This window comes from Lepidothrix coronata, unplaced genomic scaffold, assembly GCF_001604755.1.
Source record: "Lepidothrix coronata isolate B3197 unplaced genomic scaffold, Lepidothrix_coronata-1.0 Scaffold129, whole genome shotgun sequence".
Classification (NCBI taxonomy): domain Eukaryota; kingdom Metazoa; phylum Chordata; class Aves; order Passeriformes; family Pipridae; genus Lepidothrix; species Lepidothrix coronata.
The window spans coordinates 2386627-2455442 of NW_016690309.1; the positions used below are offsets into that span (position 1 = coordinate 2386627).

Consider the following 68816-nt stretch of genomic DNA (forward strand, 5'->3'; position numbering starts at 1 on the left):
CCAGATTTTACCTAAACAAGGAAAGATTTTCTCATTCTGTGTCTACTTGAGGTGTTCCCCTGACAGAATCTGCTGTGAAATAATTACAGGAAATACACTCAACTTTACAAGATTACAAAAATAAAAATTACAAAAATTACAAGAAATACACTAATATTAATTTTCTGGGGATTCATTTTTCTTGATTACTTTAAAACCTGGGTTATGCTGGCTGTGCCACTGAATAGAGGAAGGGTCTGGAGGTTGCTCTTTGCCTCTAATCAGGGTTTATTGTGTCTCAGACAAAGGTAACTGAACCACCTGCTGAAACTCCTGCTCCAGTGACAGAGCAGGGTGGTGCTGAGTAATGCCCGGCTCCCCAGGCACCTTTACCATCCCTCAGGTAAGGAACATGGATAATTGCTGTTTGCCAGCTGAAGCAGAGTTGTGTGTACTTCCAGGACTTGGCCTCTGGCCACGTGCCCTTATGGCCTGATATTTGTGATAAGTCCTGGGAGTGCTCTGTAGCCAAACCAAGAGCAATTTGCTGCTTTTCTCTTCTCTCTCTCTTCTCCTCTGTGTCTGTATTTGTCACAGAGTAAGTTTTGCTTTATAACTGATTTTTTTTCAGAAAGCTCTATCTGGTCTATATAGTTACAGCATCTGCTGCTAATTAATAATATTTCATTTTAGGAAGACCCTGCATATGGACAGGATAAGCCAGTTGTCCTATCCTGTCTGCTATAACTCTCTTTTCACCTAACATCTTGCCTAATTCAACGAGAAAATGAAACTTAAACTGCATTTTTATTTAGTTTTTTTAATGTGGCTCTTCAACAGGTGTCCTAAAATACAGCTCAAAAGTAACACCAAAGAAACACACAAGCAATAAATTGTCAACAGTGATGACCAGAGCGAAGATTTGACCTACAGAAATGCAAAAGAAAACAAAACTTACCAGCAGCTGAGATCCAGGGAACGCCTACAAGAGAGATGCATGAGAGAGAAAAGAGAGCGAGGTTCAGAAAGAACAACCTCCCTAGTTTTCAACAGCAACTGTGGAGCTTTTGTTTTTTGGGGTTTGTTTTTTTTTTTTTCCTAGAATTTCACTGTTTTGCTAGTAAGGAATTTTTCAATTTTTCGATTTTTCTTTTGGTATCAAACTGAAAAGGGAAAAAAAAGCAACCAAAGAACTAAAAATTGAAACAAAAAATGCTTTTTTTTTTTATTGGATGCTGGTGCTAAACCTCCCAAGTGTGATGAGTTGTTTTTTTCTGTGCCAGTCCTGATCACTGCAGGACGTGGGGAGGAGAAACTTCCGCTTTCCTTGTTAAGATCTATTTGAAACTGTGCAGCATTGGGTGACGTTCCTCACAAATAAAAGTGATTTCAGTTACTCAAAGAACCTGTTTGAGTATGGTTTTTAATTTTACTTCTAAAACAATCCATTATTTTGTTGCTTCAGCCTTTCTGTGTGAAAGGGAACTGCCTCTTTGGTATGTCTTGATGTCTGAAACCATGCTGGGTGATACATGAGCATGGGTAGGTGGATAAACTTCAATCCAAAACAACTTCTGCAAAGAAATTACACAACAAGAGCTATAACCTGCACTGTCCCCTCTGCTCTTCTGGCTCAGATGACATTAAAGCTTGGATCTTCCTGTCACCATCTTGTGGCAGGAGTTTATGGGACGTGAAGTGAGTTCCCGGAATATTTTTCCTCATCTGTTTTGCTGGGCTTTTGTGTTGTGTAAACAGTAGGATCCAAAGTTTGAGACTCCTCTGCTGAGGAAAGACACACACCCAGTAACTGCCAGGCTTCTGCCCTGAACAATGGCAGTGTGTTTTATTGGCCTCTGCACTCTTCCTTACTTGAAACCAGTAAAATCTCTGTACCTGTGGCATCTTGTGTTAATAAGTAATTTACTGTCTTACTAATAATATCTGTGCTTTTCTAAGGTTCCTCCCTAAAACTCTGCTGCCTTGCAAGTGTTATCAGTCCACTTCCAGCTGCAGAATTTCTTCAGATATCTTGTGTCCTTCACTCCCCACTCCACCACTTCTCACGTTCCTGCCTTGCAGCTGCTGTTGGCCAAACCTTAGATAATGTATTTGTTTCCCTAAAACACCCCTTTCTGTTCTTAGCTGGGCAATCTTTGTCCAGGCTTTACTGAACAACACTTGGTCCGAGCAAGGCTGTAACTGTGCAGATACAAGACTACATGAGAGTGGAGAAATGGCTGGCTCTTTGTCCTTGTCTCTTCTAGTTTCTCTGTTCTTGCTCCCTGTTAAAAGTTTTGTTCAGAACAAAATTATTTCAGGCAGACTGGGGAGAGGTTGGAAATTCCATCATAATAAACAGGTGCAAGGTATTTGTAAATGCTGAGCCACGACTGAAGAATTTGTCATAAAAACTACTTGAACTGCCTTCAGTTGTTCAAAAGTAGGTGTTTTTTATCTGAAGTAAGATTTGACAGGCCAAAGAGAATTTTCTTCATCTCTGCAAAAATGTAGGTCAGATTGTATTAGTTTTAACAAAAGTACCTAACTCTAGTCATTGTTTTATGAAAGGAGAAAGGAGGGAAAAGGCAAGGAGTGTCCTGGAATCTAGTTCTATTTGTTATTTCTGTCCTACCTCTGTGATAAGAAGAATCTTTGCATAAAACAGGAGCAAGTGACTGACATAACCCACTTCATCCCTGAATTCCTGCTTATGACAATACAGGCTTAACTCAAGCACTTACTAAGATGACAGTTTAGATGTCTTGGGCTGGGCATAAATTGTGTTCCTTTACTGGGCCACTTGAGCTCTTGTTACTTGAATGTGGCAGAAAAAAATATGAAGCTGGTGCTCAGTAATGAGGTTTGGTTCTCTTGGCAACTGTGGTGTCTTTGTACCTTAAGCAAGACTATGAGCAGAATTTCAGATGAGTGCTTAGTTTGTGTTTGGTTTCTTAAAAAGACATTTGGCTGCATGGATTTTGAATTGGCAGAGTAGTTAACATGCTTTTTTTACCTACTTGGAGCCACTTCTATATTGTAATGATTCTACACTTAAACTTTCTCTTTTATGCTGTTTACAGTAGTGGAGCAATGCTGCTGTGATTTGATTTGAAGTCCTAGAGCTTGACAGTGATGCACTGAGCAGAAAATCGATCTTGATGACTTTTAATACCACCAGCTGATGAGATGAATAATTACCTTTAATACCTTAAGGTTTCAAGATGTGATAGAAAAGACCTACCCAAAGTTGTCACCAAGTTTGGAGCTTCATTTATTTCCTGACTAATGTCAAAATGCATCATCATTCTTCAGTGCTTGGCTATCGGTTTTGATTTGTAAATTGTGACTTTACTAAGACCACGAAGGTCTTATAATTAATCAGGAATTTTAAGGAAAATTGGCTATAAAGTACATGTCTGTAGTACAGAAAGCGACCTGCTCTCAAAAAATTTGGTTAAATGTGTGGAGCCCCACGTAGTCTTAAATGAGTGGTGTCAGCCTAACTCAACTTGAGCTGCACTTCAAGTTACAGTCAAACTTGTGCTGTTTGAATATGTTAAGTAACAGCAGTTTGGTGGTGAGTCAAAATATGCTTTGTACAGTGTATCTGTAACAGCCAGTTGGTTTCCAAGGTCCCTGTTCTGTGCTTTCTGCTCATTGTGTTGGTGTAGCCAATTCTTTTCACTTACATAATACAATACTCACATTTTTGTCCATGATTTGGAAGCGCTGTTAACAGTTGTCTTCTGAGTCTTGCCCTTCTCCCTTTACAATATTCTGTGTAGAGTTGGTGTATACAACAAACTGTGTGTAAAATCCCAGCAATTTCACAACCATAGGATGTATCCCAAATTTGGCATGTGAGCTTAAACAGTCACTAAACCAACCTGCTCTAACTAGTATGTATGTCAACGTGCCTGTATTTGTCCTGGAATACAGAAATTCTCCCTATTTCTATAGCTGGGGAGATGCCATGTGTCCTCTTTAGCCACTATTTAACTCCCTGAGGAGAATTTTTCTAGTTACCAGCAGAACTCAATCCATGGGTAAAATCACATTTCAGGAAAAATGGCTGCACTGAAATTTTGAATTTATGCAAAAAGCTAAAACAGCTATTCTTCTTGAGCCTTTCTGAGATAATTTCTTAATACAGAATTACGGAGTGAAAGCAATGTAGTGAAAGGTACCAAAGTGACAACACGCCATTAAAAACCCTCCAGAGATGAATCAAAGTGTGAGTTTCCTTGTGCTGCTCTGCCAGTTTGCCTTCCTTTGGTTGCAGTGAAAACCTATGTGGAAAGTCAAGAGCAGAGTTCAAAATTTGTTCCTTACCATTTGTACCTCTAGAAATATTTGGTAGCATTAAAAAAAAAAATGAATTACTTATTTTTCACTTCAGTGGATAAACATTCTGTGTGAAATGGGATCAACCCATCTCAAAATATACATAGTCTAAAAATCAAGCAAACTTTTGATAGATCATTTAGATGGGATTTCAATTGTTACCTCTTCAAGGGAGGTGGAGATACTTGCTACATGGTGCTTACTTTCTAGTTAAAAGAGACAGATTTGAATGCAAAGGAAGATCCTCCTTAAAACTTGTTGCACTGGCTTCCATCTCAGATAAAATATTTATGTACAACTGCAAGCCACGAGGTGGTGCTCTCAATCCACTTAAAAAATAATTTTTTTTGGTCCTTTTTTTATATTTGCACAGTAGGAATATATAGAGGAAAGCATGTTTTATAACTTGGTTTGGTTTCTGCAGCAATCCCACTACACAGACTGCAGTCTATAATGGTAAAAACGTTTTACTTAAATATTTAAGTCATGCTACCCTTCAGAGGGTTTGAGAAGAACAATCTTTCTGGGAAAACCAGTTCAAAGAAATGGTTAAAAATCCAGTGAAACAAAATGGAACACCTACAGATGAGCTACCTGAATAATGAAACTCTGGAACTGAACACCTGGATGGCAATCATACATCCGACTAACTCAGTCTAGAGTGCCACCTGTTTTTCATTTGGAAAAGTAAGTAATTCCTCAGTTTTCCTTGAAAGGCATGGGGATGGTCCACTACACCAGCCCTGCTCCCCACCCACAGTGTGCTCAGGTCTCAGAGAATTCTGGTTATACTGAGGATGAAGCGAGTGTGAACTTCCAGGAGGAAAGGCACAGAAGGCGTGTGAGTGGTGTGTGCAAACACTGCAGGGGTTACTGATGGACCTCACAGAAATAAGCACACTGTTACCTTTTGCCTTCAATAATATAAATATATCTGTGTCATCTCATTAAATACTTCCTTAGATGTTTACTTGTAAGTTCTTAGCACGGTGAAAGCCAATCCCTTTTCCACAGTGGCTGTGAAACCTCCGTGGCTGGCAAATAAACGGAGCGATCTCCCAAGGCTCTGCCAGCACGAGAGAATTCAGTTTATTCCTCTTCACCTTTGGATTCCTTTAGCACCTCTTGCCACTTCCTCCCCACCTGTTCTTTGCACCTCAGGAAGGCATCTTCCAGGTGCTTCATGGAGCTGGCCAGGTCTGGGTTGGTGTGGATGGTTACGATGCCGTAGGTCATCCAGGCTGCACGAACTGCAAACCCAACAGACATCACTAAGCCAGGAATTTTCGCTTAAAAAAAAGCAGTGGCTGATTCAATAAACGAAAAAAGGATGTGAATTATTTATCAGTCAGGGAAGGCTTTGCTGCAAAATAAAGTGGAAACTGCCTGTAGTAATACTCAAGGTTAAGGAGGCTGGTCAGTATTACTTCTTTATAAATGTCTCAAAATGCTTCGTGACGGAAATACAGAGATGTAAATGATGAAATAATTTCACTAATACACACTTCACTTAAAAATTACAACAAAACAGGCAATCAAATAGGAAGGTTCAACAGACTGGTTTAAAATACATGAATATTTTATAAGGAGTCCTCTCTCCAGACCAGTTACAGCCAGGAGGCTCCTGTTAGGTGAGGAAGACTAAGATCAAAGAGACTGCAACAGCGAGAGAAAAGGTTTTAATAACAACTTAAACAATGAAATCTTGATCTTCAAATAATGAGTAACTTAAATAGCGAAATTGATTTTGAAATAATGAGTATATCTGATAAAGGTGAGCAAATAGTTTTAGCACTTAAGCCATACTTGCCCTTTTGTTTTACCCAGAAGTGACTGTAGTTTGCAATGGCACTCATGAATTGTTTACTTACAAAACGTTTAATTAACAGTTCTTGTTAGCAGCACACAGTTTCTGATGGAAATGTTGCAGAGCATGGGGAGCAATATGCAGTCCTCTCTGTACAAACAGGACTAAGGTTAAATTTGCAGAGGAGTCTTTATTGTAGCTGAGGAATTAAACCTGAGAGGTGCTATGTACCTATCCCAATGTTTTTCAGAATTAAGTCTCATTTTACATACTAAGTTTTAATACTTGTACATTAAACACCTTAGTAGTATTTCTGTTTTTAACTAAGCATCCATTACCTATTGATTTTTAATTCTGAGCCACCTGAAACTTTTATTTACATGCTTTTTCACAATTAAGAACATTAGGGCATTAGTTGATGGTGATTGTTTCCACTTACATTTCTACCACAGGGAAGTTTACAGAATAAATATAAATAATAAACCTTCAGTGTCTTCACTCTAGTAGACAAATCTGTATAATTCTTAATAAAGATCTGTACCTGTTATTTTTTCCATTTCCTCCAGAAGTGTTTCTAAGTCTTTGTTGCACTTCTCTATCATCTCTATTGATTTGTCACAGTTTTCTTCCTGAGCTTCTGCTTCAGCCATCTACAAGGAAACCAGGAATTTTGTACTTTATTTTACTCTAAAGTGAGTTATTTTCACAGCTGAAAGTAACATTGCACTAAATTAAAAAAAAAAAAAGCATATAGATTTTGAATTTACATGTGAATTCAGCAGGAATCTGACCTTGAAGTTACTGACCATCACCTGTATGCTGCATATTATTTCCATCCATTTTGAAATTAATTTAAGTAGAAAGAATTATACTCAAATATGCTGTTGTTTGTGCCAAATAAAGATTTTTGGTGTCAGTAATGACAAGGATCACTGTGTCAAACACTGCATTAGAAAACTTCCTCTGTCACCCCGTTACAGTTGTCTTCAAGCTTCTCTCCCAGATACTCTGGCCAGGGGCAATTCCTAATTTTCAGTGAGTTGTAAAATCCCCATTTCTAACCAGTGTTTCACCCTTGCAGGCTCCAGCCAGGTAAGTAAATACACTTCAGTTCTGTCACCGCCTTTAAGTGCTTACGATTTCCTGACCTTTAAGTTGTAGGGAGTGAAATTTCAGGACGTAAAAACGCTCGGGGCAAAAACAAACGTAGTTTTAGAGCCGACAACGCGACACAAAGCATTGGCTTTAATTTAATTCTCTGAAAACCACCGACGGATGGGATGGAACCGTGACGGAGGAGATGGAAGAGGTTCACTGCAGTAACTACATACATCACATAGCAGGCACAGTTTTTGTCAGAAACTCAGTGTGTGGGGTGTGTTTTCTGCTTTTTTATTGCCGCTAAAGGTGGAAGGGACGCAATGGACTGTTTGCAATGGCCCCACAGCGTTTTCAAGCGGTGCCAAACCTCACAGACGCTGGGGCGCTCGGGCGCCGCTTCACACAACCACTCCCACGGCGTAACTGCGCGCCGGCGAGCCCTGTACGCCAGAGAGCTTACAAACCACAACCCCCTGCCTTTACCGCACTCTCCAGGCACGCTTTGACCGCCCGGCGAGGCCGGGGACGAGCCCGGCCCACCCCGGTCACTGCCCCCCTCACGGGCCCGGGCGGAGCCGCGGCCTCCCCGCCTCACCCGGGGCGGGGACCGGAGCGGGCGGTGACGGGACACGAACAACCCACCCATCAGCCCGGCCCGTCCGGCGCTGTCGGCGGCCGCGCGCGCCTGATTCTGTGTTTCACGAGCACAGGGTGAGGAGGCGGGCGGCCCGCGGAGGGGAAGGGAGGGCGGTGCGGCGTTCCGCGGCTCCGTGCCCGGGCCGTGTCCCGGCTCCGTGCCCGGGCCGTGTCCCGGCTCCATGCCCGGACCGTGTCCCGGCTCCGTGTCGCGGCTCCGTGTGCCAGCTCGATGCCCCGCCAGCCCCCCTTGCAGCGCAGCCGGCTCCGAGCCGCGTCACGGCCCCTCAGCCGCCCCACATCGCCGCCGGCCCCGCGGCACGGCCGGGCAGCGAAGCCGCGGCGACCCTTGGTTGCGGTTTCAGGGGTTTTTCCTGAAAGCAACCGAGAAGTTGCGTCTTGTCCCTTTAAAGTTTGCAAGCTGTTCTCCTGCTTCTTCTCTCAGGGAGTCTTCACCTCCCCGCCTGCGTGATGGGGAGAGGCTTCAGAGCGGGGGCTGCAGTGGCAGCACAGGGAGCAGCAGTTTTAGGGTCTGTTTAGGTTAGATAATAATAAATACTTCACAGTGAGGGTGGTGAGGCACTGGAACAGATTGCCGCGAGGAGCTGTGGATGCCCTGTTGGAAATGACATAACTTTCCTAAGTATTTTCTTAAATGTTTAGCTAATGGTAGCGGGTGGCTGGGTTTCTTTTCCACAGGCTCCTGTTGGTGTGATCTTTAGAACAACCGAACCTTTTGAGTTTCTCTGGACTGGCTCTGATGAGCTTCAATACATAAAGCTTGAGGGAGTTGAGGGCTGGACATCTGGGATCTTAAATTTATGGTCCATGTTGGAGCAACCAGAAGATGCAGAGGGGATTGATTAACAAAGACATTACAGTCTGAGGAAGATAAAAGGACCAAAGAATGCAGACCAAATTAGCCAAGAAAGGATAGAATACTAATCAAATGAAGAGAACTGTGTAACTTAGAAACAATAAACATCAATTTCTTTGTTTGCTAAAGTGTATAAACACGTGAAAAGTCTTCAAAGGGACACACGTGGCTGGAATGATTCGCTGCATGTCTTTGGCCAGAATCAAGTAATGCCTGGCTCACTAACAGTTAAAAGGTAGTGTTGGAGAGTTTCGTTTCTTCCCGAGGATTTTTGGTAACATTATCTCCCTGCCAGCATGATGGAGAGAGACTTCGGGGCCTGCAGTGACAGGACAAGGACAGACAGCTTTACAGCAGAAGAGAGTTGGTTTAGATGAGATGTAAGCAAGAAGTGCTTTACAATGGGGATGGGGAGGCCCTGGCACAGGTTGCCCAGGGAAGTTGTGGCTGCCCCATCCCTGGAAGGGTTCAGGGTCAGGCCGGATGGAGCTCTGAGCAACCTGGGATAGTGGAAGTTGTCCCTGCCCACGGCAGAGGGGTTGGAGCTGGATGGTCTTTGAAGACCCCCTCCCAAACTGTTCTACGATTCTGTTATCTTTGCCTTTATAAAAAAAAAATATTGGAGAAGGTGTTTGCAGGACTAGGCAAAATCAAGTTAGAAATTTTCTGGAGAATGTGCAACAAGACTCAAAGTTTGAGAAGAGTTTGCTGATATTAGGAATTACCTTCCCTGAATTGTCCATGCCCCAAATCACGTCCCATTCCAGATCAATATCCAAACCTTAAATGGTTTGGGCTGTCTCTTGTTCTCCTTTTTCATCCACCAACGCAAACTCTGTCCTGTTTTTAAATTATTTGATATATTAGTATTCTCATCATGCAGCAAACTTGCTCATCTCTTGCAATCACCACTCAGTTCGCTGCCAACTGGTGACAACTCACCTTCAAAATAAACAAAATGAAGTATTTATTCCCCCAAGTTACATGAACGCTGTATAATTTATGAGCATTTTGTTGCTAAAGTTTTGCTGGGGTTCAAAATCAGTAGAGTAAAATCCTTGTTATGTTGTTATAGTCTTTTATTTCCCCAGACACTCTCACTGCCAGCTGTCTGAGGCACAGGTACTGGGTGTTTAGGTCATTAGAGGTCAGGTTTTGCCAGGAGGAGCTGTTGGGTTATCACTGAAAAACATGAACAGTGTGAAAATGTGGTGGTGAAGAGAAGCAACTTAAGAGGAAAATTTATATATTTAACAGAAAGAAAAAAGTGCCAAACCCCTGAATAGAGAGGAAGTGCTGGCAAACTACTGAGCCTTCACCTGGCTGATGAAAATTGATGCATAATCATTCAGTCATTTCAGTTTTATATGGAGAAGCTATTTTTTTCTTTATTTCTTTTCATATAATTCCTACCCCTTCCTAGGCTTTACTCCTTTGGAAATGTTAAATAACAACTGCAGGGATGAACTGAAAATCACACTAAATTGCCATTTTCAAGATAAAAAAAATTTAGACATTAAATAGGCTAATTAATTTTTCTCAATTAAGAAGACCTGCTATCTTGAGAGGCAAAGCTCATGAGGCAGAACAGAGACTTGGAATGATGATGGGAAGGTTTTTTTGTTTTCACTTTTAGATCATTCATTCTGATTCTTACCCCAGTCAGGCATTAATAGCTGGCTTGCAGAAACAAAAAGCTACTGAGCCTTTCAACCTCTTGTGATGTCCCACCTTTAAGGGAGCACCCAAGGTTTGTAAATGCCTGTGGTCAAAAGGAACGACAAAAGTCAGAGGGTCCACAAAAAACCTCACTAAATTTTATTAGTAAATTACACACTTGGCTTGGAAATTGGTATGTGAGTCCCTGACATACTATATAAGCACATGGCAGTGTGGTTTGGATGAAGGGGTAAGATAAAAAGGAAGAGAGAAAGAAAGAGATGAATTAAAGAGGAAGAGAGAGAGAGGAAGAGAGAGAGAGAAAGAGAGAGAGAGAAAGAAAGGAAGGAAAGAAAAGAAAGAAAAAGCAAGAAAGAGAAAAAGAAAAAAAGAAAAAGGAAAGAAAGAAAAAAGAAAAGAGAGAAAGAAAAGAAAGAAAGAAAGAAGAAGAAAGAAAGAAAGAAAGAAAGAAAAAGAGAAAGCTCCTTATCTTCTGGGATTCTACCCCTCTGTGGGCTTAGGTTGACCAAAAGATCAGTCCCAGTCCATCAGGTTTAAGCCACGGTTTTAAGTCTTACATTAGAGCGTGAAAGTAAGTCAGAGACCTCACAGCCTCTAAATTACTAAAGTGAAAGTGAACACCACAATGACATTTAACAAGGGGATCCTTTCACCTGAAGTTTGTTTTCTTTCTAGTTCAGCAGCAGTTACTTGGAGCATGCTTAGTTCTGGAAGCTGAACTGCAAAATTAGCACCCCTGTGCTAATTTTAATTAACTGTCCCTCACACAGGACAAAGACTGGATGGTTTGTGGTTGAATTGCTGCTTGGTCCCAGAACCCCGTCTGTGTGTGGATGGTTTCTAGGTGTGCTATAGCTGTCTTGGAGATAATGAGGATGGATATGTTAATAGAGCTGTCAGTCTACTGCCTTTCAGTGCATTTAATCATAATTGTCCAAGGAAAAAGCAGAGAGCAGGACAGAGGCAGATAAACAGGCAGTGTGTTCTTTGTGGATGCACAGGCAATACAAGCCACAGCAGGAAAAGTTTGTTTTTCACAGCACAGTAAATGACTTCTGTCACTTCACTGAACAAGGGGAGAGGCTTGTGGATGAGCGAGGAAGATTATATAATTCCGAGGCCTGAACTCTGCACTGTATAATCTTAAACTCATTAAAATCTCTTATCCAACCAGTCAGACTGGGAGCACAGCAGAGAGATCGATGGGGGGAATTAAAAGCAGCAGCGATTGCTGCTTTGCACATGCTTACCTGAATATTAACCCTTTGCCTTCCCACACTGTCTTCCACAGTGGGGAGGGGTAGAAACTGAAAGAAGGAGGAAGATTTTCATTTATTGTGTTTTTAAACAGGGATCTGGATAAGTTTTTCCAAGTGCCCCAGGGGAAGATGCCTGTGGAACGTATTTCAGTAAAGAACTCATTTAAATGAGGAACTGTCCTTTGTGTTTTAGCCACTTTTTGATGGAGAATAAGACAGATCCCCTGCTCCCTCATGGAGAAAATACTGCAGAGAGTCAATGCAAGTTAGTGCCAGAATGAGAGGAATGCTGAAACCAGAGTCTGAGCCTACACTGTGCAGCTGCAGTGATGTTTTGAACTCAAGAAGATTTTCAGTCTAGAAGGTGTCGTTCCTGGTTTCTCAGGGGATGGAAGTCCACATCACAGGACTGTTTCACTAATACTATTTTGCCCACTTCTGTAGACAGATCAAGCAGTGAAGAAACTACTCCTGGTTTTCACCATTTTGCACACGTGGGTAGTGAATGCCAGCTGGAGGAATAATGCCAGAGGGAAGTTTAGGATGTACTGGTGTACAAATATATTCATCTGCAGTCTCTCTTATGGATAAATTAGCTATTGTCTTTTGGTATCTAAAGCTATTGACTCTGCCACAACTCAGATTTTCCCACAACAACATATATATATATATGCAGCCCCAGTGTTAACAGGAGTAGATGAGTTTTGCTGAAGCAGTTGGCAGAGATCATATCAACTTCTACCTCTTCCCAAAGCCACCTGCATCCTGCTGTTGACTTTGACATGAACTTTGTCTCTCAACAGTTGTTTACTCTTTTAATACAACTGCCTGGAGTAGGCAAGCAAATAATCTTGTGTAGACTCATATAACCAGGACTCAGGGATCTGGAACTCCTCACACAGGATTCATCAGTGACAGGGGAGGGCAGGCCAAGAGCTGGGACGTGCAGAAGAAAGTCCCCAGCACTAAAATGCTGAGAAGATCACACCCCACGGCTGCTGAGGGCACCAGCACAGCACAACAGACCCCAAGGGCATCATGGCAGGAAAAAGTCAGAGGGCAAGTTCAGGAATATTGTCTGGTCTGGTCTGGGAGCTCAGGATGGTGTGAGGAAAGGGCAGGGCAGAGCTGACGGCAGGGCTGGAAAATGCTGGCAGAATCCCTGGCCAGCCTGAGCAGGAGGGGTACCAAGGGACAAGGCAGAATGTGAGAAAAGCCAGCGTTCCTGCTGCCTCTTGTAGCACGTTTTGATATTATTAACCTTTTTATCTCTTTCTTCACTTGCAGATTGTGTCACTGATGCTTTTTCAGCACGTAGAGTCTTAGGGGTTTTATGTGGATTTTCTGTTCCAAGAACCCAATTTTTCTGAATGTGAACCTGTGACTGGAAGCACCAATTTCTTTTTATTACCTTAAATAATAATGTAATAAACCTCTCCCTCTTCACCTGTGTTTGTCTGCCTTTCCAGTCACACTCCAAGCCGGTGCCTGAGGACTCTGCCTGTCTCTGTACCCGCTGCAGGAGCAGGCAGACCCGTTTGGCAAGTGTGACCCTGCCTGTCAGCTGTGTGTTGGACATCCCTGGGGAGACAGCTGAGAAGACCTTGGGAAGAAAAGAACTGAAGCTGGGCGGGTCTGGGGCAGAAAAATCAGTGAAGGAGGAACTTAGTCATAAGAATTACAACCACACCAAGGTAATCATCAGCTTTGTTAGGAGTGGCCTCAAACGAACTGGGAACCAGCAGCAGGAAAAGACTACTGCGGGGCAGGAGAAGTGGTGCAATCCAGGTGAGTGAGAGAAAACACTTCTGGAGGAGCAGTTAATGACTATTTATTTTTTAAAAAGGCTTTTAGTAACGTGAATGTGACCTGAATTAGAATATAGCTGTACTATGAAGTCTAGATGTCTGTGGATATATGTGTATACTATATATATGTGTGTATATCTGTATATATATGTGCTTGCTCCTTGTATTGAAGTTACTTATAAATTTCTGTTATCATGATGGTATTGGGGTTTGAGGAAAAAAATAAGAGAGGTGTGTCCTCTACACGCAGGTTGATTTGAACAAAATAGCTTATGGGCACTTTTTAAACGGGAAGAAATTAACAAAGTAATTAAGTTTCACATAAAATTAGTCTCAGTTCACTGAAACGGTGCAGGGTGATGCTATGCATGTGTGGATAAATATGTTCAGTGTTTGGTTGAGTAATACATGCCTAGGGCTGAATTCAGAACTAATTAGCATTTTACTTCCATCACTGCTGCTTGACTGTGAGGCAGTGAACTCTGATCCAAAGTGGTGCAGATATCTGTACATTTTCCTATGTTTACCTGTTTGCATGAGCAAAAATTAAATTATAAACAAAATCCATGTTAAATCCACCCAGAAACATCCAAAACTTGGGAAACTGTGAAGCTAAAGTTGTGTACACAGCTTCAGGTGGCTGTGAATTTATGAGAGCAGATTAATCTTCCATTTCTTAAGCCATCAAGCAGCAATGTGATGTTATGCAATATTTTTATCACACGGCAGGTTTTTTACAACAAGAGCTACGTGCATGCATGATCCTTCGGAAAAAACTCCTTTATTATTGTATTCTGTCACAGCTTTTGCTGTCACAGTTATTCAGAATATCTGTATTGAGTTTGTGTTAGGGTTTGGTACAGGCTTAGTACCAGCAGCTCCCAGCAAAATCAGAGTTCAGTCTGTAAGGAGACATTTTCAAATGTAATGTATGATTTTGACTTCACGAAAGGAAGTCATAGGTAAAGCTGTGCTGTTGGGAGTTTAGCCTCTAGGCTTTTCAATCCCAGACTCTAAGGGCTTCAGGTTAATGTATTCCTCAACTTTTTTTTTTTTTAATTATTATTATTTTAACTTATTTTGCAGATTACCTTTGAGCAATTACTTTTTGTGGTCTTAATTCAGGGGCAGTGTAATTAAGATACACGTTAATTTTTCAGAAACCATAATAGGCCGTGTCTGCATTAGGAAAAAATATTTTTGTCTTAATCACCATTCAGGTTCTGTACCATTTCTGTACTTAGAATTCCTTACAAGGCACAAATAAATTAATTTTTGTGGGATGATCTGAGTTTTTCTGCTGTACTGAAAAGGAGCCAAGTTGGCCCTAAGTAATCCACCTGCTCCAATAGCAGCATGGACCTCATTGTTTGCTGTTTTCTCCATGGTCTGGCTCTTCAGAAGTGGTCAGCCTAATTTTCTTTCACTCCCTTGCTGGGCTTCTTCAGTAGCAGCTGGCTTGGGTTTTATGTTCAAGTACTGCCTCTAATTTTGGACCAAGAGAAAACCTTTTGTCACTGTAGGTGATTTTTGAAACACTTTGTTTTCTTACAGGGTGTTACAGCTCCCAGCTGTTTCAAAAGGGAGTTATACAACTAAACCTTTGTAGTTGAGTGGTACAACCAGTACAGCCAGCCACATTTTTGTAATCCTTGGTCACAAGGACAGAGGTGACTCTGGTGTGTTATAATCTGGGCTGACTGGTCAGAATTTCCCGTTTTTTTCCCCATTTCCCCAACACGGTTGAAGGTGCTGCTTGGTAACCCCCAGGTGCCTTGCAGTGAGAGATGAGATGGCTCCATGGGCCAGGGAAACCTTGCAAAGGTCTCAGGATCTGCCAGGCTGTTGGAAACAGTCCCTCAGGTCTTCTGAAGGCCGAAGAGACAGAATATGTGGTCTAACAAATGCACAGCTTTTTGTATCAAGCTGTTGGTCTTGAAACCTGTCAGACTTGTTTTTTATTTGCTTTGGATGCTGCTTTTAGTAAAAGAGGGACATGGCAAGGGGAGAAACTTCTGTTTCACTCTGTTTGCTTCTCCATGGCGCTTTTCTTCTCCCTCTTCTCTCCCTTTCAGTGTCCACAGCTGCTGGGCTGTCCTGAACCCACACATGGTGGCTCCTGGAATTCCCTTTCAGCCAGGAGGACACTGCACTCGTGCAGAGCAGTTGCCTGAGCCTTGACTGGTGCCCATGTTCAAAGGTCAGGTAAAAGAGGAGGAAAATAAAATAAAATAATAAATGGTGACTGGAAAAAAGCTTGGGAGTAAGGTTCTGCCACTGCAAGAAATTAAGTAAAAAGCATCATGGTTAAAGGATTTATTTTGTGTTTTATCTGTCAGGCAATATGCTGGACTGAAGTGGGGAACTGCTCAGCTGTTCCTTAGTTATATTCCAGTTGGTCCTCACAATTAGTGCATGGAGAACAAGCGTAAGAATACTTTTATAATAAAGTGGTGTGCAGTTAATGTGGGATAAGAAGTCTGGAGAAATAACTGCATTAAGTCCATGTCAGCTCTAGCACATTTTAAATGAAGATCCAAATGAGTCTTGGCCTTTATTTTTGTCATATTAGATTAGCCAGCTGTTTCTTTGGACAGAGTAGCTAATCATTGCACAAGGATTTACACATTTGCACTGATGGTGGGAACTGCTGTTAGTTCACAGGTCAGACATGTTCAGTGGCAAAGCTGTCTTACTTACTGTGATTATGTACAGCTTATTTTCCTGAGCATGGCAGGAGCAAGCAGGAGGCAGTTTCTGCGTGTGCAGCATTCCAGCTGTCTGTTCCCCCATATTCCATGGACATGGAAGACTTGATATTTCTATTTCTTTTCAGTCTTCACCACAGTATTTGTCACTCAGGCTTCTTAAATCTTAGTCCTGGCACTTTAAATCGCATAAACTGAGCCTGATGAAAACTTTAAGGCCATAAAATGTGAGAGAAAATAGATTATTTTAGGGCAGATCACCTTCCTGATCCAGTGAATGCTTCTGCCAGTGCTAAGGGGACAGTTTACATGTGGGAATGAATACCAGGGGGCTCTATAAATCATAGTAAGGGTTATGCTGGCACACAGTGCCTGTGGATCTGTGTGGGAATGGTCTCACAGTGCAGCTTCAGATGAATTAGCCATTCACCACCACTAAAAGGGCAGGAAACCACCATGGCAAAAGAAACAGTGAATTTTTCCTGCTGGGTTAGTGGTTTGGATCAGTCTACCATGTTATCAGTTGCACAGCTGGGAGCAAAACAAGGAGTGAGAAGAAAGCAAAGGGAAGAGGTAATCCCTTCTTTTGGCATCGCTGAGCACTTAGTTCAGCTCAGCTGCATTCACCTTCAATGTTTGGGCTTCCTGAACTGGTGTAAGCAGCCCCCACCACTGGAAATGTTCAAACCCACATGTGCTGTGGCACTTGAGGACGTGGTTTCATGGTGAACATGGTGGTGGTGCTGGCTTGGCTGTTGGACTTGCTGATCTGAGAGGTCATTTCCAACCTTAATGATTCTGTGATGCTGTGAAGTCCAGGGAGTGGAATTCAGTGTAGGTAAAAGAGTACTAAAAAACCCCAGTGGAACCAGCTGGCTCTTACTTGCAATTGCACCAGTTCTCTAATGCAAAGTCTGAATTTGAACCTTTTGAGGTGTTTTTGTCCCCTTTATCCTGGCTTGGCGCTGACAAACTGTCTTCTTATAATAAAATAAGTAACTGAGCACTGTCGATGTGTTTCCTGCCATGTGTTAGTTCCACATAACTTTCATGTGTCCCCCACTGGTACACTGCAAAAGGTATTAAATGTATAATGGGAGTTCTGTGGATTTCTGAGCTACAATTGGATTTCTGAGTTACAATTCTTGTTGTGAGGATAGGAATGTAAGAACTGCAGTAATGTTACTGTTAGACCAGTAAGCTGCAGAAAAAGCCCAAGTGTGAGAATTCATTTAGTCTCAGCCTGAAAAGCAGCACTGAAAGGCACCTCAGAATTATCTTATTGAGAACAAGTTCTGTTCCTGCTTCCTGAGCTTTACAAAATGATGGGACACATGGAGTGGAAATGGGCTTCTCTAATCAAACTTGGAGCTTGGACTGTTTATGACTCAAATTATACATTGATTGCTGGTTAATGGTCCTAAAGTCTATTTCTCTGTGTCTGTTCAGATGTGTCTTTCTTGTCTCTGTGTATGTGAGAGTGAAAGAATTTGTATGTAAGTGTGGGTATATGTTATAGGTTGGAACCAGGTGAATTTGCTGGCATATCAATCCAATCCAATTAAATAAAAAAAGGAAAGAGACTTTTTGTGATACCTTAAAGCACAGATATATTCCATTTTCCTCTGTCCACTGCCTCTGTTCTGCAACTGATACAGCATAATTTCACTCGTTAATTTTAAGCATGAGAACAAACTCCGTTTAATGTTCCATCACCGAATTCCATAAAACCAATGCCATATATTGTCATTAACATTTGCCATTGAGGTTAATTGCCTTAAACTCATAGCCCAAAATAATTGCTTGCAGGATAAGTCACAATGCCTGTGAAATGTTCTGGAGGATACTGTGTGTGAAGCTGTTATGTCTTAAATTTTTGGCAGCGTTTATAAGCAGCAGTGACTATTTGAACATGCCTTGCCTTTCTGCCAGTCATCAAACTATTCACTACACTCCTTTTTGCAATTTAGAAATAGTAGTCCAGGTCCTCTGATGGTCAGTGTAGCACCACACAGACTGTCCCTATCACAGCTTCAGTGCTCAGTGAAGATTATTATAATTAGTGAAGGGGTAGAAAGCTGCATATTCAGTTCATTTGTTGCTTCATAATCATCCTTTCTCCTAATAAATTTTGTTATTATTCCTTGTCTCTGTGCAGAAGGCAGAGGTTGGAGACCTCCTTGCTTGTAGCTGAACATGGCAGGGGATGTGAAGAGGTTCACACGAATGCTCCTGGAATGCAGCAGCAATGACAAGCTGTGTGGTAAGATTCCCAGATTCCTTTGTAATAATAAAGCTTATTAATAGTTTAATAATAAAGCTTATTAACCTTTATAATAGCAAAGCTTTCACATGCTGAGCAGGGAGTCCACCTTTGCTAAAAAGTGGACCAAGCCCTTTCCCCTCCTCCACCTGCATCCCAGCCCACACAGAAAGCTGGGATTGAGCTTTCATTGTGTCTCAGGGGAGAAACTTTTATGGGGGTGCAGCCTTTGTGGCAGGATTCATCTCACATAATTTTGGCCATTTTAGAATTTCTAATTTGAATTAGACATGCAATAGTCATTAAAGGTTCCCTGCAGTTTCCCAAAGGGTCAGTTTTGGGAGATTTTGATTTCATGACTTTCTTTGGGAACTGAAATATGGTCTTGGCCTGTGCAAAAATAGCACCACCTCAAAATCTGGGGACCTAAGATAGTTCCCTTCACAAGCCTTGTTAACTGCAATGTCTTCCAGTCAAACCCCAAAGCAGGTGCCCACACCCTGTTTCCTTTAAAATGCTCCATGTAATTTTAATGGAAGGAGCTGGAGCTGGAGTTGCATGTGTATTTGTGATGGCTTAGCAATGTCCAGCCCTTCCCACTCCCTGCTATCCCTCTGCCAGTGCTGGTTCTCTTTCAGTGGTGGATGGTGCTCACAAATGGCTACAATTCCATTCAGGCATCTAAATAAGGGATTCCAGGCAGTTTTGAACAAGGGGGTGGCAGCACTAACAGTGTCCAGCTGCTCTTCCAAGGAGCAGAGGTTGGAACACGTGCTCTTGGGGTTGAAAGTTACTGAGATGGATTGTCACCACTTATTCCTTGGCTTTCCACTTGCTTTCCCTGCTGGCAGTTGTGCGTGAATATCAACCTGAAGTGATCGTTGTCCCAGTTCTCCTTGTGGGGTCTTTTGTCATCGTGCTCACTGTGATCCTTTGGCTCCACTGTCGAGGCTTGAGAGCAAAGCAGGAGCAACCCCCCCCACCATCTGGAACCCAAGGTAAAAACCAGAGCTTTCAACCAGAGGTTGGTTGAACCAGAGTATGGATGGCAGCAGTGTAGATGGATCTGAGAAAATCTAAAGCACCATGTCATATAGGCTGTTTAACATACACGTGAGAGCTGGGAGGTGTATTTATTAACAGCCTTCTAGAGGCTACTGCAAGGAGGGTTTTACATAATTAATTACCAATGGCAGTAATTTTGATGTAGATCACACCTAGTTAATCCATTTTCCGTGCTGTCATTTAAAAAATGCAATTTCAAGCTGCTTTCTCCCACTTCTTATGGAGACAATATGAACTCTTGAGGGGGTAAGGAAAGCTTTGTTGGTACAAAGTGTTGCTGTGTGGAAATGAATATACAGTTTTGAACTGATTTTGGGTATGTAGAGGCCTCTTAAGCCCATATTAAGGGAAATAATTGAGAATAAAGATAAGGCCTTTGTGGGAACACCCTGTGCATGTCCCTCTCAGAGCTGGTAATAAAAGAAAAGGGTCATTGCTTGAGCACAGAGGAATGAAGTACAAATGTGTCTGATCTAGAAAGTTTATGTAGTTAAATATAGAAGAAATTTCCAGACTAATTCTGCCTTTCATCAAATAGAGTGGGAGATAAATTCTTTCTCCTTTTCAGACGCCAGGGTAAGTAAGGTACAATAACAGTTCCTTACTTTGTCCTGATTTCCAAAACTCTATGGAACAAAAATTAAAGAGGATAGAAGGGTGAGCATTGCCACCTTTTGCAAGAGTTCATCTTCCTGTTTTTGTGCATCATCTGTATTTGCTTTTGTCAGTGAAGACAAAGAACCATCAGGAATTCTGCTCAGCAGAGAATGGCTGCATGCAGCTGAGTGAGACATCCGTGGAGAGCCTGCTAAAATCTGCATCCCTGACTCTGAAGGAACTGCAGATACCACGAGAGAAACTCCTGCCGGGCACCTTCCAGCTGATAAAACACAGTGGCCGTGGGAGCATCTACAGAGCACAGCTGGAAACTGGGAGCTCTGGGAAGACTAGGACTGTGGTGCTGAAAGCCTTACAAGGTGAGGCACGTGGTCAGGATCCCCCTGGGACAGATCTCTGATGCTGGGCAGAACTTTGCCATCACTACTGGGCAAGAACAAGCTCTGTTCAGTATCACGTCAGCCAGTCAGAATGGTGTTTTTATTGGAATGTCTTGGTAGGATTAAAGATTCGTGACCATCTTGATTTTAAGCTACTCACCCTGTTCTTTGCTGCTGCTGTTTGTTTTCATTGTTGTTTGGTTTCTGTGTGTGGGTTTGGTTTGTTTGTTGTACTTTTCATTTGTTCTGTTTGTTTGTTTCTGTTCTTTCAGGCCTAGGCAGTCCCCAGGAAGTAAAGGATTTCCTGGGGAGGATTAAATTCCATCAAGATCTTGGCCATCATGAGAACCTGGTTGAGCTGGTTGGATGTTGTGTAGACAAACTCCCACTTTATATGATCATGGAAGACGTGTCTCTTGGTGACCTGCTGACGTTTCTGTGGACATGTCGGAAGGTGAGTCAAAAGAAGTGATGACAGAACAGCTTCTTAAATTCCTTAGGTGCATATTTATCCCTAAGTCATAGCCCATAAGTCAGAGATGATTCTTGTCATCTCTCCATGCATCCCTCTCTATCAGTCCAAACTATTTCCATCCCCCAGAGAAGTTCCACACAGGTCTAAACTAGAATAGAATTTGAGGGTTCCTCCATTGATATTCTGTAGTTTGGAGAAGTTGACACAGTTTTGTAAAGCCAAGTCCAGCTTTGCAGACCATTGGACCTCCTTGAAGGGTAGAGCAGGCACTGGAATTAGAGTGAGAATTGATACAGGTGCCTGAACTTGCAAAGTTTGAAACAATGTCCCACTCCAAATGCTTTTAAGGAAACAGAGCAGTTACAACACCAGGGAGAAGGTCATTAAATAATAACTAATTGGTTAAAAGGCAAGAAGTAGAATATAAGAGTGAAAGGTTGGTACTTTCACTGGAGGGAGCTCAACTGTCTAGGACCTGGTGCTGATTGTTGCATGTATTAATAACCTAGAAAATGGGATGACAGTGAGGTGATGATGGTTGCTGATGATTCCAGCCAGTAAAGGCTGACCCAGAGGAATTGCAGAAGGATATTCCCAGATTGAGAGACTGGCCAATAAAAAGAACAAATGAAATTCAGCATGGCTAAAAATGAAATGATGCACAGGTGGAAAAGCAATCTTAGTTTCACATATGTAAATGATGGCTCCATATCTGCCCATTGTTGATGAGGAATGAAAATCTGAAAGTATGAGATCTGATAGTATGAAAATATGCAGCCCATTGGAAATGTTAACTCAAGCTGAAAAAAACAACCCAGATATCAGGGGAGGTTTAGATTGGATATCAGGAACAGTTTTTCACACAGAGGGTGGTTGGGCACTGAACAGGCTCCCCAGGGCAGTGGGCACAGCACCAAGGCTGTCTAAGTTCAAGAGATGTTTGGACAATGCTCTCAGGCATTGCTGGGGTGTCCTGTGCAGGGCCAGGATTGGACTTGGTGATCCTGAGGGATCCCTTCCAACTCAGCACATTCTGGGATTCTGCATTTCAGTCAATTTATGACCAACTGTGAAATTACATGTGGGGAGCATAAGATTAGATAGTACTCGTTTTATGAGATGAGAAGGAAGCATTCCCCACTATCCTACTGCTATGTCACTTGTTGGAACCAAACAAATTTGTCTCTAGGATGTAATGGCAATGGATGGGATCCCCTATGACCTCACTGAGAGGCAAGTTTATGAAGTTGGACAGCAGGTTGCAGCAGCCCTGGTAAGTCTGCTCCCATTTACTGCATTTTTTTTCCTTCTTGCTTGATTGCAACACAAATCTTCACAGTGGCCTAAGTCTTCTTGGCCTAAGCACTGAGGATGTGTGCTTTGTTAAAACAGAGCCCACTGTGCTTGCATGATGTTGGTGAGTATGTCCCTCTCACTCCACAGCGTGGAAGACAAGCTTGAACTGAGTGAAAATTTATATCAACTAAATTTCCTTTGAAAATGATCATGGTTTTCTTTCTTTTCCAACTTCCCAGGCTTACCTTGAAGAGAAGAAGCTGTTCCATGGTGATATTGCTGCCAGGAATGTCCTCCTCCATCCCAACTTCTCTGCCAAGCTCTGTGGTTTGGGTCTGGCCTATGAAACCCACGCTCGTGGTGCCACCTCGGTCACACGGGGTGTGCCAGTCAAGTGGCAGGCCCCAGAGAGGCTCCTGAGGAAGCCCCCCAGCATCAAGGCAGACGTGTAGGGATTAATTTTTGGACTAGAAGTCTGTCAGACCTGCCTCTTTCACTCCTTTATGTATCATTTTCATGTCCCAAAGGCGTATCCAGTCACAGCATAATGCTCCACATTGCTTTGTTTTCTTCCCTTGCAGGTGGTCTTTTGGAATTCTACTGTATGAAATGATTACATTAGGTAAGGAGATTTTGTGATAATTAAAAAAAAAAATAATTTAAGGAAGCAGCAAATTAACAAGAACCCAAAATCTCAAATTTCAGCTTGTAAGGTTGGGCCACTTAAATAAGCACCCTGTTTTTTTTCCAACTTGCAAAGTCTTGACAATTCCTTTCAGGCTTTCTGTCAGTGTGAATTGTGATAGGGAAAAAACCCTGGATCTTGGTAGGGAAGGGATTTTCATTTGCTGGATTTTCATTTTCCATATCGAAGTTGTTGTTTCAGAACAATAACTGAAAAAGTCAGTTCAAAATCATGTAAGTCAAAATCCCAACAGACTTACCCAAGGCAGCACATTCCTCCAAAACATTTCACTTTCAACAAAGGAAGTTTCTCTACATGTTATTTATAAGAGGAAAATGTTTTCTTATCAGAGGAAAACAGGCTGTGAGAGGCCAGAACACATTGAGTTCATCCAGCCATCTGCCCCTTAATGGGATCAGCTATGCTGTGTCACTTTACCTTCTGTTTTCTCTTAGAAGTCTTTCAGAACAGGTGAAATATTCTATTCTAGTACTTCATTCCCCTGACAAGAAATTTTTTCTATTGTATGAACTAGAATTTTTTTTTTTCTGGTGAAGTTTAACTTGTTGTTTATGTGTTTCACTCATCATGAACATGGAAGACTGTTGTTTTGCCATCCTCCTTGTGGAATATTCCCCCTATACTTGAAATCAAATATCTCAATCTCTCATCTTGGCTTGTTAAGCTTAAATAGCTGCAGTTTCTTTCAGCCTTTCTTCTGAGGTCATATTATCCAGATGACATGATCCTTCTGTTGCACAGGAGCTTGCACAGCAGCTGTTATCTGCAGCCATTGCCACTGAGTTGTTCTACTGTTACTCCTTTTGTCCTTCCAGGTGCTCCACCGTATCCTGAGGTGCCACCTCCTGACATCTTATCACACCTGCAGAGACAGAACATCATGAAGCAGCCCTCACTCTGCCAGCAAGCCATGTAAGCCCCTTGCTTTGTGGGTGATTGAACAGGAGATCTGCAGAGCTAAATGGAAGTGAGACATGGAAGACCAGATCTTACCCCAAATCTCTAAGTCTGGACTAAGCTGAGACTTTTTCTCACATCTGCCACATCTCCTCACTGGGTTCTGCTGCATGAAACCCTTGATGGCCAAAACCTTTCTTTTCTTCTTTTGAAAATGACACTTGTTTTTGTTTCCTTCTTTTGAGAATCCCACTTGTTTCTGCTTCCTTCTTGTGAAAATTATACTTGTTCTTTGCATTTTGTTGCTCCACTGCTTCCTTGCAAGGTGCAGGACTACTCTGGAGTAATCTTTCTCCTCTAAGTGGTGGGATATTCCCTGAAATGAGCACAGCATCCACAGGAAAGATCTAAGCACATTTCCTTGTGCAAAGACATAATTTCTTTTAATATTCAGAGTTTTTTTCATCCATCATGCTGTTTCAAAAGGGGATGCCAGACGATATTCTTCCCATTTCCCACAATCCCAGTAGACATCTGGCAAACAACTGCACACCCATGCATTATTATGTGGCTGCCTATGAAAATCTTAGTACAGATGTGACTCTCTATGGTGTGAGAAGCTGAATCTGGTGAATCACTGATATTCATGAATAAAGAACCCATTCAAACTAAGGATTTGGCAGGAGGAGAAGGGTCACTGAAAGAACTTCACATGGAGGAGGAAAAGGGGGAGCTCTGTGGACGTTTTAAATGTGAGATGACTTGACTGTGGTAAAACTTGATGTTGGTTGCTTCTCATTCCCAGTGTTTTCCCTGCTTCTCCATCTTACAGGTACACCATCATGAAGTCCTGCTGGCAGTGGGATGCAGCTAACAGGCCTTCTCCAGCACAGCTCCTCTGGTCCCTGAAAACAGCTCTGAAGAGCAGCAATGGCCACACAGTTCTGCAGGTGCCTGAGCCAGTGGTGCCTGAACTCTATGCTGATGTTGCTGGTGTTGATGTGCACAGTGTAGTGAGGGAATACACCATCCTATGAAGGGCCCTTCCACGTGCTGGTGAAGGAGAAGTCACTTGAGTTTTCTCTTCCTAAATATTTTGGAAGCTCAGCATGAGGTGTGTGTGTTGGAAGGGATCCCTTTGTTTTTCAGACATGTTTATATATCTCAAATCTCTCCTCCAGGCCAGACACAACAAGCTATTAACATTGTTATTAAATCAACCTGTTGATATCATTCTACCAGTGGTCATTTGGGAGATAACTGCTTTTAGGGAGCTGTAGAAAATGTAATGAGAAGCTGGAGTTAAAGGAGTGTATTAGGTTTGTGTGGCAAGGATTTGGTTATGGGGTGGACTACAGGGGTGACTTCTGTGAGAAGAGATTCCACCTGCAGCCCATGGAGGAGCCCACACTGGAGCAGGTGGATGCCTGAGGGAGGCTGTGACCCCGTGGGAAGCCTGGGCTGGAGCAGAGACCTGGGAGGGAGCTGTGGAGAGAGGAGCCCACTCTGGAGAAGGACTGCACCCTGTGGAAAGGGACCCGTGCTGGACGGAAGGGCTCAGGCTGGAGAAGTTCCTGGAGGATCCCACACTGGAGCAGGGAAAGAGTGTGAGGAGTCCTCCCCGTGAAGAGGAAGGAGCAGCAGAGACACCGTGTGATGGACTGACCACAACCCCCATTCCCGGTCCCCCTGCTGGACAGGAGGAGGCAGAGAAACCGGGAGTGAAGCTGAGCCTGGGAAGGAGGGAGAGGTGAGGGAAAGCGCCTTAAGATTTGGTTTTATTTCTCATTATCCTACCCGAATTTGATTAGCAATAGATTAATTTCCCCCAAGTCGAGTCTACTTTGCCCATAGTGGTAATCGGTGAGTGATCTCTCCCTTAGCTTGACCTATGAGCCTTTCTTTGTTGGATTTTCCCTCCCCTGTCCAGTTGAGAAGAGGGAGTCGGGGAGTGGCTGGAGGGGCACCTGGAATTTAGCCAGACTCAACCCACTATGAGGTTTCTGGAAGTCTTTCCCTTTCCTTTCTGTCCCAGGAAATGCATCAGTTGGGCATTCAGAGAAGTAGATGTGTTGGGGAATGTGCTGGAGAAGTGTTCAGTAAATGTCTGGGATCTCTCCAGTGCTTTATACTCCCATGGGAGAGTGGGTACTGTGTTAAAACAAACAAGCAAAACCCCAAACAAACAAAAAACCCCAAACAAAACCAACAGCAACAACAAAACTGAGCAAAGTCCTTCGTATCTGAAAATATTTGATCATTAATTTTAATGGGCATGCAGACTTGGTAAAAAATTGGAGGTACTTGAAGTTGTGAGCATTTTGCCTTCATTCCAAAAGAAGCAGAATCAGTCTGTGAAACAAATTTCCTCTTCTCCCCTCTGCTGTTTGTGGTTTCTAAGTTGACAGTGCCTTAAGGTTTTCTTCTCTCATTGTTTTGGTGCTTTGAGCATTACAGGTTCTTGTGAAAAAAGAGTAAATGCACTTGAATCATTTTAGCATTCTGTGTGGAGTGGATTCAGTGTTCACTCAGTATCCCTCCAATGACTCTTGTTTGAAGTTGAAGGGCACAGAGACCCACAAAAGGCTGCTTGCAGTTGGTTATATTAATTGGTTTTCAGTATTTCATGTAGCTGAATCCCTGATAATTCCAGAACCAGTTGCAGGCCTGCAGCATCCCATGAGACCAAAATTAGGTGTGTGAGCCATGTAGGATTTAAAGTGTGAAAAAGCTAAATGATTGCTCTTCAAAATGGGAATGTTTATCCTGAAGGAAATCTTCAACCACCACTTTAAATATTAAACCTATATAGCTGTAAAAAGAAACCTGGTTTCCATCAAAATTTATTGGTCTTCTTCTAAAAACAATGTTAAGAAGTTTTCCATTTTGAATGCAAAGTAACATGAATGACATGGTTGTTTTTTCTGTATCACTTAGGCTTTGTAAGAAACTGTGTTTCTATCCAGAAATAAATGTCATGTGAGTTCCTACAGCATCTATATGACCACTAAACACTGGGACATTGCAAAGTCCACGTATATCACCACTATACATTGCAAAGTCCACCAGAGAGGGCTCAGTTACCTTTCTGACTTCTCTTATGGTGTTGCCACCTTGATGTCCATAAACCACTGGTGGTGTAAATCAGATATAAAGAATGGAAACATCTTCTTTTCCAAATGCTAAAATTAAACATCTTCTTCTCTCCCCCTCACTTGAAAACAGGTTCAAAGCTGCCTGGTAAATTTAGGTCAAATTCACAGTTACCTGTCATTTAGGTGAATAAACTATTCATTAAAAAAAAGCATTTAATTGGTTCAGACCCCAAGAATGGGATATTCTCAAAGGTCTGTGCTGTGAAAGGTGTTTCAGACAGGTAACACGATCCCAGAACTGCTGCTGCAGAGCTGGTGAATAAACCCTGTCAAACAGAGAGCTAAAGGTAACAAACACGGCCCTGTTCTCAGAGCACAGAAAGCAAAGTCCTGCTTTACACAAATGCTCATATTTTGTTTCTCTTGTCAAAGCTCTGATCAAGGGAATCCATGGGAATTCGGGATGCTGAGCACCTCACAGCCTCCAACAAAAGATCTGCTTTGGTTTCCCCTGAAAGCAAATCTGTGCCAAGAGCCTGCTCATGAATTTGTCCACAGAAAGACATTTTCCTGCTCTATGAAAAGGTCTAATTTAATTTCCCTTCAATAAAGTGGCCTCATTCTCAATCTCATTCTTATTCTGAGCTGACTGTCTTTTCCCAAGGTTGGTTTGGAAGTGACTGAATCTAAACCAGATTAAGTTTTACAGTGGCATGAAAGGAATTATACATGTGGAGTTGCCCTAGTTTAACCACACTTCATGCTAATTAAAGTAGTCTATATAGAAGTTTTTTTCCACAGAGCAGTGTCCATTCGTGCAGCTACATTTTTAGCATCAGTGTAGACTCGTGAATTCCTCCTTAGTGAATCCACTGAGGGCCTGGTGACATTTTTTTCAGATGTTGTGTGCAGAATCATGGCTTTTTAATGCCAGCCCTTGTTTTATTTGTTTAATTGGAATATTTTGTTCCCATGAAAAATGCAAACTTTTAATTATTATATTGAAATTATATATCTATTATATTAGGAGCAGTTAACACCACAGCATATAAACGACATGCATTTGAGTCTTTATTAGACCAGTATTCAATGTACCTGCTTATACAGGCTTGGAGACTGGAAAACAGTGGATTGTTTCACTGTTTTTCTCAAATGTGGCATGTTGTTCATTACAGATCAAGGTTTATCTCTGCCACCTTTCTTCAGCCATCTGATCATCAGTGAGAGGCTGAATGAGCACCAGTAGATCTCCTGAAGGTGAGGAAAGTCCTGTCCAGAACAGGCAGAGAGGGGAAAAAAAGGTTATGGTCCAAAAAGTGACAACAGACAGGATGCACAGATATTGAATATTCATGGTGTGATTTGGCTTCACCATGTTGGAATTTTCTGAAACCACAAATGAGCTTTTTAAGAGTCCTTTTGAACTCTGAAATCTTTTTCCTGCTGCAAGTAGCAAAGGATTCCCATTTAAACACCCAGAAGAGAGGTACTGCAGTTCTGCCTCTTCTGCACTCACAGAATGGCTTTTTGGTGAGGGCTGTGATTTAGGCATGAGGATATGAGAGTGTATTTGTTTATGCTACCTCCTACAGCTTGTGGTTTTATTTATAGCAGGTGTTGCACCGCCAAGGAGTAGCAATAATTCACAAACATCACCCCCAACTCTCCAAGACACAAAAAATGCTGGTTTTTTCACATTAATTAGGCTCATATTTATAGAATTCCTTAACAGGTCTTTCTATGCTAAAAGGAGGAGGTGGCCCAGGGTTTTCCTCTTGCCTTGTTTTTAAACAGCCCCCAGTGTTACCCACTTCTGCAAGAGGCATTTTGCTTCATAGAATCACAGAGTCACAGAATGCCCTGAGTTGGAATTGACCCACAAAAATCGAGTCCAACTCCTGGACCTGCCCAAGACAACCCCAGGAGTCCCACCCTGTCCCTTGAGAGCACTGTCCAAACCTCCTGGAGCTCTGTCAGCCTTGGTGCTGTGCCCACTGCCCTGGGGAGCCTGGTCAGTGCCCAACCACCCTCTGGGGGAGGAACCTTTTCCTAATATTCAACCTAAACCTGCCTGACACAGCTCCAGGCCATTCCTGGAGCCCTGTGGAGCCCCACTAGTGACTGGTCTCTACTTCTGTAGCTTTGTGTTTCACTTTAGAGCTGTGGTTCTCCCATTCCCTTGTCCACAGCTCCACACAAACATGTTTTAGCCATCAGAAGTTAGAAGCTCGTTCCCCTTGCAAGCTCATTTCCAGCTTCCCACCAGTGCTTTAGACCCGGTTTTGCTTTCCCCTGCTGCCACCACTGCATATTTTGCCCTTGGCTAGAGCAGCCCCTGTTGTCAGAGCTGCTCCGAGGTGGCCTCCTAACCAGAAGGATCAGTCCTGCCTGACTGCAGCAGCCTCTCACCTCAGCAGGGGGAGTTTCTCACACGCCAGACCGAATGGATGTCAGAAAACCCCCTTTCTTCCAGGGTTGGGGCTGCTTTTGCTTCACACGGGTTCATAAAGGATGCCAGTAGGGTTTCTGATATAAAAAACGTGTGACAAAATCCCCCAGGCTGCAGTGTTTGCCCTCGTTTCCCTGCAGTTCACGTTGTGTGGCAGCACTGACCAGCCTCGCCACACCTGCCCTCCTGTGATGCAGGAACAGGACTTGGCCGTGGAATCTGATTTTGTAGAGAGGCAGCTGTGAATCTGAACACAAATTAAAACAACTCCAGGTGGAGTTTCACACATTTCAGGTGACAGGAGCAGCTGCACTGTCCTCTAATGTGCTTTGAGCTCTCAGGTGGAATCTGCTGCATTTGGAGTGCTGTAAGAATTGAGATATTCCTGTTTCTCTTTCTGGGTTATCCCACATGTATCTTGGTTTGGTGAAGCCTTTTCTAACCAATCCTTTGGGCCATTGATAAGTTTCTACCAGTGTAAAAAGACCAGTGTAATTTAAGGCATAAAATACCAGTGTAAAACTGAGATTTAAGGCCCAAATCACATCAAAAGACTCAGTGTCCTACCTTTAAATAAGAAGACTTACAAAAGTGGCCAAGGGTTGTACAAAATTCTTAATTTGCTCAGATATTTTACATGATCAGTAGAGGAAAAAATGTACATATCAGTAAAAAAAAAAAACAAAAAACTGTGGAGGGATTTGTCACATTTTAGTAACAGGAATTTTGCTGTCCCAGAGTGGGAATCTCGGCTCACGTGGGGAGCTGGGGGCTGTCACATCCCCTTTCCCCATCATAAGGCAAAACTGACCCTGAAAAACACACTTAGATCAAAAAAATTTATAATCAATAATTTATACTCAAAACCTCCCCCCCCAGTGGAACAAACCCTGGAGGATTTGTCCAGGAGGCTCGTTTAAAACAGAAGGCTGAAGATGTGGCAGCTCTAGGATTCCCACACTTTTGGCTTGTTTTGGGAGTTTTTACAGCTGTTTATGGGACATTTTTCCATTGGCTCTGAGGGAAAACACACAAAAAATACAAAACCCAAGGATGACTTGTGCAATTCCAGCCCCAATTCTCAGCTAAGGCAGTGAATTCCTTGCATTTGTGTTTCCAAAAAACATGGATTTAAGAAGAAAATATGCAAAACTTTAAATGGCTCATTTGGTGATGTCATGAAAATTAATTTTAAAGTCTTCTGTGGCTTACAGTTTGATATCCAGTAATTCTGCTTTCCAAATGGTAATAAATGCTGGTTTGGTTTTCTTGTTGCAAACTGCTTTGGATTATAATAATTTGATCACAAATTCCATCTTCTGTGGTAATTATTTCTGTGCAGGGTGCTGTATTTACCTTTAATGGGTTTGGGTCCATCTCACTTGAAAATTTTGCCCTTGAAAGCTCGTTTTCATTCCTCTTTTTCTTCCAGTACTCCATTGCAGGACTCAAAGTGTTAATAAACACTTTGCAAAGCTACTTGTTTTTGTTCATTAGTTTTCTTTAATAGCTCTGAGTTACAAAAAACTAACACAGCATGTGAGACAAACAGCAGAGGTGCTCCAAATACTTCAGTAAATACTGTTATTTTCTGTGTTTCTTCCTGGCAGAATGTGAAGTAAAGCAGGCAGGATCCTTGGCTTTTAAATTCTTTTCATCTGGGGTGTTGTTTCAGCCTCTGAGGAGCACTCTCCTGTTTAAAATGCCTTGCCTGTTGTTTGTAATTTTGCAAGACTGACATCTAAACCTTCATATATTTTTACAATGCCCATTCAAGCATTTTGCCACCTGACAGCCTCCCCTGATTATTGAGCTTTTTGTCTTGGTGATAACCCTGTTAACTTTCTGTTCCACTCTGCCTTCAGTGTGATAAAGGATTAAAAGCATGATTTTTTTTCTGATGGTATTTTATACAGTTTGAAAGCACTCCACACACAGTGCCAGGAAAGAAAAAAAAAAACAAACCCGAGGGGAAAAAAAAGGTTAAATAATCCAGTTATTTTAAAAGAACTTTTACCTTTAGTCTCTTTAATAATATTAATCACAAAGGCAGTGGGGAACTTTTCCCTGTGGTCCCTGTGGGACACTTAATGCTGTGTGGACATGTCCAGTGGAGGGCACTTGCTTGGAAATGTTGGGGGAGGATGCTCTCAGGAGCTATTAACAGCCATCTGTTATAATAATCTGATTTATTTTTCAGCAGTTTTCAGTGGACAAGGTTGTGAACACCCTGACATGGTGACATATGTCAGACCCAGACAAGTGTCTCCCATCTGCTGCCTTGCTGGCCCGTAAGATATGTTAGGAAATATTAGAACGTGGGGGTTTTTTCCATCTAGTTTCCAGCTTCATTTCCAAATCTTGCATTATTTCCCAGCTGGGTCCACAGACAGCAAAAAAAAAAAAAAAAAAGAAAGAAGTAGCAGCCTTACTTAATATTCTTTCAATCTGCCCAGCCTAAAATCACCTTTCAGCCTCGCGTGCCAGACTGATGATGCCTGAAATGGGACGTGGAGGAGGGACAACCAACAGAAAGCTTTCCTGGGTTCATTTCGACTCCCCTCAAGTCAAGAAAGGAATTTTGTCACTGAACTTTGAAGATTTTCTGCTGGGAAATAAAAACCTTCAGTATTGCCAGCATTTTGGGTATGAGAAGGGTGAAATATCCATTAACTCCAGTATTCTGGTTTGGGGTGGGACTTTCAGCTGAGGACTGCTGAGAATAGGTGTTATTTTATCCAGCTGGTTTGGAAAGCAGAAGGAAACATCATGTGAGTAAAATAACACTGGATTATCAACCTCCCACAGGAGCAGATGTGGATGGGCACTGTTCTGTCAGACCTGCCAGTTCTGAGCACTTTGAACCTTTAAAATATGCTTTGCAACAGTAATCAACTACTAATTAAGTAATATGTTTGAAATAAAGTCCCAATTAAATATGCTATTTCTGCAGACTGGTATTTTTATATTTTTAATTCATTTAAATTCCCTTTTAATTTTTTTTCATTACTTCTCTATTAGAATCTTGTCAGTTGTCATCAAATAAAGTACATAAGTGAGTCAGACCTGCTGATTAATTCTGTTGTTCTGTTTTTCTTTTCAAATGACAATGAAAGGAGATAATTATGAAATCTATTAATATATTTTTGTACAAAAAGTTGAATTGAATCATATTTACTAATAAAGCACAAGTTTGGCAGAAGAGATTCACAAGTATTTTGAGGATTACAGACTCTAAATTTCATAGCAGTGAATCCCAATTAATGTAGGGTCCTACTTAATGTTTTGGGTCCTTTATAATTACTTTGCTATTACTATTATTATTATTTAAAGTTAAAATATATTAGTAATAAATAAACTTAACAGTAATACAACAAATATACAAATAACAAAATACAATAATATATAATAATAATGATAATAATATATATTACATGTTAATAAATAAAATACTAATACCTGATAATTTAATATAATAATTATGATTATATATTAATATATTTATGGGGTGTAGGAGTTGTGAATCTCCAAAGTGTGTAAGAGTCATCTTTATACAGACTACTAATAATAAATCTATATAATAATTTATCAATAAACATTAATGTATTAACAAATGATAATTTATTAATAAACAACAATTTATTGACATAATAACTTGTTAATAATAAATAATAATATTATTATTATTGAGATTCACAACTCCTACACCCCACATCAGGCAGACAAATAAATATGTTACATTAGCAGTGGCTATTTGGGTTCTTTGACTGAAACATGAGTTTTTAATAGAAAATGCTTATAATAAAATTATCTAAAAGTGGAAAACCAGAATAACTGGGGGTTTTCTGTCTCACTCTAGTTCACCCCATCTCTTTTTCTGTACTTTTTAAGAGGCAGTACAAAACTCCAGAGAAAACACACTATCCCCAAATTGTAGCCAGAAGAGACCATTAATTAACATATTAAATCTAAATCTAAATTTAAAGCAGCCTTGGCTGACCTGAAAATGAAGTAATTTGTGACTTCCTGGCCATCTCAGACAGCAGTAAGTAAGACCCCACCACACAGAAGGCTGACGTTGAGCTGGAACTGCTGCATGAACAAGCTGTGCCACCAGGCAGGCCTTGGACACTTTTCCCAGGTGGATTAAGGGCCTTGTCATGGCCAAAGCAGTCTTGACTTGGGGAGTTTTATTCAATTTATTGCCAACTAGTGCAAACCTTTGGTTAATGACTCGGACACTGAGGGAATAAAACCCAAAACAATGTAACAAATATTTAGGTAAACAGGTTTTTTCCTCTTCCCCCAGCTCAGGTTCAGTGGATGTCCCCAGCAATGACTTCTTTCATGTGTCTCCTCACGTCTCCTCCCTTTTGTGGGTGGGGCTCTTTCTTAAATCTGTTGGAGCAGCAGCTTACTTTCCTTTTATAATTGTTTCTTCATTATTTTGTTTGAGAAATATGCTGCTAGAGAGGAGATTTTTGTAGCTTTGTAGTCTGGACAAGCCCAATAGCTGCAGGAAGCAGAGAAAATGTCCAAGCTGTGGGAGCAACGGACCTGCAACCCCTGAGTCAAAGAGAAGTGTCAGGGCACTCCATCAAATTGCAGTTTATTCCACATGGGAAACCATGTTTGTGTGTGTTTTCTGCTTTCTGGGAAAGTATGAGAATATTACAATAAAAGAATATGTCAAAATAGGAACCTGCCTTAGCAGCTCTGTGATTTTTCAGGAGCTCGGAAATCAGTCCAAACATCCACCTGATTCTGCCTTCTGGAACAGCCAAAAGTTTGCAAATTTTATGAAACCTGTTCATAATAAAACAGGAGAGCAGATGCTAAGTACTTTTAAGTTGCCAGAAAATCCAAAAAAAAAGGCAAATGACAAGAAGAAAAAGCACTTTTTCCAGGCTTGCACTGTGATTTTTTTTTTTTTGTTCCAGAGAAAGAAGGCACTGATAAATGAAACAATGAGCTTTGGAGGGAGCTGCTGCTCAAAGACAATTCAGCAGTGTTTTCTTGTCAGTATGTCAGGAGCAGGGACCACCTTATTGTTGCTGGTTTTGGCAAAGAAATCAGAGCTCTTCCAGGCTACAAGTGGCAGAATATCAAAATGTTACAACAGTCTCTTCCCAGAGATGATCAGGGGTTCTTTCATTAATTAAAGATAATATGAATATACAGGATCCACAACTCAAATTTTACTTTGTAAAGAGTATAAGCTTGTTATTAAAAGTGCTGAGGATCAGGAGGACAAGGCTATTTTTTTTTTGGTCCTGACTCTGTTTCATTGTATGGCCTTGGGGCAAGTCAGTCCACATCTCTGCACCTCCATTTCCCCAGCAGCAGACTGGAGAAAACAAGAACTACCCCCACTGGGCCACTGGAAGTCTGAATAGATCGGTATTTTTGAAAGAACAGAGACTGGCATATAGAACTTATTATGTAAGTGTGAAGTAATAAAATGCAGACTGTGATCAGACCTGTCACTGCTCATTTTCTGTTATATGCCCCCAGGAACAAATGAACTGTGAGTGAGAGCTGAAATATTCCAACGTTACCTCTGAACAACCACTGGAAAACAGAACAATACTTATTTCAGATTCTAACCTATATTACCATCCCCTCAATCATTTTTATGTACATTCTTACATAGTGCATTGCAGCTTGACTCCTGCCTTTTTTGGCTCCCATTCTAAAAGGCTTGTTTTGTCCTTTTGCCCATTGTCTCCTAGTTTTTCTCTCCTAAAAACTTTATTCTATTGCCCTTCATATCTGCAGAGTTTACACTTGAAAGCTTTTCTGCAATCACCTGAAGCCCATGAGTCCGTATTACTCTCTGTGTTTTTCCTAATCCAGTGTTTCCCTATTGATTTCCACTCTCCAGTGGCTATTTTTGGCACATGGCTTTTGGCTCCAGCTGCTCTGAGTGTATTGTTAATGAATAATGCATGTTTGTCCATCATCCTAAAGGCTGGGTGCACATCCTGCTGTTTTTCTTTTCTGATTGCCTGTACACACCGTACTTGTCAAGGTGGTGTGTTTAAGAAGTGTGTATTTGTCGTGGGAATGACATGTGATGTGAGGCATTTTTCAGCCCTGCTCAGTGTTTGGCTGCCAAGTATCTTTGGGAATGAAAGGATTGCTAATCAATGCTATAAATAGAAGGATAAATGCTATACGTGGAAGCAGGAGGAGAACGTAGAGATCCTGATTTTCGAGGGATGACATTGCTGGAACTGCATTAAGGTTGAAGGGACTGGATTATGAGCTGAAGGAAAAACTGATCCAGCTCATCTCCTGTCCAGTCTTTATTTCCCTCCATAGCTTACAGGAATACCCCAGGTAATGGAGATTGGAGGTGCTGCTGCATGAGAACAGATTTCAGCCTTCTGTCATCTCTGAGAGAGAAGGTGGCTGGACATCAGTGGGTATGGAAATCCTGGGGTACTCCTCTAAGCTTTGTGGGATGAATAAAGACTGGAGAGGAGATGAACTGGATCAGTTTTTCCTTCAGCTCATAAACCAGTCCCTTCAACCTTAATGCAGTTCCAGCAATGTCATCACTTGAAAATCAGGATCTCTGCATTCTCCTCCTGCTTCCACACAGAGCATTTATTCTTCTATTTATAGCATTGATTAGCAATCCTTTCATTCCCAAAGAACAATACACATGTAGATGACATTGGCCAGGGAGTAAAATCAGGGAGAATCAGACCCTTGCTTTACAGAAAGGTGCTGCAACATCCAGCTTTTTCAGGAGAATATTTCCTGTAACACTTGTATATCCAGGCCTGAGCTGTGCTTTGGGATGCCTGCCAGCTTCCAGGAACACAAATCTTTGGGACTTGTACCATTGGCAGCACAAGCTGGGGCAGCTGCTGTTTGTGGTCAGTGTGCTCTGCTTGGGTCAGTCCTGCTTGGGTCAGCCCTAGGCCCTTTCTGTGGCTCATCCTGGGGGAGCATTTATCTGAGATTGAATGACAACAATGAGCTGCACTTTGTCCCTCTGATGGCCTTATTTCTGTTTTAATCAGCGCTTCTTTCACCTCCCACATGACTGTTTTATGGAGTGAAAACACCAGTGTTTAGCAAAATTTGGGATCTTTTATGTTACCCATATATATCCTTCACAGTGATGTTGTCAGGCCCTAATGCTTCAGGCCATCTCTTTCCTTAGGTAGTCTCTGCTCCAGGAGAATGTTTCCTTCCAAAGCAAGCATCAGAATGACTGGAGAAGGGACCCCATGTGCAGTGACAGTGACCAAGGTAGAGTATTAATTACTCAGCCTTCCTAAACCAGCTGAGCCCATAATTTCCCCCAGGCCTTGCTTCAATACCATTTCTATAACCCACAGAGCAAAGGCTACAGATATAAATGAAACAGCCTTTGAGCACAGGATAATGTTTCACCTTTGGACCAGACAAATCACACGCAGTAAATAGGTAAATGTAAATGCTTGCCTGCACATTTTGTGTTTGTGCCTCTCAGTGATGGCACTGACACAGACACAGCATGGCAGGTACAAACATCACCGTGGCACCATGTTCCTAGGAAATGGGGGAGAGGGGGAGTGGGAGAGGGCTACTTAGACATACTTCATAGTGGTTTCCTACTCGAACCAGCAGACAATGCCACAACCCACAGAAAAACCTGCACTGTATTTGAATCTGAAATTCAAATTATTTCAGCTAATAGTGTAAGCTTTTAGCTGATCTATGCCCATCTGACTGGAGTCACAGCACCCTCCTGCCATGTGAGGGGAGCATGTTTTAGTCACAGTAGTGGGTACGAGCACAGAAATTGCTGCTATGGGCAGGCTCCAGTGCAGGATGAATTCCTGCCTCGCCCTTGGCACTCTCAACAGAAGCTCACAGAGTGGTTCCACTCTGTATGCAGCAGGGAGGAGAAGATCCTATTAAGCGTAGCAGGTTTTGTTCCTGTGGGTTTCAGTGTTGCAATTCCTGACTTCAGCGCTCCAAGGAATTCTCCTGCTCAGAGCACGGCAGGGTTGGATCCGGCGGTCACTCCTCCTCAGGGCCCATCTCCGCTGCTCCTGCTGCCAGCACCCCCACGGGCCACAGGGACCGGGAGAAGTGGCACGTCTGTCACTGCCTCCCCAGGTGACAGCACACATCCCTTTCCTCCCCAGGTGACAGCACAAATCCCTTTCCTCCCGTGCACTGCCAGCTCCCGACTCGAGTTCTGGCACTGAGCAAACGGCAGCTCCCGGCACGACTCCTTCCCTCTCCACACACCAATATCTGCCAGGAAGAGCAGCCTGATTTATCACCACTGCAGGCTGCCTTTTCAAGGAGTCCCAGATTTCCCTAGCTTTGCTTTTCCTATCTTTAGAGGGCCCTGGGGCCTCTCCCACACTCGCTGGGAGTCCCACCTGAGCCCGAGCCGGGATGGGCCAGCAAGGTCCAGCGGATCCACAGGGATGTGTGACAGGGCACTGTGGGACCCGCTCCACTGCACCCAACACGGCCAGGGAGGGTGGCCAGGCCCAGGCACAAGCCCCATCCATAAGGCTCATCGTGGTGATGAGGCAGGCCAGGCTCAGGCTCAGGCCCAGCGATGGCAGGGCTGTGGGCATGGGGATGGGCTGAGGCTTGGCCCTGTAGGCCTGGCTTAGCGGGGCTCGTAGCTGGGAAGGGCTGTGGGGAGCTGGAGACCAGCCCTGCTGCAGCATCACCAGGACAGAGGCCAAAATCGGTCCTGAGGGGGTTGAAATGGACAATGCCAGGACAGATGCCCACAGTCCCGGGCCATGGTGACCCCCCTCTGGGGGCCTGGCATGTACAGTCAGGGCTGGTGATGCTCTTGAGGCCCCATCAGCTGGCAAGGACTGTTCAGGGCCTTAAAATGTCAGAAAAAGCCTCAGTGCATCCATTATGCACCTTAAAACCTCACATCATCCAAGTCTAATTAAAATTCCTACTGGTGGTATGGCAAGACAGAGCTAGGTGCGTATGTGATAGTATCACCAAAAAAAGGAGATTAGTGACTTGTCCTGGTAGACAGGACTGAGTAAATCTGGGGTGGTGGGAAAAAGTAGTAGCAAAAGTAGCAAAAAAATAAAGTAGTAGCAAAGTTCTGGCAAAGCTGTCCCTTTATATATAAGCCCATGTCAGAAAGAAATGTCAGTCACCCATTTTGGACCAATCTGTGATTTTCAAATGCATCTTTATTGATAGGTTGATTAAGCTCTAGTCTGAACTTTATTTTACAAGAACCTGCAGCTAACCAACACAAAAAAATTACCATCATTACCTCATACAATACCGGACTAGCACAAAAACAGAAGTAAATGCCACAATCCAGTTAAAAGAACTGTTAAAAGAACTGAACTGTAAACTCTACATGTAACAAACAGCTGTGATTAGTCCCACATGTCATTTATAAACCCAGCAGCGGGAGGGGAGGTCTGAACACAAAACCAAGCACCCCAGATGCCAACTCCTTCTCCCCTGAGCGTGCTTGGCAGTCCACACATGGACAAGTGGGACAGCAGCAGAGAGATGCACACCAGCTGCCTGTCTCCTGTCTTTTACCCTAGAAAGCTCCCTGGGTCTGTTCTTTGCTTCAGAACATTCAGAACTTCCTAAAACATGATACGGATTTGCACCCAAAGGATGTGAAGAGAGCCTGGTAGTTGAAGGGGAGTGGGTCTAAAAGAGAGGACTGAGAAGTGCAAGCAGAAAACTGAAGTTACCCAAGTTGGCAGTAGGTACAACTCATCCAAACACATTTATTCCAGATGGATGGAACAGCAAACCTGAAGTTCAGGGTTGTAACACTGGGGATATGACACCCCCCATTTCATCTTCTGCTCCCTCATTTTCTGTCTGCCCGTTACGACCAGTCTGTCTACATCCTTTGTGGTTCCTCCCTTCTCTCCCACTCTTCTGCTACTTTCCATTGCCCACCGGGAGCAACCCTCCTGCCCCTCTGCACTGCCTTCCCTGACCTTCCAGCAGTTCTGCCAGTGACTCCCCCTTGACACTCTCTTGAGTTCTTCTACCTCATGCACCTCTGCATAACAACACCCAGAGAAGGCTGAAACCTGATTTCCTGTTTCCCACAATCAGAGGAGCACTCCTCTTGATTTCTCATTCATGAGGAACACAGGGAACTGGGATCTAACTTCATAAACAATAGAGCAAACACCTTCAACTTATTGTGGAGTCTGCCTGTGTTCTTCATCCTTCTTGCCTTTACCTCCCTCTTGGTCCCTCTCTTAAATGTAGGAATGTTTACAGTAATTCAGGTTTAGTTCTCTGATTTTTAGATGAGACCCCAGAATTTTCCTGAAAGTCAGCTCACTCTCCAAAACCCATTCCTTCATCACAGTTATGGCAGTTATGGGAAAATCTACTGTTTGTGCCACTGGGAAGAAAACTGCTTTGGCATGACAGCATAAGGCTTGCACAGGACATCACCCACCTGGCACCTTTCTAAGAACAACACTGGTTTAAAATAAAATAATTTAAAAAAAAAATCTACAGATAATCTATTCCCCTTCAAGTCTAAAAGAACCTCTCTTGTGGCAAAGAGTGGCACCATTATCCAATCACAAAAAGCCAGCAAAACATACGTGGCAGTGACTGATTTCTTCCACTTGTGCATGTGGTACAAGGGCTGTACAGGGATGAGAGGCTGAAGAGAAGGCTAAACCCACAGGACTTCTGCCATCCTCAGATCTGCAGAAGACTGCTACAAGGACAACACTGAGAGATAATTTTCTGTGTTCATCAATAACAAGACCACTAGTAGTTAGTTGTCTTAATGCACAGCAAGGGAGACTAAAGTTAGGATACCAGGAAAAGCAATCTCACTTGTAGGCTAGCTAGGAACTAACAGTCAATCTCAGCAGCCTCCAGGGTCTTCCTCAGGGAAGTTCAGTAAGAACAAGTGTGATGAGCAGCCATGGTGGACATGTTTGGTGTACTCAGTCCTGCCTCAGAGCTGGTGGGGGCTAGTCCTTCTCTTGAGGTCCTTCCTAGCCCTGTGCTTATGAGTTTATCAGTTGACTTCATTGAAAAGAACAAAACGGCCATCTCTGATTTTTCTGTCCAGCAGTTGCAATTAAAGCAACAAAGGGAAAAAAAAAACCCTTAAAAAATCCTTCCTTCCTTTCCCCAACATTCATGTCTCACAGCTGAGGAGTTCCCAGCCCTCAGAGTTAGCCCTTCTAATACTGGTGGACAGAGTCAGCCCTTCTAATACTGATGGAAGTGATGGGAAACACGATACCCTTGGAACAATTCACATGCAGCAGCTGGAGTGAGGACTGTCAGCACAGGGCAGCCTTGTGAGAGCAGAGTGAAGTATTTCACAGTTCACTGAATGCTCACAGCAGTGTGGCTCGTGCCATGGGCAAGACATGACAGGGTCAGTGTACAATATGTGGCATGCCTTCTTCATCCAGTGAACGGGTTACGTGGGAATGGCCACCTGCCCAGTCACTCTCCTGGAGCTTCCCCACACTGCCTTGTCCAGCAGCCTCCAGAACTAGCTAACTACTTCTAGCTGTGGCAAGGGAAGAACTGTGAACAGTGGAGTCTCCCCATCCCTCAGCGTGGAACCCCTTGTTAGTCTTCCAGTCCACCCTGGCCCCCTCCCCTCCCTCCCTTGATTTAAAAAACAATGGTTATAATTAATGCGTGGAAGTTGATGACAGTGTGCACGGTGGTTCACTTCCAGTTCTCTTTCCCTCTTCTCATGCATCCTCCTCCTGCCTCTCCAACAACCCCCTCCCCTGCCAATCCACTCCATCAGTCCATCCACCCTGCAGGCCTGGGGGGCTGCTGCTCACTTGCCATAGACGCTCTCGTCACTGTAGGCCACGTACAGAAAATAGTCCTCCTCGTGGTTATCCTGCAAGGGGGCAAAGGGACAAAGTAACAAACTAGAGCCCTGGAACTCACCACATGTGAAAAAGCCCAACCCAGAGGTCACTGTAACTAAAGGGCATAACCTCTCTTTCACTGTTTCTCCCCGTTCACATTGAAGGCTTCGCTTCCCAACTCCCTCTCTCTGGTCACAGCTCTGCTTCCAAGCGCAGGCACGACACATATCTGGGCACAGTGAATTTACTTGAAGAGCCATATGGAGAGGAGAGACTTGGTAGGCTTTAAATAAGTCAAAAAGTCACCTCTAGATGGTATTTTTAATTTTTCAGAACACTTTGACATGTGGCTGCATTTCTACGTCGTGTTTTACAGGCAGACAGTAGAGCTGAGACATTCAGTGATTACACTGACACAAAAAGTCTGTCAGTCTCAGTTCTGGACAGTCAGACAGCTTCCTCTGACGTGTTCAGACTTGGAAAACTCCCTGCCTTATCTTTTATTATCTTCATCACTCCATACACTGAGGAAGAGTCCAGTGATTGTCAAAGGGTGACAGGTCAGACAAGGCTCACAGCACCATGCTGCAGCTCTCTTATTAAAACACACTAACACAGCAGAAGGAGAAATCAAGGAGAAATCAATGCAGGCTGCAAATCACCCATGACATAGTGGCTGTATAACTAAGGGACATTCCTCTGATGGGCACTGAATATGCCTTTAAGGTCGATCAAATAACAGTGCTCAGCAGAAACAGTGGGCAGCAACGTTCACAGCATCCCACATAGTCCTTACTTATACAGCATAAGCAATGAAAAACTAATTCTAAGCAAAGAACAAGTGTTCCTTAAGAACCTATTTATAGACAGTTGGTTGCCCAGTGATATTGTGTCCTTTTACTGGCTGAAAGGAAATCTCCTTTGTATAAACAGGAAAGCCAGGGCCTATGTTCTGCCCCGACCCTGCCCCAGACACAATCCTTCCTGTGAAACATAAATTGGTTTATTTCCATACTTTGTCAAAACAGCAGGACCAACACGTTGCTGGGGCAACAACTCCCCACAACCCTTTCAAACAGCAAACAATCAGTTGAATTGATAAGGCTCCCCAGGCTCCTAATTGTGGGATGGAACTTCCCTGGACAGATGATGGGATACAGCTCAGGGCAAAAGGGTCCATGTTCAAGCACCTGTGACCAAGCTGAACCCACTGCCAGCTGAGCAGTGCATTCTTCTGGAAACTCCAACTAAAGCTGAGAGGAAGGGGCCAGACTTACCTCGTAGAGCTGGCCCATGGTAGCACTGGTGGGAGGGATGGTATTATTGACAAAGAAGAACAGGGCATCTTCTGGCCTCAGGTGGATCCGCTTTCGGATTAAGAAGTAGAATTGACCAACTGAAGAGGAACAGAGAAGGCCTTAGATGCAGAAACAACGTTGGTTGGGGTTTTGTTTGTTTATTTTTGTGGGTTTTTTGTTTGCTTGGTTGGTGGAGTTTTTGTTTTGGTTTGGGGTTTTTTTGTTTTGTTGTTGCTGTTTCTTTTTTGTTTTTTTAACCCTAACCCTGCTTGTTTTCTTTTGGTGGTAGAAGGCACATGCTGTATATAAAAAGTAGGAGAAAATGAACTTTGCAGGGCACAGAAAAGCAGTAAAAGCAAGCAGTTACTTCATCACATCAGCAGCCAACCCACTGAGAGCTGGCAGGTTCTCAGGTACACACCTCATGCCACGTACCCTGTAAATCCACACTCCATACTATGGTATGAAATGCTCTACTGAGGGGATTGGTGGGAAGACCCTTAACTAGCTTAACCTTTAAATCCCACAGATCAAAGACACCTTGGGGAATTTAACCTTGGTGCACATGGTCATACCATTCCTAAAATAAAAAAATTATCTTTGCTATTTGCTTGAACTGTGTCGCACAAGAAAGTATTTCACAGTCCATTCCATACTGCAAAAAGGAGAAATGCTCTTAACTCATTCAGGTTCTTCAATGAAAACCAGTGTAATCACACACAAAATCACCGTGACCATTCAGAACAGGAACTTTGCAGCTATGACTCCAACCACAGGGGTGGAAAAGGATGGGACTATTTCAAGAACTTGTCTCTTCCTGCAACAACAATACAGCCTCTGGCAACTCTGGTCATCACTGGCTGATGATTATGCTGCTGCCCATGATACACAATTCAGTCATGGTCAGAACTCAGCTGTGACATGGCCATGGCAGCCAAGGCAGTGGGACACCTCAGGGAATTCTCCATCTTGCAATCCAGCTGGAAGGTACATAAATCCAACAAGGACAGTAGGTGAAATGGGGTAGTGATAAGATGCTGAGCCTGTCTGGATGTTTTCTTTGTGCTGATCATAGAGTAAAAAGCAATTCTGAGGCTTTCTCGCTGAAAATCAGGAAGAAAGGAGGTGAACATTGTTACCTGTGAGGTCAGAAGGCACGAGATACTTCCTTTTGTCCAGGTCAGGTACTCTGGCTTTTGGTGCTTTTTCCACAATTACCTGGAGGAAGAGAGAGAGAGAGTGAGAGAAAGCAAGAAAACAAACATGAATATCATAAAACAAAATGGTCCAAAAAGCATCAGTGGATATTATCCTTTGATGGTGCTACCAGGCCTTTAGCTATTTATTTAATCCATAACAAATACACAGCATTAAGGAACAGATAGGTGAGAAGATGACTTAAAATCACTAACAGTAGCTGTCCTGGGAGCCCAGGACTGCAGCAGTAAGCACAGTGAGTGAAAAAAGGAGTCCAGCACAGACATAAAAATAAACCATAATGGCTGAGGAAAAAAAAAAAAATCAGGACACCTTGATGTTCCCAATTCAGGTTAATTTTGTATGAAGCAGCTGTCAGGAGGCCAATACATGAACACAAGAAGTATCACAAGTAACTTAAACTTTCCAGGTTACAGTTCCAAACTGCCTTGCACAAAATCAGCCCTACTCCCAGTAGTCCCACATCCTAATTTCTACTTTCACCAATACCAAGGGCTCTAGAATGAAGAATTAAAGACAAACTACAGCTCATTGGGGAATTTATTTAAAAAATCTCCAGTTCCTCATTAGGTATCTTCTGCTCTGATATTCATATCCTGTAAATGGATATTACAGTGGATAATAATACGGATATTTTCCACACCTCATACAGCTATGGACATTTCCTTATTTATATAAATATCTAATAATTAAACCCAGCCTACCATCTGGGCAACCGGACCCACAGAGACCTTTGACACAAACCACTAATCTTCATTATACTCTAATGTCATTATAATATAGGAAAATATGAAGCTCAACAGCCTTAAGGTCAAACAGACCAAGAGACCTTCTGCTACAAGTTAATTTTTGTTAGCAGAGCTAGGCAAATATTTACCTCAGAAGCAAGAAGTATTCCAAAGTGACATGACCTCCTTCCACTGGAACCTCTGGAACTACTGGGCTTGTGCAGAAAAAAATTGCAGGCTTCATTTTTTTTTTGTTGTTGTGATATGTATTTTTAAAGTGGTCAGAGTTCATGATTCCATCTTTGTGGCTTGCTGTTCTGCAGGGGCCATTTTGACCATGCAAACTAAATCTTAAAGCTGGATTTTACAAACTTCCTCAACTTTTTAATTCTGTTAGACCCTGTAATTGTAAATACTCCAACTGAGACACCGTGGGACTAATTCCTAAGGGTTCCGTGCTCCCACAGATCCCAGCCTGGACATCTCTTGCCTGTGCTCCATTTGAGTGTGGCCAACACAGCCAAACCCCCTGAAATCTCCAAGTTTGATTTTAAAATAGAAACACAGTTGTCTCTGCTACTTCAAGGATTTCAAGTACCTACATTAGAACAAGGTATTCAAGCTCTTTCAGGCAGTTTGTGGTACAGGACGTGCATTTCTGTGCAAGATGCAGTTGGTAAATGCCTCGAAGGAATGACAGTTCCACAATCTCACTCAACAGGAAGACTTTGCACATTTTTTTTTTTTACCAGCACATCCAACCAGGCAGTATCTAACACAATAAACTGCAGTGGAGAGAAACTTTTAGCACTTGCCCCCAATTAAAAAAATGACTGGCAAGCAGAACTGCTGGCTGTGACTGCCCTGACTCAGGGTGGCTTGGTCACCAGATGATAAAGGAGAACAAGTCATGCCTATGAGGAAGAGGTGAGAGTGTTGCTGGGGTTTCTAAGCCCCTATGGAAGATTTAGGGAAGATTTAACTCAGATCACCACCGAGCTTAAGAGAGATCTCCCTCCTGCAAAGAGGCAGGGAAGGAGTGGAGGTGCCCTGCTAATCTGACTGGCAACTGTAGTCAGCGTGCCTGATAACGCAGGTTATCTCTTCTGAAGCACCAAACCCTCCACACACACACACACAAAACCCCCTACAAAGATAATCCAGAGGGCAGATATAGATTATCTGTGCCTCTGCTGCTGAGTGGTAACTGTGGTAATGCAGGGCCATGCCAACAGTAAAATCTCAGCACAGTGCTGAGATGTATCAGGGCACTGCAGTGTGGGCAGCCAAACCAGTGACATCCACAAGCATCCTGCTGTCAGGAAGGGCAGAACAGGCTGCTGCATCCATTTGCTTCCTATGCAGCTCTGACTACAGGCTACCCTTAATAATTCCCCCCTGGGCCTTGCCATGCAGCATTTCCATCTAACCTTAACTACAGCACACCTTGTTATTTTGGTCCTGGTTTTCTTAATAAAGGTCTGATGATGCCCCCGTATCTTGACCTCCTTTACCTCTTGCCAGACCAAGCCTGGTCCTGGGCTCTTCCAGAGACGCTTATCATGGCCTGCTGCACAACCTGCCATGTTAATCCTCAGTTTACAGCCTGTCTCACTTCAGACCTCGCAGGTCCTCACCATGAGACACCAAACCACACACACTTCATTACTGATTTACTCAACCTGCTGTGCCATGGCAGGCATCCCATAACCAAATGCACCCAAATACTGACTTCCAAACACTTGTTTCAAGTCCAGTTGAGGGTCACTTCCAAGATAAAGAATATGCTGTTAGCCTGTAGGGAAAACATGGGGTTTAGTAGCTGTTCCCCCTTGTCCTTAGTTTTACAGGGGTGTCTATGTATTTTTGGCACGCAGTAAATCTAGGGCAGACTTCTCCAGTGGGGATGGAAAAGAAAAAGACATTTGCAATAGGTTTATTAAAAAGGAGAAAAAAAAAAGAACAAACCAACCCAAACACGACTAATTAGATTTGTCATTTCTTTTTTTTTTCTCCCTCAATTATTGTTAATAATTATAAAGGCAGAAGTTTTCCACAGACACGGCAATGGGGAATGAGGAAGCAAAGTTTAGCTGGATGACCTTGCATTCTGAGGGACATTTTGTCCACTGGGGTGCAAAAAGATTGAGAAGTATAATTTTTTTGCTCAACGCAAAGGAAAAGAACAAAGCAAGAATATATTGAAAAGACAAGCTAGGAGGTAGTAAAATAAAAATACAGGGAAATACGAGATGACACGGACACAGATGATGTTTCCTACGATGGATTAACCCACTCATTGTTCTCCTCCATTTTCACAGACCAGGATAAGCTCCCTCCCCGCTCATCAACACCACGCAGAAAAAGACGGGCAGCGTCTTCCCCGTCGAGTCACTGCGGACCCCCCCAAAAAAGGTGCATTACACCCTACACCCCCAGCGCGGAGGCGGCCACCCCGCGGGGAGGGGGCAGCGGGGGATGCGGGTCGGGCCATCGGCAGCACCGAGCGCCTCTCGCCGCATTAAAGAACGATCCCGGGAGGCGCCGGCAGGGAGAACAAAGGCGGGGCCGGCGCTGCCCGCGGGAGCCCCCGCGCACTCACGGGCACTCTGTCCGGGTACTTCTTGCGGATCTTCTCGCCCTCCTTTTTCCGGTACTCGAACGGGTGGTCCTCCTTGTACTGGAACTTCATGGTGCCGGGCTGGGCTGGGCTCTGCCTCCGCTCCGAGCGCTGCGGCGGATCCGACCCTGCCCCGCGGCCCGGCCTGCCCCGCCCTCGCGATGACGTCACGGCGGCAACGCCCCTCCCCGTGACGTAACGGGGAGGAGCCCCCGCTGCGGCCGGGCTGTGCCGCCGAGAGGTGTGACGTCACGGGGAGGTGCCCCGCCGGGCGCTGTGACGTCACGAGGGAGGTGCCCCACAGAGCTCTGTGACGGGAGGTCCCCCTTTGCTGCTGTGACGTCATGGGGAGATGCCCCTCTTCCGCTGTGACGTCACAGAGAAGCCCCTCTTTGTTGCTGTGATGTCACGGGTAGATGTCCCTCTGCCGATGTGATGTCACAAGGAGGTCCCCCTTTGCCTCTGAGACGTCATGGGGAGGTGGCCTGCAGGGAGGTCCCCCTTTGCCGCTGTGACATCACACAGAGGTCCCCCTCTGCCAGTGTGACGTCACAAGGAGGTGCCCCGCTGTACCGCACATTGCTCTGACGTCACAGGGATGGTGCCCCTTTTGCCTCTGTGATGTCTCAAGGAGGTCTCCTTTGCCGCTGTGACGTCACGGGGAGATGTCCCCACTGCCCGTGTCTGTCTGTCCCAGGACATGTGGCCATTTCCCCACAGTTGCCAGGTGGTGTCAGAGGATCCATCAGAAGGCACTGTTTTTGTGCAGTCCAATGGGGAATAACCTAAGATGGAAGGAATTCCAGGGTTCTGACCAGTGGAAAATTCTGGTTCTGTGGCATTGCACCTTTCCATGATTCCTGTGTTTGACCTCCTTGCTTCCTAACTGCTGGCAGCACAACAAAGTGTATTGGAGGTCTGTGGTGATATAGGTTTGTCCTCAAGGGCAAAAGAGAGGAACTTTTCTGGCCTGTTTCACCCAGGCCACCAACATGTCCTGGCAATTTTAACAGACTGACCTCGAACTCCCTTTGTGCCATAAATGGTTGTTTCCATCCCCAGGACTGCACACAAGGCAACTGAGCCTTGTTCGGTTTGAATTGCTGATGACAAATCAGGGAGAAGCTTCAGGGTTCTTCCCTGTCCTGATGGAGAGACACAGCCTGTGAGTGGTTTGCTAGGTGACTTCTCCCAACAAATCCCACGTGAGATGAGATTCACAAATCTTGCTGTTGTCTTCCTGCCCTGATGATGCAGCTCTGGATGTGCAGCCACCAGACTCGCCCCTCCTGCTTCCCCACTTCATCAGGCACCGAGTTCCCAGATCTCTCCTCCAGCTTCAATAATAACAACAACATCACTGGAAAAACAGCAGGCAGGAAGATGACACGCAGGAGCCGTGACAAACAGCTAAACATCTGACTTGGAGTTATTAGAGTGTCATCCCCTGGGCATGTGACAAACCCCATGTTATGGATCCATGTGCTAGAGGGAGGAACTGGAAATGGGGTTGGCACAACCCACAGGCTATCAAAACAATGTAGTTTTTCTTAACCCAGAGCGTCAGACCCGCTCTGGGCACGTACTGTACTGCTGTGTCTGCAGCTCACGTAGAGGGACATTCTGACAGGGATTTCCCAAGCACTGCCAGTGCTGTAGCCATAGAAGCAGGAGATAAAAATATTTGCACAGAACCTGGGGGCAGGGTTTGCAGCCTGTGCTGTACCACACAGTGCTCCTGCTCAACAATGCTGTTCAGCTAATTGTAGGTCTGGACTCCCCTGGATATTTCTTTCATTAGTACCTCCTGTGGGATACCTTACTCCATTTGTGCCTCCACAGGCTGGCTTTATCTTTTTTTAAGCCTTTGTTGTGGATTCAGCATATCAAAGCCTCTCTTTGTCAGGACATTTCTACTTTGTACTCTGAATGGGGATTAAACTACACAAGGTGTACCTGGAAGCACTTGTGAATCTGTTCTGCCTGATGTCCATCCCTGCCTGGTGTCTCTCCCTTACCCCTCACTGGTCTGGTGACTTCAGAGCCGGTCGGGGCACATTGGTCTTGGATGAGGGCACAGGATTAGTCACTGCCACCAAACAATGTCTAATTGTGTGTACGTTTTCCTTTCCTCCAGAAAACGACTCTGTGTTGTCTATGCTGCCTCACTGCTCTATTTTTCTACAGTTTCTTATTTTTCACAAAAAAAGCCGCTCGTTCCTCCCAAACTTCTTGTATAGCCCAGCTTCAGCTCAAGTGGCTTAAACTCATACAAATGGTGTCACGAGGAGATTAAGCAGCATACCTTGTTGCATGATGAAAAGCAGCAAATGACAGCAAAATCCTGCCTTTTCACAAAACACATGTGATTTTTTTTGACTCTGTCCTCGTTTTTGGATTACTTCAGAGGAGAGAACTTTGAATTGCAACAGATCTGCCAGCAAGAGCGAAGTGTCTCCAGTCACCTGTGCCTGGTCTTTGCTTTCTTACACAACCTTCTATGTTTAAATAGAGTAGTCTGCTTCTGCTTTTTGTTTGTTTGTTGTAATCTGGTGTTTTATTGGGTCTTATGGGCTCGCCTGAAGTCAGTTTAGTAGGAAACAATCCCTGAGCAAGTGAAGTTATATCTATCATTATTGTCACTTCAAATACTTCAGATGTCTTGCCAGTAAAAAACCCCTTCAAGGTACCAGCATAGCACCTGAAAACCACGAGCAAGACAAGCAAAGAAGGATATGAGCAGATGGGAAGGGACTGGAGAGTTAGACATGGAAATCAGCAGGTAAAACAGCTGAAATCAGGTCTGGGTACAACTGACCTGTAACTTTTCCCCCGAAACTGAAGAAGGAGGGAGCTCAGTTTGTTAGAACACAATGCTAAAACCACCAAAATCACGTTTGGTCCCCATATGGACCATGCACTTAAGAGCTGGACTCAATGGTCCATGTGGGTCCCTTCCAACTCAGAATATTCTGTGATTTAAAGACAATTAGAAAAATTCACAGAAGAAAAAAATCTCATAGAAGTTAAAATATTTAAGATAGTAGAGGAGAGGAAAACTAATAATTTAAAAACGTCCCTTATCATTGCACGTATTAGGGAAAAAATTGGCGGTGTAATTATTATGGTAAATTGTTGAAAATGGAGCATTTCTGTGTTGCCAGGCGGGATTGCTGCCCTGTGGAGCGGGGCTGCCACCGTGTGTTAAATGCCTGCACAGCTCGGGCTTCGCAGGCAGGAGGTGGAGTAGGAACAGTCTGTTCCCCCTGGAAACGACTGTGAAGACTTCCAGGAAGTCTTCTGGGCTTGGTAGTACTTGACGCACGTTCAGCAGACTCAAATGTCTCTGCTTGCTTCAGGATTTCCCTGGGGAGTAAACAAGAGCCTTCCAGGAAATGTTCTGCAGCTTGGGGGACACGTCATGGCTGAACGGGACTTCAGAGAGCAGCTGATAAAGTGGGTCACTCGACAAGATGTTCCACAAACAGTTGCTATTATTATTATTTCAAGGCCAGGTTGGACAGGGCTCTGAGCAACCAGGTCTAGTGGAAGGTGTCCCTGCCCATGGCAGGGGGTCGGAACTCAATATTTAAGGTCCCCTCTAACCCAAACCATTTTGTGATTCTATGATTCAAGCATGCTGTACAGCAGAAGGGACATAAACTTATATATCACTTCTTTATTTTTTCCATTCCACTTTATCACTCACTAATGATACAGTTGGGGATGACCAGACAATTCAGGAAGAAGTTTTTAACCTCAGAGATCAAGACCCTTAGACACAAAATTCCTGTGACTGGGCAAGGTCTGGGACATCATCAAAGATGTTTGGGTTGTTCAGTTCAGCTTTATTCTATCCCTGAAGTGATCTTAGCAACCTTCTCTAAAATTTTCTGTGGTTGATCTCAACAGCAGTTAGGTCCCTAAAAACATGTGGGACCCTGTCCTTGTTGGACCTTGTCCAACATTGTTCTTGTTCTTCTTATCTGCAAAATAACCATATTTTCTGTATTTCACAGGAAAGAAGACCAGCATATTAGGGACAGTGAGAATTCAGGTACTTCACTAAGAAGAGCCATGCAGGTGTTTCAGAAAGATGTGATATCTGTGTCCTGGCCATTCATATCAACATTAACATGTACATCAATAAATTCATGGCTGCTTATCATTTGATATTTGATGTCCCTCTGCTTTAATGTTTTCAAGTGCTGAACCTGGGGCAGAGACAACACTGATGTAATTCAACACTCACCTTCTCCTGACTGCCTAACCCAAGAAAACATTTTACAGGTGGTCCATACCCATGTTCATCCAGTTTGATCAACGTTTCTGGATGGTTCAGCATATTTGTATCGATCAGGAGAGACTCACAAATTATTCTAACTGGGAAATGGCTTAAATGCTTCAAGTGGTCTTACTTAAATTGGTCTGGTTTTGACAGCAACAGTGGGAATTAATAAATGATACAATATGAATGCAATTTAAAGATGATTGAGCTTTATTTCAGGGGCAGTGTTCCTGCTCCTCCCCTTCTTTGATCTGTTGGCACCTATATAATATTTTTTAATTCAAATATAAGAGGCTACTATTTCAGAATTGCTATATATCTTATTCAGAACCAGATTGTCTTCATTCTGTGTATCCTGGAGGACATTTAGGGCACATACTACACAGACTGTCTGTATATATGCTGTCTTTTGTTTACATGCAGATTGTTTGTTTGTTTTAAAAATGACTATAAATGTTTGGCACTTTCCAGAAGTTTGGTGTTATTTTTGGGTCTTAATAGACCTTCTCACATGTCTTTTTTTGCTTTGGTGTGGTTTTTGTTTGTTTTGGTTTGGTTTCAGTTTCCTCTGTTTTGAAATCCTCTCTGCCATCCTGAGGAAACTCAGGCTGGAGGCAGGAGGAATGAGACGCCTCTGCCATCACCCTGCAGGTCACTGGCCTGCAAAATGGCTCAGCACCTTGATCCTGCTGCCTGCTTATTTGTGCCAGCTCTGCTACTGGTGTTGTGTGTTAATAAATGGACTTGGAGAATGCCAGTGGCCAACCATCTCAAGGAGGTGACAGAAAGAGACGTCAAACTACCATAGCTCTGAAAATATTTTGAATTTTAGTCCCCCCCCCCTTTCTTGTTAGACTAAGGAAGTTAATCTGAGATTCCTAACCCTGCCCAGATGAATTAGTCTCTGCATGTAAGTGTTCTGTATTATTTGCCATGAGTTAAAACCAGACACTAATGTCCTGGGAGGGCTGGCCGGGCATCCTTGCCCTCAGCAGGTGCCTGCAGCTTTTCCTCTGGCACAGGATCCAGGTCTGGCACTTTCTGGCCCGCCTTGGCCACCGTGAATCTGCTCATGTGCAGGGCTTCTTCGTACAGCGGGGGAGTGTCCGACCCCGAGAGGGGTGGTGTTCCCTGGGCAGCACTGTGGGAGTGTGCCACTGCTAATATCCTCCTGGCAGCAGGCCCAAACACCGAGTGGAGAGCTGGAAGGGAGGAGACAAAAGCTGTTTGCCTCATCCTGAAAGCATCATGTGATTAGGGAGTGCATCTGCAGGGCACAGGCTTTTCTCCCCTTACAGCCTGAGTGTTTTCCTTTTCCTGCCCCTTCAGCCTTCCCTAAAAGGAGTGTGTGTGAAACCCCATCAATAACATCCCACAATTACTCTCTTTTGAAATGCCACTGAGACCTGAAGCTGCCCTAATTCCACCCAAACGTGTCTCAGGGCTGATTCTCCGTCTGGCTGCATTTGCTACGAGGAGTGAGCACCTCAATTTGTGGGATGTACAGGTGCTGCTTTCCCTCCATCCTGCTATGAACTTCCCTCTGTCAGCCTTGGGGTGTCACAATCTGGGCTTTTCAGAGTGCAGCCCCTCCCTTGTGGTGTGTTGAAGTCCCCAGCACCCCTCAAAGCCAACTCACAGGTGATGGTGCTCTGGAGGGTGCTGTCGTGGTCGAAAGCGATGACGGTGACCTCGTAGGGCTGCGGCCCCGACTCGTCCCCTGTCTGATGGCACTGAAAACAGCACCTCACACAGACAGACACCACGCCACACAGGAGCAGGAGCCCACCAATCACCACCACCACCCTGGAAAGGGAGGGCACACAGAATTAGGACAGAAAGGTTTTGTTTGGAGGACACCTCCTAACGTCTCTCACTGCTGAAAGCGTGGCTGGACCTCAAAGCTAAACTTCTGCAGCCTTGTCCAGCAGAGTTTGGACATTCCCAGGGATGCAGATCCCTCATCCCCTCCAGGCACCTGTTCAAGTGCTGCACCAGCCTCAGGGGAAGCGTTTTTCTTTCTGTCTAATCAGAATTTTCCTGTATGCAGCTTGGCCAGCTGCCGCAGGTGCTTCTGGTGAGCACCTCTGAGAAGTCTCTGTGTCTTAAGATCCCCCTTAGGTAGTGGAAAACTAAAATTAGGTTGCACTTTTGGCCTCCTCCAGGCTGAAGAAACCTGGTCCTTATTACTGGCTCTCCACTGGGCTTGTTTCAGTTTGTCAACATCTCTTTTTTACTGGGGGACCAAAACTGGACTGGTCATGAGTGAAAAGCAGGGAGGAAAAATTGGATCTCACAATCTTCTGGCTATGCTCTCTCTCTCTCTCTTTAAAAATATTATATATATATATATAAACCCCCAGTAGATTGTTATTAATTATTAATGATAAATACATATTATATATTATATATATTAATGCAACCTTCTAGATGTTCAACAACTACTGTCCTTTTTAATCTCATCCCAGTGAGAATTACTAAGGAATTAGACTGAAATGACTTAAATAATGGATCTTTTAAAAGGCATATTTTGCCATGAATGCTTTATTAATGGTGTTCATACACCTAAATTAATATGTGGAATAAAAAAGGAGGATGGTAAGTCAACATTTGTTAAAGATGATGGGATAACTAAGGGGTTGCCTGGCTATTGTAGAGCATTAGAGCATCCCAAGGGGAAGTGGGAAGTGACATCACACTTGAGCAGGTCATATTTAATCCCACTCTTTGCTACTGGAACTGTCTAGAGGTGCAGATATTTAAAGTATGTTATCTTACCAGATATACCACAAACGGTCCCACTCTGTGCCTGCACAGCTGAAGAGAAGAAGGTACAAAAAATAGTTATCCACAGAATACCAAATAAATGGGAAGATCCCTGTGGCACCTTCTTCCATCTCCCCTCATGCTCCTCCCTTATTGTCCAACTCCCAGGTGGCACAGTGATGAGAAACTCACTGTGCTTTGGGGAGGATACAGTTGTCCAACCTCATCAATCTCCCTGTAGGTGGGTTTCCCTTCTGTTTGGCTTTGTCTCTTTATTGCTCTCCTGATATTTATGCCTGCCCAATTCCATTTGCAAACCTTAGAGACCTGCATTCAAGTTTGTTTTGTCTTTTTTGTCAGTATATAATTATGCTGTCATTCTTACAAAGGACATCCCTGATAGTGATATTCACCAAAGCAGTACACTTCAAAGCATTTTTTTTTCAAGGAAAGTTCAATTCCAAGTTCATAATCTCAGTCAATTGAAATTGCACCAGAAAGCTCTTAACTATTGCAGTTGTGCAAATAGGCAGCAGGAATGTTACCATATGATCAGTATGTTGATCAATAAAAATAGTGATTAATACACCACATTCAAAGCAATGGTAATTTTACATGAGTATTTAATACTCACAATTAAATAAGCTTTTCTGGAAAATGTCAACCATCAAGTCATAACACTGATGTCCACTACTGCCTTTGTCCTTCATTGTTTTCTCAAAAAACCCAGCATTTTTGACAAATACTTACAATTCAGCGTTGAGGCAGCCTTCCTCACCTCTTACTTGGGGGAACTACAAAGGATAAAACAAAAAAAGACACAGCTAAGTGAATTAAATCTTTGGCATTTGCAACTTTTATCTCTGTTACCTGGACCATTACCAGTCTGAATCTCCTATGTCTTGCTGTGCCTCTTCCACTGTTTCCATCCTGTATTCTGCTGCAGATCTGAAGTTACTGTGGTACCAACTGCATTGTTTCATATCTGAACTTCCTGTAGTCAGTAAAATCCTGTTTAGTACTGTTCCCAGCACAAACCCTCTCTTACCTTCATCCTCACCACAACTTTCCCTTTCTCTACCACAAGCTCATGATCCTTGTCCGTGCTCCAGTATTAAGAACCTTTAAATACCCTGGTTCATGTAATTTACTGACATGAATTCTGCTCTGTCCCTCCAGCACTCTTACCTTTCTCGTTCTTTCAGGTGCCCTGAGCTTTGTGTTACCCTCTCTGGAATAGCAGCAAATATTATCTTCCATGCCTTTTATATATGCAGTCCTTTCAAACATCAGGGAAAATTTTTGTGCTAATGGCCCTCCATCTTTCCAAGGTAACTCCAGATCCCACAAAGAGGAACGTGAGCTGTGACTTACCCATAAAGAACATCCCAAAACAAAGCAGATCATGTCTGAGCTGTGCATTCCCATGAGGTGATTCTGTGGCCTCTTGGTGTCTCAGGCTGCTCAAAGTCTTCTTGTCCTTCCTAGTTTCAGTTCATCCTCACCAGCCCAGCGACCAGGAGAAGGAGCAGGTTCCGTGTTCTGTGCTGAATCCAGTCTCTTCTTCCTACCCTACCCCTTTCTGTCCTCTGCCCTTCAGGTTTTTGCTTTTTCTGTTTCCCTCTTTGTCACTGGCAATTCCTGATCGTTTCTGCCTGTGTCTTTTTGTTGGCCTGTTCCTCTCCCTGTTTTGAAGGGATTTCTAAAGCCTTCCAGTCAGATCAGAAGAGCAGTAGCTACAAGTTCTGACTTCAGATGTTGAACTGGTTCAGTGAAGGGCATCGTGAGATCTCTGCAGACCTGACCCTTCCCTTCTAGGAGCAGAAAGGGTCTCCGAGTTTGTTCATTCCCAATTATTTCTCTCCCCGCCCCTACCCTCAGGGGAGTGGGTTGAAGGTCGTGTTATTGACCTTTTTAATTGGAGTTCAGATTCCTCTCCCTCCTCCAGTACCTTTTCTGTCCTGGCACTCACATTGTCCTACCTGTGTGGATCCAATCTACTGACTTTGAAGTGAAAGAATTTGCAATATAATAAATATATATAGCATTATATATATATATATATATGTGAAGTTACAGGTATACGTGTAGATCTATATGTGTGTGTGTATATATATGCATACATATATATTTATATATATAAATATATATATATATTCAGCACCTCTTCTACCTCCCATTTTAAGGCTCTGCCACCATCCCTCTTACCTGGTAGCCTCCTGCTGTGTCAGTCCTGCAGCTGAGAGTTTTCACTCTCAGGTCCCTCACCCAAAATTCCTGCATGGCCATCCAAGCCCCCCTAAACATGTTCCATCACAGGGAATACATGTTGATCCTCCTATCCTGGATACTGTTTGTCCTGCAGCTGATTGTGTCAGCAGGTTCCATTCAATGACCCATTAATTTTCTCTGTCTTGTAGAGCTGCTTAAAATCTCTGTAGTGCTCATGGCCATTCAGAGGGTTATTATTACATGCACATAATTGTGTTCACCTAATCTTTCTCTTTTGAATAGCTGAGACAGGAAAAAAAAATGCTCTGTAGTAATGTGTTACTATTTCTTCTTGGAAACCACCTGGGACTGGTGCATAAATGTTGGTTAAAGGCAGGAGAGCAACTATGGAAACTTGTTGCCCCATGTTGGAACCACAATCCATTCACATTAAACTGGTGAATCATTAGCCTGCATTTTAGAGTTGATGATTTTAGAGTTGCAGAGCAGAACCAATGGATTCATGAACGTAATGAATTCTCCCAAGGCAGGCTAAAAACTATTTACCATCTCTAATTATAAAAGTTAGTGGTGCAGTATAAACATGCCTTAGCATTAGTTTATCTATCTATCCATCCCTCCATCCATCCTAGTCTGCTGGAAGAAGGTTTCTGGGTCCTAATGGAGAAGTAAGAAAGAAAGAAACATGACCTACTGGCTTTGTATTTCTACGGGATTTGGCCAATATTCTTTTTGTCTCTTTTCCCTAAAATCTTTTGTGTGTTGTAGAAGTCTTAGAAGAAAAGACCCAGCAGAATTGTAAAATAGCCTTTCCTCTATGTATGGTTTTTGAAACTGGTGGGGTTCAATGTAGAAAAGAAGTGCAATTTACCAATTTTTTCTGGGGCTTTTTATTATCAGTGTGATAATTTTCTTATCAGCGTGATAATCTTCTTATCAGCGTGATACTCAGTAGATTATAACTTAATTTTAACTGATAATTTCAATTTCTAGCAGGATCCAACAGGAGAAACACCAGATAAAGTGATAAAAAAAATTTCTAAAGAAAAAGCAGCAGTGTGACATGAAAGAGTGACCCCTCCAAAAGCATATCATAATTCACTCTTACTGAAAGATTGACTACTCTTTTTCAATTTCTGTGGCATTGCTGTTAATACTGTGCTTTCCTTTCTTCCTAAAGGCAGTGATTATCACATGTGACTGTGCCTGGGATCAGTGTGTTTCTCACTTCATTTTACCTTCAATCCTCCCGTGCCCCTTGAGACACCGAGCAGCACTTCTGGCTGAATTTACTGAATATTAATCACTGTTTAATAGAGCCAGGGAACACAGCTCCATGTTGCTGAAAAACTTCAAGGAATTGTTTAGACTTAATCCAAAATTAGTGTAATTTCCTCTTCCCTACACCCCTTCCTTCTTTTTCTTTCCACACAAAGGACAACAGGATGCAACTTAAGAGACCTCAACGTGATGAAGAACGAGCTGCATGCAAATTTCTCAAATATGCTGCAAGAAATTAGGAAATCAGCTGTGCTTGGAAGGGGGAAAGAAGCCCATAGAAATAATGGTAAATCAACAAATTTTGTTGAGAGCTTATCTTTCAACATGGCAGGGAAGGAAATGAGGTGTGTCCTCTGTTTCTACCCAGGTCTGTCTCCTCAGGTGAGTCTGTGTCTTCACGGATGTGACCACCTAGAAAGTAATTTTTTAGCATATATGTTCAGTGTGTATCTTTCTGTTATATAGGTTTCCAGGCTGTGCTTTTTTTTTTTTCCTAAAAGTGGGAACTGCAGCTCTGTAATTGCTGTGGAGAGGAGGTAATGAGCACAACTTGCTTACTGTGACACAAAGCTTTTCGCTTTCCTTCAAAGCCAGCGTCATCAAAGGCCAGCAACAGCGTTCTGTCCCAGCACCTCTTCTGAGGGAGCAATCCCCAGACATATTCAATTTTGGAGGTGCTTTTCCAGCCTTGGATGTTGGCTCCAGAAAGAGGATAACAGTACCTTTCCTGTGGAAGTAAAGAACCCACCCCTAGTGCCGGTGGTGTCCCGTGGAGGTAAAGGAGAGGTGTGGGAGAAATCCCTGGGAGTCTTTGATTTTGGAGGCGGTGGTCAAGTTTTGTAGGTACATTTAATTTCTTTTTTGGAAGTACACCACGCCATCTGGTGGAGCTGCTGAAATGCGGCAGTGGAAGGTAAAAGGCAACGAAAGCTTTTCGTTCTGGAGCAAAACGTGACAGGAGAGAAAACACTCAGTGGGTTTCACACTCACAGCAAAGGATATCAGCTGTATTATGCACTCAGAGCTTTCCTTTCCAACTATGTGTACCAGCCCATTCTTTCACGCTCATAGAGATCCTGTAGCTAAACTGAAAATATCCAGCAAAATCTCAGTGCCAGCCGAGAAAGCTCCACACTGAACTCACACTCCTTGAATTGCCATCACAGCCCCTGCAGCCTTTACCTTCCCACGGTATTTTATCGTCTGCACCACCAATACCGGCTCTGGGTGCTTTCCTTCCAAAGTTTGGATGCAGCCTGCAAAAGTGACTGCTCCCACAAGGCATCCCACACAGGATAGGAAACTTTAGCTGTCTTTTCCGTCCCAGCAGCAGACCATCATCTGCACAGCCAGCACTGCTTCAGAGCTGGGCTGGGCTGGAGGTGGGACAGGCTGTTGCCTTGCCAAAATCAATGGGCTGCCATAATTTACAGGAGCCCAGCTCCACAATTTGTATGCAGTTTCCAAAGTTGAATATGTCCAGAGATTTATCCTGAATAAAAGGAGCCAAGAGAGAAAGCTGCAGCTGGCCATTACCTCCCCTGTGCACCCTACCATCTCTGACCCCAACACTGGGACAGGGTGATTTCCTTCCCAAGGGTTCTTCAACCCTCAGCAGCCCCACAGCAGAAGGGTCCTCTAAGAGACCAGGGAAGGTATTCAGCTCTCTAAGTTCCCCTGTCTCCACAGCAGCTCTCCCAGAATTCCCTTCTGGGTCTTTGAAATTCCTGCTCCTGAGGTAATCCTTGCCAAGGATACACTGGGCCAGTCACAATGGGGTGTTTTTGCCATTTTTTCCCAGTCAAGCTCACTCAGCTGCCAGTACAGTCCACCAAAACATAGTTCTGAGCTAGTTACTATCCCTGTAACTAGGACAATAAAAACAAACAAACTAGCAGGCTGTCTTTGTATACAACAGATGTCAGATTTCAGGGTTACTGTAGGCAAATTAATTTAATAGTCTCATATAAAAGAGGTTTCTTATAGTTTCGATGATTTGTTTTCCCTTATGCTGTACATGTTCCCCAGCATGGAATGCAGCAGGGCTCAAGTATGACAACCTCTGGAATTACAATCAGAGATGGCAAGGGATGTGGGAGAAGGACTGTGTGGGTTCTGCCAGGCCTAGTAAAAATGGTGGGGATGATTTCCACAAGGTACTTGTCATGATTATTGTCCTTTTAGTGTATTCTCTTGCTGTACACAATAACATAGGTACAAGCAAAAATATATCAGGCTGAAAATTTATTTTCATACCTCAAAGAAAATAAAAAATACACTTAAAATTTTCAGAAGTGCTCGAGTGATTTAAGTTCATTTCCAAACATAGCATGTGGAGCAGCAGGAGTTCACTTCCATAATTCTACATATGTGAATTACTTAAGACTATGACAACTATGTAGACACTCTCATTCTCCATGGGGTGATAGGGTCATACCCAGGGGGGAATTAGTTCCCACTATCTTATATATCCAGTTTAGGATGAAAAGAATAATCCTCTGAAAATGTATTTTTCTCTCCAAAGGCCATATAGGGAGTCTGGCCAACCAGCAGACATAAGAAATCAAATATCTGCTATTTAATCCTGGGTGAGGCGAGTTCTCTGTTTAGTATCTAACTCCCCTTCCAGGCATTCACACTGAAATTAGACACCTAAAATTTTTATTTTTGGCTACTATGTATCTAAAAGCCAAAATTTGTAATTAAGACTAAGAAATGTAGATATCTGGTTGAGTTGAATGGGAGAAAATGAACCTAATCCTACTTTAGTTCTGCCTTGTTTGCAGAGCATTAAAATCTAACTGGTGGGTTTGCTGGCTTAGAAATAATGATGATTTTCTGGGCAACACACAATAATAGTCTGAATTGTCCAGTGACAGCCTAGAGGACAAAAATTCAATATAGCACAACAAAAAGACAACCTTTTTTCCCAGTTTCTCACACACAGATACACACACACACAAAATCCACAATATCATTGTAATCTATAATACGACTGGATTTGTGGGTTTGGTAGAATTTAAATTATAATACAAAAAGTTTACATAATGGTTTTTAGGATGCAACTCCTCTGCAGTTGGAGATGTGGAGATCTTGCATTATTCTTGACAGCCTTGAAAAGCCCTTCAATGTTAAAAGAACAGCTCTCAGGTTTTGTAGGGTTTTTGAAGCAAAAAAAAGAATGCAATCCAAACTATATGTATTTGCTTGACAATAGGGTTGATTTTTAATTTTTTTTTTTAATAAAACAACCTTTGTCAAAAAGACCAAATAAAACTAGAGGTCTGAAAAATTCTATTTTGTGCAGGATCTAACTTTGCATGTAGGCTTGGCCAAGATTAGGAGCTACCAAGGCAAACTGTGGTGCCTCTGGTGTGCAGTTGTCCCTCAAAGATCAGAAGGTTTGTAAATCCCTGCTCAAGTCCTGTGGCTTTGTTCACCTTTTATAGTGATGAACTCTGAGGTCTGGGATTTTCTTGTGTTCTCCATATAGAGTCCTTAGAGCTGCTCAGGTTGCTCTGTTGAAATTTTGCTGTATATATTTTCCACAACACTTTTCCCCATAGAAACCAGGAGTAATAACTTTTAAAGAAGCTGTGGAAAATATTTCGAATAATACTGAGATTCTATTGCTTCCCCCCTCCATGCCTAATCACAATAAATATTTAAAAGGGTTGCTTTTGTTGTTCATCTGAGCTGCCTTAAGGTCTGTGCTTTTACTGACAATCTTTGATCAGGTAGAAAAGGGACAGAGAAGTTATTCAAAGACCTGGCTGCATTTTCCATTACATTAAAAAAATTGAAAATAGAAAATTAAGTCTTTGCTACTTCATTATAATTTTCTTGATAGATCCATTATTATTTTTTTGGAAACAACGAGCAATGTGTAATTAAAACAAATATAGCAAACCTTCCTTTTATATGTAGGGTTGTAAGTGTAAGTAAAAGAATCTTGAAGCTGTGTCAGTCTGATCTTTTTATATGATGGCACGAGAACTGACACAGCTCTGTGGGGATTCTGTCACGGTGACAAGTTTAGAAGCAAAATAAAGACTTGACAGTCCATAATTTACATAATTTACTATATTGCTATATTAGCATAAAGCTCTGGTATAACTATATTAGTCAAGGAATTTGTCCCCACTTTCTCGGCACAACATCCATGTTTTCTCCGAAACAGCTGCTTTAGTATCCACAGTTCAAACAGAATCACCTGTGAAATGATGGTGATTTCAGCTCTTCCCCTAAGAAATGGGAAAGACTGGGAGCCTGCAAGCAGCTACCCGAGTTTGGGTAGTAAGTGGGAGCTCCTTATGATCCAGTGCCTTCATTGCTCATCTTGGAGTGACATAAAGAACACGTAGAGGGAGACCTATGGGTTGGTCCACAGCGTGGAAAATGGCAGAGCAAGCTGTTGTCAGCTGGAACCAGAGCAGCCTGTCGGGATGACACTGCCCAGAGTGCAGCCACCTTTCCCCTCCTGGTTAGTGGGTTAAATAAACCAGGACAATCCAGTTGGAGAGTGCTCAGCCAGGACCTGTGGCAGATTAATCCAGGCTGCAGCAGCTCTTAGGTGATTATCCTCTCATCGGTGAGGAATTTGTGAAAACCCTAATTCATGAAAAGCTTTTCCCACTGACACTATTCCTTCACCATTTTGGTTCCTTTGGGATTGGCTGGCCAGGCTGATGGAAGCCTGCCACAGCGTGGAAATCTGTGTGGATTTCGTGGAGCCAAAATTCGGCGTTTTCATTGAGATCTGCTTAGAATTCTTTGCATCCCCCCTCCCTCCACGAGGCCATCAGGTGAAGCAGCTTCTGTCTTTAAGCTGCCCGTCAGCCATGGTCACATATTCCCCTTTCTCCGGGGTCACCAGCCCACGGAGGGACCCCCCCGGCCGCCGGTGAGTGCCCCGCGGGGACGGGCAGGGGCGGCGGAGGGGTGGAGCATCCTTCCCCGCATCCTTCCCCACATCCTTCCCCGCATCCTTCCCCACATCCTTTCCCGCATCCTTCCCCACATCCTTCTCCGCATCCTTCCCCGCATCCTTCCCCGCATCCTTCCCTGCATCCCACCCGCCATTCCTCCCCGCATCCCTCCCGCATCCTCCTCGCATCCCTCCTCCCATCCCTTGGCGCATCCTTCCGCACGTCCCTCCCCGCATCCCTTCCCTCTCCTTCTCGGGGAGATGTCGGTCGGTACCAGAATTCTCGTCTGCTGGAGTCTGACGTGGGAAAACTGACGACGTGTTGTACCTGAGGATCGGCCTGTGGTTGTTTCCGCTCGCTTAAAGGTCCAAACATACCCTAAAACATTTCGAATTCCCGTAATTACCTTTTTTTCCCCCTCACTCTCCTTCCCCCCCCAGCTTCCCTCCCCCCACCCCTGGCAAATCGAAAAGCCCTGATGCAAAATACCCTTTCAGATCAGAGCTGAGAGTGTTCTGACATTCAAGAGCTTTTCATTTTTCTTAATCCTTTAAAAAAAAACATTTCAAAACATTTTAGCTTGTCATGTAGAGGAATGAAAGTGCTTCACTTAGAAACAGCAAAATGAAACATGCTGGTTGATTCCACATTCACTTTGCCTTCTTTTTTTTTTTTTTTCCCCTTCCTGTTTAGACAATTTTGAGTTAAATTATGAAGTTTAATAGACAGAAATTAACTAAATTTCCATGTTTTGATAAAGAAAATTGTGATCATAAATATAACTCATTACATATATTTTCAAAAATAGCACATGACAATGCTATTTCAGATGATGATTAGGTGGGTTAAAGATTTTTTTTTTATTAAATCTTGTGTAACAAGACATAGATACATAGCAGAACTTGGAAGCTTGCAATCAACAATCTTTTTTTATCTGAATCACTGAACTTTAATACATGAAAAAGGGAAGAACTAAAAGATGGGGGGGAGAGTAAATGCAATAAAAGTTTTCAAGCCCTGTGGAGGACTGTTGAGGACTGTCTCAGTGTAATGCTGTGTTGATGCTTCAAATAAAAGGGAGATAACAAAAGATGCTCATTTTCTCTAGTTCTGAGGTTTCTGATTTCTCATCCCTACAACAGTCGGGTAAGAAACATCAGAGAAAAAGGAGAAATCTGGATTTGCCAAGATTTTGATGTCCTGCAGTGTTTGGCCTCAGCCATCCAACCCCATCCTCAGCCCAGAGCTCACTGTAACCCCTCTCCTGGCATGGAAACGTCTTTCCCCTCAATCCATTGCAAATCATTTGCTCTTTAGTGATGTGGATGCAACCCCTGGATCCTGCAAGGTTTAAGCAAATTCTGTCCCAAGGGCCTCCAGCTCTAGTACCTAATGACAAGTCCAAGGAATTGGACTTGATGATCCTTGTGATCCCTTCCAACTCGGGATGTTCCACGATTCCAAGAGCTGCCATGTGTCCTGTGAGGCACCACAAGCCCCAGACCTTTGCAATTTGTCTTTTGAGTTTTAGGGCTCAAGCCATGATGGAAAAATATGAATCTTGGTTCACCTTTGATGGCACTGAAATAAAAATGAGCAAACAAACCAACTGGCTGTGTGTAGACCCTCTCAGGACTTCTTTCGCACTAAATGAACATACACCATGTGTTTTTCAGCTAAAAAATATCCCATGTAAAAAAGGGCTATTGTATTGAAAACTGTATTCTTGGTATGAGCAATCAAATTAGTTTGGAATTTCATTTCAAGTTTTAAAAAGACTGTTTCAAAAGAACAGATCCATGTGATCAAAAAGTGAGATTTGGTCTGTCTTTTAAGCAGAACAGCTGGAGGGATTTAGGTAAGTAAAAAAAGTAACTAAAATATCTGAGTAGGCTTTTTTGCTCAATATGGTGGAAGGCATGCAAAATTACGTTGTCAAATTACAATTATCCAAGCTTAATTCAAAAGAAATCCAAAACTGAGTCTCTGCAAGCCTGCCAGAAGTTAGACTACCTTGTTTAAATCAGTTACTTCAGAGTAGCCATCTGCTAATAGTCCATGTGCTGCAACGCAGCCTCTTGGAATCTTACTGCTCCAGAGAGGGCAAAAATGAAAATAAAAGCAAGCAGAAGAAATCCCGGGGGACCGCAGCTTCAGGAGGCGAAAAATCGGTGCTTTTTGCTTGCCTGTCTCTTCCCCGTTTCCTGCCCCCTTCAGCGTCTGAGAAAGACAAGAAGAGTTTGTGCACTTTGGAAACTCGATAGGAGGCAGCAGCTGATCTTCCCATCACCAGCCTAAAAATAATCCGCTCCAGGGCTTGGAGCGGCTTCACTAAGTGGAGGAAAATCCTGCCATCGGGATGATATTGATCACATAGCACAGCCGAGTGACAGTTTGGGTTGGGATTTGGGGTTTGTGTTGCCAAAGGTAAGCTGCAGAGTTTGTTCTAACATTCAGCAACCAACCGGGGCATGCGATGACCCTCCCCCATTATCTCCCACTAACCACCTCCTCCTCCTTCCCTTTATATCTCTGGGACAGGGCTGCTCCTCGTTCTTTCCTGGGATTACAACTCCAATCTCTTTTTCCTTTTCCTTTTTCATTCGCAGGCGTTCTCAGCCTTTACTGTCTCCTCCTGCTGATGTTTTTTTTTTTGCTGCTGTTCACAGGGTTATGTTTGTTTTGTTTTTTTTTTAAGCTGTCCTGTCTTGGCATGTGAAGTGGAAGGTTTTAGAGCAGCGGGGCAGAGTAGCACGCTGGTGTTGGGAATGGCATTGTGTGGAGAAACTTACCAAAAAAGAGAAAAAAAAGCGATGTGTTAGACCTGTGAGACCACTGCAGATGTTTGTGTGAGAGGCTTTGCAGTGCCAACAGCCTGTTTAGCACCGCTGCTGCTGTGATTTTCTCTGTGTTTGGAGCCTGATCCAAAAATCCTCCCAAAGTCAATGAGATTCTTTGCATTGACTTCAGCAACGTTTGGATCAGGCTGCTGGTTACGGCAGCGAGCGATGCGAACGCTGACAGGCACCAGAGGTAATTCATCACTATAGGGCCCAGGGTAACTGGGACAGTGCTCAGCAAGGAAGAGGGGTCTGTCTAGAATGGGTGGTCACAGCTTAAATAGGAATAAAAAGGAAATGGGATTTTGTATAGGATCATTTTTTATTAAACAGGTTTTAAAGGGGCGGCGCTTTTTGCCGCTGCCTCGGCAGAACTCTTTGCAAAGGATGCATGGACTGTAGATCACGTAGACTGGGTTAGGTCCAGTGCTTTTAGGAGGGTAAGAAGGACAAACTAGAAGGTTTCAACCCAGAAGGAAAAAGGATTCAGAGCACTCACCTAAAATCTGTGGCAAACCTCAGAGTTAGGCCTTCCGTTGTGTCTATTCAAACTTACAAATTCATAATTCGTCCTTAGTTGAAATTCACTCCGTGAAATTCAAGAAGGAAAGAAAAATTCTTGCTTTTGTAATGACTGATTTATTCAGAAGACAAGAACTTTTCTATAACTGGGAGTATTTTCTCAATCCTGCACCTATATGCATACACGTCTGTCTCTCTATATAGACATTTATATATATGTGCATATACAGGCATATAATGCATATCAGATGTAAGACCAAAATGAAATTCGATCTGAACTGAGACACAAGTATGCTCTGTAAACTGATCTCTTTTAATTAGCAAGTGCAGCTATCAATCCGTATATTTTTTTTAAATATGGGCAACAGAACTACTGCAATAAATGTTTTTCAAAATATTTTTATTCCCCCAAGGAAGCTCCACCTGAGGAGTGTATTTATACTCTTTTCTCTATAGTCATAAGTATCTTGCAGAGCATGACGAACAGAGGTATAATCCAGGTAAGATGAAACTCTTGAATCTGAAGATTTTTAAGTCCACTTTAAAAGACCCTTAAGGTAGTTAAAATGTCTTTCACTAGAATTCTTATAGTTTTGTACTTGGTGAGGATGTGAGGATGTTCTCATAACTTTTATGGAAATTCAGATTATCTACCGTTTTTCCACTGTCTTCCTCACAGTTGCTTGTGGAAAATATATCTCATGGACTGGCTTAGTGCCCTGAGAATCCCTATTTGTGCTTGTTAATATGATATTTGTGAGTGTTTAGGTTCAGTGTTATGTCATTTTCATGTTTACTACTTTGACCTATTTTTTTTCTTCCCAAAACCTCTGTCTTCTTCATAGTGAATCACTTTTTTTGCTGTTTTCTCTTTGTTATCTTATGTCTGTACACCTTCACCCAAACCCAGGAAGTCTCAACTTGCCAGTGATGGGGATTTTAGCATAAAAACTTAAATGCTTAAAGGACACAAGGTTTTTTAGCCATTTCATTGCAGGGTGAAGTGCTGTTCAGATAGTTCACATCCTCATTAAAGTAAACCAAGAGGGAATCAGAGTCCCAAATGATGTAAAGGAGGGCTGAGAATTGCCTTCCACTGGCACCCACATGAGCCCATTCTCCTGATTGTTCTTTCCATTCCCTCCCCTCTGTGAAGTTTTGCTGGTGGCTTTAGCTCATATGTGACTCTTCAGCAAAGGCCATTTTCAAAGGGAGGAAGAAAAACCACCTCTGAGAATTTCTGATGAGTTGCAGAGTTCATAAAGACAGGAGTTAAAGCGAGTAATTTGTCAATAACTGTAAAGGGCAAAGGCCCGCCAGCCTACAAGTGTTAAAACAAAAACTTACCTGGTACTTGGCACCCTGAGTGAGGAATGTAGCTGGTACCCTCAGGTAGCACATACTTGTTATCAGATGATCTTTATCACATTATTGCATTTTCCCTGACTGAAATGACAGATTAAACCTGGTATACTTGACAACGTTATTATAAAGTACAGCAAAGTTTTACATTCCTGCTGTAAGTAGCAGTGAAGCAAATATATTGTGATGTACCCACTTCAGTGTAATCACCCCAGCATAACATGTTGGCCTACTGTATCCTACAGAAAGGGAATTTTTCTCTGGGAAGGCCGTTTTTTGGTAACAACTATGAATAATGTTGTCTTATTAAATGAGTATATGAGGAACTCAACAGCCATTCTGATAGGCTGTTACTACCTGACAAGTACTGGTGATCAATAACTGCAGATGACCAACAGATTTCAGAATAACTTGCTACCCTTTCATCTTTTCTCTCTTGAATGTTCATGTTTGGGTTATACATTTTATTGCTTTAATGTGGCAGTTGGACTGCTCCCATTTTTTGCAGCCCCTGCTGTTTGCCAGTCAAAGCTTGTAGAGAAATCTTCAGCTCCAAAGTTTCCCACCTGAGCATGAGCTTAGAGAAAAGATCTTTGTAAATCCATATGAGAAGAAGAGGCCTTTGCTTTCCAGTGACTCTCCCTTCCCTTGGGACCCACAGATAAAGATTTGCTAGGAAACTAGTGGACATTTCTCCACTGTTATGCCTTGTTCCTGTGGTCCTTGGGCCAGTCCTGCATGAGCCAGCTTTGGAATTGAAATATGGCAACTTCAACAGCTCAGCGCTGGTGTTAATCTTGCTGTGAGGAGGGCTTCTTATTTTGGGAATTGCACCGGGGGATAAAGACTGTTAATTCTGAGGCTGAACTAATATTTGCGTGGCTCTCTGCCGGACTGTGAGCCTGCCGTGGAGTAGGCTGCTGAGGGTGATAAAACCACCTGGCTTTGCTGCTTAATTCACCTGAGCACAGTTCCAGGAAGGCTGGCTTTGTGCTGCTGCTGGTGTTCCCAAGGAAAGGGTCTTGGCAGGTGTGGGAGGGCAGGGGCTGCTATGGAGTGTGATCCCCTCTCTGAGTTGCAGCAGTAACTGCTTTTTCTCTTCCAACCCTTGACAACAGAAATCTATTCAAATTTCTCCTCGTGCTCCTCTGCAGCCCTGTTTTTCCTCTGATATTTCCCTGCATCCTTACTGTGGCCTAAAAAGCCTGTCTCCTCATCACTGGTGAGGAGAAAATCACCTTTGGCTGCATGGTGGGAAACTCTGTGAGTCAGCTCTGTGTTCTGACCTGCTGAGGGCTAATTCAAAGACCTCCAGCACAGCTGTTCTTTACAGGTTTTGCTGCTCCATGTGGTCAGCATTCTGTCTTTGGCAGTGATCAACAACTGGTGCTTGGGAAAAACATAAGAAGTCTTCCATGTGTTTAGTTATGTACTT

At 43.2% G+C, this 68816-nt stretch overlaps 6 protein-coding genes and 1 long non-coding RNA gene across 27 annotated transcripts in view; 4 read left to right on the forward strand and 3 right to left on the reverse strand.

Moving 5' to 3' along the window:
- YBX3 (Y-box binding protein 3) overlaps positions 1-1381 on the forward strand; it is an 18035-nt gene extending 16654 nt beyond the window's left edge. Inside the window, exons 8-9 of the mRNA XM_017826572.1 lie at positions 282-382; positions 820-1381. Coding sequence (XP_017682061.1) covers positions 282-347 — 66 coding nt within the window. The 3' untranslated portion in view covers positions 348-382; positions 820-1381. The remainder of the gene's footprint in view (positions 1-281; positions 383-819) is intronic.
- A 3396-nt stretch (positions 1382-4777) lies between these two features.
- On the reverse strand, positions 4778-7907 carry SYCE3 (synaptonemal complex central element protein 3). Of its 6 annotated transcripts, none has more exons than XM_017826575.1 (3): positions 7830-7907; positions 6675-6783; positions 4778-5576 (listed from the first exon to the last, which is right to left on the reverse strand). In XM_017826575.1, exons 1-3 carry the CDS (start codon positions 7878-7880, stop codon positions 5416-5418), a joined length of 321 nt encoding a protein of 106 aa, XP_017682064.1. In that variant the 5' UTR covers positions 7881-7907; the 3' UTR covers positions 4778-5415. The 6 variants fall into 6 exon arrangements, with proteins under 6 accessions (XP_017682064.1, XP_017682065.1, XP_017682066.1 ...); XM_017826576.1 differs by lacking the exon at positions 7830-7907 and adding an exon at positions 7602-7823; XM_017826577.1 differs by lacking the exon at positions 7830-7907 and adding an exon at positions 7718-7822.
- Positions 7836-32770, forward strand: STYK1 (serine/threonine/tyrosine kinase 1). 5 transcript variants are annotated; one of them, XR_001876704.1, is made up of 12 exons: positions 7836-7945; positions 13156-13474; positions 18361-18465; positions 19317-19463; positions 20259-20507; positions 20801-20982; positions 22193-22276; positions 22539-22747; positions 22881-22921; positions 23821-23917; positions 24735-25652; positions 31903-32770. XR_001876704.1 is itself a non-coding variant. In XM_017826569.1 (12 exons), exons 4-12 carry the CDS (start codon positions 18399-18401, stop codon positions 24937-24939), a joined length of 1281 nt encoding a protein of 426 aa, XP_017682058.1. In that variant the 5' UTR covers positions 7836-7945; positions 13156-13474; positions 15570-15694; positions 18361-18398; the 3' UTR covers positions 24940-28069. The 5 variants fall into 5 exon arrangements, 3 of the variants coding, with proteins under 3 accessions (XP_017682058.1, XP_017682057.1, XP_017682060.1); XR_001876703.1 differs by lacking the exon at positions 31903-32770 and adding an exon at positions 27430-28069; XM_017826569.1 differs by lacking the exon at positions 31903-32770 and adding an exon at positions 15570-15694 and having other exon boundaries at positions 24735-28069.
- On the reverse strand, positions 28152-47331 carry GABARAPL1 (GABA type A receptor associated protein like 1). Of its 2 annotated transcripts, none has more exons than XM_017826573.1 (4): positions 47145-47331; positions 43736-43814; positions 42576-42694; positions 28152-28266 (listed from the first exon to the last, which is right to left on the reverse strand). In XM_017826573.1, exons 1-4 carry the CDS (start codon positions 47232-47234, stop codon positions 28174-28176), a joined length of 381 nt encoding a protein of 126 aa, XP_017682062.1. In that variant the 5' UTR covers positions 47235-47331; the 3' UTR covers positions 28152-28173. The 2 variants fall into 2 exon arrangements, with proteins under 2 accessions (XP_017682062.1, XP_017682063.1); XM_017826574.1 differs by lacking the exon at positions 28152-28266 and adding an exon at positions 38617-41327 and having other exon boundaries at positions 47145-47327.
- A 488-nt stretch (positions 47332-47819) lies between these two features.
- Positions 47820-51292, forward strand: LOC108503037. The gene is made up of 4 exons (XR_001876705.1): positions 47820-48078; positions 48225-49944; positions 50522-50618; positions 51182-51292. It is a non-coding gene; the product is annotated as an uncharacterized LOC108503037 (long non-coding RNA).
- On the reverse strand, positions 50822-56269 carry TMEM52B (transmembrane protein 52B). The gene is made up of 5 exons (XM_017826582.1): positions 55591-56269; positions 54967-55010; positions 54229-54267; positions 53090-53256; positions 50822-52652 (listed from the first exon to the last, which is right to left on the reverse strand). The coding sequence occupies exons 1-5, from the start codon at positions 55642-55644 to the stop codon at positions 52402-52404; spliced, it is 555 nt and encodes a 184-aa protein (XP_017682071.1). The 5' UTR covers positions 55645-56269; the 3' UTR covers positions 50822-52401.
- Positions 56270-64928: 8659 nt separating this feature from the next.
- Positions 64929-68816, forward strand: part of ABCC9 (ATP binding cassette subfamily C member 9) — a 68880-nt gene continuing 64992 nt past the window's right edge. For 9 of the 11 annotated variants that reach the window (XM_017826591.1, XM_017826594.1, XM_017826596.1 and 6 more), the window contains exon 1: positions 64930-65084. The gene's annotated coding sequence lies outside the window, so the exon portion shown is untranslated. Of the gene's footprint in view, positions 65085-68816 lie in introns of all 11 variants that reach the window. The other 2 variants (XM_017826593.1, XM_017826597.1) reach the window with 1 other exon arrangement.

Excerpts from the sequence above, each read along its gene's own strand:
- SYCE3 (XM_017826575.1), bottom strand. The coding sequence starts at position 7,880 with ATGGGTGGGTTGTTCGTGTCCCGTCACCGCCCGCTCCGGTCCCCGCCC. Across the intron at positions 6,784-7,829 it reads CGCTCCGGTCCCCGCCCCGG|ATGGCTGAAGCAGAAGCTCA; the intron begins GTGAGGCGGGGA and ends GTTTCCTTGTAG. Across the intron at positions 5,577-6,674 it reads GGAAATGGAAAAAATAACAG|TTCGTGCAGCCTGGATGACC; the intron begins GTACAGATCTTT and ends TTGGGTTTGCAG.
- STYK1 (XM_017826569.1), top strand. The coding sequence starts at position 18,399 with ATGGCAGGGGATGTGAAGAGGTTCACACGAATGCTCCTGGAATGCAGC. Across the intron at positions 20,983-22,192 it reads TTCTGTGGACATGTCGGAAG|GATGTAATGGCAATGGATGG; the intron begins GTGAGTCAAAAG and ends ATTTGTCTCTAG. Across the intron at positions 23,918-24,734 it reads TCACTCTGCCAGCAAGCCAT|GTACACCATCATGAAGTCCT; the intron begins GTAAGCCCCTTG and ends TCCATCTTACAG.
- GABARAPL1 (XM_017826573.1), bottom strand. The coding sequence starts at position 47,234 with ATGAAGTTCCAGTACAAGGAGGACCACCCGTTCGAGTACCGGAAAAAG. Across the intron at positions 43,815-47,144 it reads AGTACCCGGACAGAGTGCCC|GTAATTGTGGAAAAAGCACC; the intron begins GTGAGTGCGCGG and ends CTCTTCCTCCAG. Across the intron at positions 28,267-42,575 it reads CCATGGGCCAGCTCTACGAG|GACTTTCCTCACCTTCAGGA; the intron begins GTAAGTCTGGCC and ends TGTTCTGGACAG.
- TMEM52B (XM_017826582.1), bottom strand. The coding sequence starts at position 55,644 with ATGGGAATGCACAGCTCAGACATGATCTGCTTTGTTTTGGGATGTTCT. Across the intron at positions 55,011-55,590 it reads TTTTGGGATGTTCTTTATGG|TTCCCCCAAGTAAGAGGTGA; the intron begins GTAAGTCACAGC and ends TATCCTTTGTAG. Across the intron at positions 53,257-54,228 it reads GACCGTTTGTGGTATATCTG|GGTGGTGGTGGTGATTGGTG; the intron begins GTAAGATAACAT and ends CTCCCTTTCCAG.